At 46.9% G+C, this 71,710-nt stretch overlaps 1 long non-coding RNA gene, 11 other non-coding genes and 2 pseudogenes across 13 annotated transcripts; all 14 read right to left on the reverse strand.

Annotated features, from left to right (window-relative positions):
• Nucleotides 1-2,479: 2,479 nt before the first annotated feature.
• Nucleotides 2,480-2,549, reverse strand: LOC118759849 (small nucleolar RNA SNORD113/SNORD114 family; annotated as a pseudogene).
• A 12,805-nt stretch (nt 2,550-15,354) lies between these two features.
• Nucleotides 15,355-15,429, reverse strand: LOC118759843 (small nucleolar RNA SNORD113/SNORD114 family). Its single transcript, XR_004996423.1, has one exon. It is a non-coding gene; the product is annotated as a small nucleolar RNA SNORD113/SNORD114 family (small nucleolar RNA).
• Nucleotides 15,430-19,185: 3,756 nt separating this feature from the next.
• On the reverse strand, nt 19,186-19,260 carry LOC118759842 (small nucleolar RNA SNORD113/SNORD114 family). The gene has a single exon (XR_004996422.1). It is a non-coding gene; the product is annotated as a small nucleolar RNA SNORD113/SNORD114 family (small nucleolar RNA).
• Nucleotides 19,261-20,019: 759 nt separating this feature from the next.
• On the reverse strand, nt 20,020-20,093 carry LOC118759850 (small nucleolar RNA SNORD113/SNORD114 family). Its single transcript, XR_004996428.1, has one exon. It is a non-coding gene; the product is annotated as a small nucleolar RNA SNORD113/SNORD114 family (small nucleolar RNA).
• Nucleotides 20,094-20,900: 807 nt separating this feature from the next.
• On the reverse strand, nt 20,901-20,974 carry LOC118759854 (small nucleolar RNA SNORD113/SNORD114 family). Its single transcript, XR_004996431.1, has one exon. It is a non-coding gene; the product is annotated as a small nucleolar RNA SNORD113/SNORD114 family (small nucleolar RNA).
• An 804-nt stretch (nt 20,975-21,778) lies between these two features.
• LOC118759844 (small nucleolar RNA SNORD113/SNORD114 family) lies at nt 21,779-21,850 on the reverse strand. Its single transcript, XR_004996424.2, has one exon. It is a non-coding gene; the product is annotated as a small nucleolar RNA SNORD113/SNORD114 family (small nucleolar RNA).
• Nucleotides 21,851-22,451: 601 nt separating this feature from the next.
• On the reverse strand, nt 22,452-22,525 carry LOC118759848 (small nucleolar RNA SNORD113/SNORD114 family). The gene has a single exon (XR_004996427.2). It is a non-coding gene; the product is annotated as a small nucleolar RNA SNORD113/SNORD114 family (small nucleolar RNA).
• A 741-nt stretch (nt 22,526-23,266) lies between these two features.
• LOC118759841 (small nucleolar RNA SNORD113/SNORD114 family) lies at nt 23,267-23,341 on the reverse strand. The gene has a single exon (XR_004996421.1). It is a non-coding gene; the product is annotated as a small nucleolar RNA SNORD113/SNORD114 family (small nucleolar RNA).
• A 3,985-nt stretch (nt 23,342-27,326) lies between these two features.
• On the reverse strand, nt 27,327-27,397 carry LOC118759851 (small nucleolar RNA SNORD113/SNORD114 family; annotated as a pseudogene).
• Nucleotides 27,398-29,338: 1,941 nt separating this feature from the next.
• On the reverse strand, nt 29,339-29,412 carry LOC118759847 (small nucleolar RNA SNORD113/SNORD114 family). Its single transcript, XR_004996426.2, has one exon. It is a non-coding gene; the product is annotated as a small nucleolar RNA SNORD113/SNORD114 family (small nucleolar RNA).
• Nucleotides 29,413-32,368: 2,956 nt separating this feature from the next.
• Nucleotides 32,369-32,445, reverse strand: LOC118759845 (small nucleolar RNA SNORD113/SNORD114 family). The gene has a single exon (XR_004996425.1). It is a non-coding gene; the product is annotated as a small nucleolar RNA SNORD113/SNORD114 family (small nucleolar RNA).
• Nucleotides 32,446-37,350: 4,905 nt separating this feature from the next.
• LOC118759852 (small nucleolar RNA SNORD113/SNORD114 family) lies at nt 37,351-37,427 on the reverse strand. The gene has a single exon (XR_004996429.1). It is a non-coding gene; the product is annotated as a small nucleolar RNA SNORD113/SNORD114 family (small nucleolar RNA).
• Nucleotides 37,428-40,587: 3,160 nt separating this feature from the next.
• LOC131478041 (uncharacterized) lies at nt 40,588-52,094 on the reverse strand. 2 transcript variants are annotated; one of them, XR_009244275.1, is made up of 5 exons: nt 51,991-52,094; nt 46,941-47,029; nt 44,072-44,147; nt 41,642-41,793; nt 40,588-40,675 (listed from the first exon to the last, which is right to left on the reverse strand). It is a non-coding gene; the product is annotated as an uncharacterized LOC131478041 (long non-coding RNA). The 2 variants fall into 2 exon arrangements; XR_009244274.1 differs by lacking the exons at nt 40,588-40,675; nt 41,642-41,793 and adding an exon at nt 41,915-42,690.
• On the reverse strand, nt 42,239-42,310 carry LOC118759853 (small nucleolar RNA SNORD113/SNORD114 family). Its single transcript, XR_004996430.1, has one exon. It is a non-coding gene; the product is annotated as a small nucleolar RNA SNORD113/SNORD114 family (small nucleolar RNA).
• Nucleotides 52,095-71,710: the final 19,616 nt, after the last annotated feature.

Consider the following 71,710-nt stretch of genomic DNA (forward strand, 5'->3'; position numbering starts at 1 on the left):
CATACATCACCTAAATCACAAGTTCAAGCGTACTGCAGGGACCCAGCTGGCTACCAATGAGTGTATTATATGCTTCTCAGTGGCTCATTAAACGCTCTTAAACAGACTGCCCACACAGCACAAAGATTCGATGGTAATACACATTGTCTCCTTGTGCCCAGTGCCCAAGACAGCCGGGAGGAATGCTCAACCCAACGCCAGCACATCTGTGCTGCAGACTTGGTTCAGAGGACAGCTACGTGGGAGACGGCCAGCTGATCCTTGCTTTCTAGCAGGACCTCGGAGTATGTTTCTTTCACTCCATTAGGAAAATGTGCCATTTCAAAGGTGTCCCTACACCAGAACGTGAACACAGCCTAAAATTACACGGACTATAACTAGGCCAAGGGGTCACAGTATGTAATGTTTCCCTCATGGATTTCACAGTTAATATTGGGATTTTTGTCCTTATCACTGATTGTTGTAATTGGATAAACTCTCCTAGCTAGACCATACTTCACAGTGTGACATTCTGAATGGGTCTAGTATACATTCTCTAATAATCAGAAACCTAAATCATGAATCCAAATAAAACATGGTCATTGGGCATTTAAGTTCTGTGCTGTTATATGAGAGCTCAAAGTCCTATACATATATGAGGGTATTTTCAAAAGTTTGTGAAAGTTGCAACTGATACAGAAACCTATCTTGGTGAAAAACAATTTTAAATCCATGCATGAAAGACTTCAAAACAATAATAGAAAATATATGTCATTATGAAACTGAATCAAATTCAGAATTTTGCAACAAAATAGATTTATCACCAAATTCCATGTTTTTATAAAAAGTCTTCCTGTTGTGCAACAACACATGTCGCCCCTGGCCCGTGAGGGCCCATTGGCTCACCTCTGTGTTGCTCACTGTTACACTGGCTATTAAGCCACTAATTCCTCAAAAATAGTAAAACAGACACGAGTCGTAAACGCAACTCTCAGTAGAATCACTTCTCACATTAATTAATCTTCTATTGATATTGAGTTGGGCTTCACTTGTTAGTCACTGTGACATTGCACGTATTTATTACCAGGCCATAGAGACTGTTTCAAACTTCTTGACAATGTCATGAATACACTTCACACCCACATGAACTGATCCCTGCCATAACATGTTGATGGTGCTATGCTTTTCTGAATAAATCATACTGAATTAACTGAAAATGGAAAACTATTACCAGTTTGTCATCAGCTTTGGCTGACAACAGAATAGTTTACGTTTACATTATCTCCCTCTACTGTGTATTTTGATAAACATTTCTGTTGTAACCTTTTGTGTGTATTTGACTCGCTGTAACATTAAGAATGTATAAACACAAGGGCCAAAGGCAATTCAAGCAGAGGAAACGGAGTGTGTACTCACGCCGCTTTCATCCCGCAGTGCCGGGAACATGGCACAACCCGGAAACCAGACGGTCCATCTAGGACAGACAGAGAGCCTCTAAGCATTCTGACGCACCTCCAAGGACCCCGCTTCCCACCTGCCGTTCCGTTAGCCATGTAAGGCCATCGTTGGCTGGAGTAAGTTCCTTTCATTGCTTGGCAAACCACTCTGAATCCATCACTGACACACAAGAGAATCTTGAATCTCTTGTGTGCATCAGACCCCAAGGCCCAATTCTCACAGACACCTGCTGCCCTCTAGGGTGTCCCCCAAAGGGTAGGCACACTGGCCTATGTCGCGACTTCACCGCTCACCATGCACAGCCCAGACGCTAGCGTCCTCCTCACTGGTCCAGGACTGACCACGAGAAATCATGGAAAACAAGAGCCCTGACAGCCCTGGCAGAGTCACTCTCAAACCCGTGCACTGCTATCACTGAACATGCTGACCTCTCGCGAACGAACTGGAGAGCAGAATCCCTCATCCCTGTTTCCTATTCGGTCCCTGGGCCCCAGCTAGCCTGCTTCCACTACACTGTTCCATTTCTCCAACTGCACAATGAGAACAGCGATGGTTACTCACACTGGCCCCCACCCTAGGCTTCCAAGGCACAGGAGCAGGCACGCAGCCGGCGATTGTGGGGGACTCCCGAGTTCATCCAGAAGCACAGGATGGGGGGCTTCAGTCAAGACTTCAGACTTTACGTCCCTTCATTTCTGCAGGACATCTGTCATTCCAACAGTCAGTCACCAGGTTATTCTTAAGAAACTGAAGGAGTTCAAATTCACTGTTGACACCAGCATAAAGGCCATCTATGGTTTGTGCAGTTGGGATCATCATTTGCCTGAGAACTAACTGTCATAAACCATGACTGTCGCTGGGTTTAGTGTTTGTATCAACAGTATTTAACATGGGTTACGAGTATAAATGGTACAATTCCATTTCTAGCTTCTTAGGCAATGTTTTATCCATTTTATCTCAATTTACTTAAACATTTGCTCACTGATCCAATTACAATAAAAGGGTGAAAGTGCATGGAAAAACTTACGGGCCTTCCCCTGTGCTGGACCTCAGAGTTCATGTAGCAGTCATCATCCGCGATGCTCATGCCGGCAGGTGTCATCATTGGTCCAAGAAAGGCCCATTTCTCCTTCAACCCCTCTATATTATTGATTGGCTAACTAATTAATTTGAAAATTATAATTTTACAACTCTACAATTGATTCACAAAAACTCAGGAGGCCTGCCATGCTTATTACACTTCTAGAGCCAACCTCACTGCAACAGCTATCTGTCACTAACTCTCCCTAATATTTTACATATGCATTAGTTCGCATAGGCTTCTCACAAAACCCCTGCTGTGTGTGAGTCCTCCTCCACCTTGGACTAACCGAGAGGGCATGCTTTCCCATAGAAAGCACACCCAAGCAAGCAGTGGATTGTTTCTCACTGTTGCTCTTCAGGCTCCTGACAGCTGCAGCCAGAGGGCTTGTGACCAAGGAGGAATGCTGAAATGGGTCCAAGCGGGTCCACTGTGCAAATTACAAACCACACTGAATGAGGAAGCAGCCACAGTGGATACAGCGGTCCGTGCTCGCTACTGTGCACGGAGATGAGCAGCAATGCCACAAACACAGTATACTTTCCTCTTACAAAGATGACCGCCTTTCAGATCACTTCATGCACAAGCTGCCCACATCACCCACTGTCAAAAAGGCAACATTTATTTAAAAGACACTTGGGGTTTTCATAACAAAGGAACAATTGTTGTTTTTTTCCCTCATCATTCCATTTAGTAATGAAAAACGCTTTATCGTATTCCTTTGCATATTTTCAATGTGTTTATTGGATCTTGACCTAATTATAACAATAAAATAAAAACATCTAAGCCCAGGGAGCAGAACCGAGAATCCTGCATATGCCTGAGTGCATCTCCCGGGCCACACCAGCCGGGGGAGATGGAAGACGCGCCCTTGGCAGGACCTCAGGCCCGATCAACACCCCACCGGTGGTCAGCACTGATCCAGAACCAGCCCGAGTTCCGGTATCGTCTACATGCATTATTGATTATTTCTTTGAGTCATAAAATATTTTCAGAATGCTAACATGCACGAAAACTCAAGCAGAGCCCTCATATTCCTCATCTGTCCAGCGAATCACTCTCATATCAGTATCACTTTCGTTAATTATCTTCAGTTTTCCATCTATGTATTAATAGATGTGCTGTTGTGTGTCGTGCATTAGTCACAGGGCTGGAATTGTAGACTTTAATCATATTTCACACTCTACAGAGTGAGTCATAGTGTGAGTAATCCTAAGAAGAGTGAGTAATTGTAAAGACTTTTTTTTTAAAAAAATCACTCAAACTTTGGAAAAGAACTTTAATCACCACTCCTGCTCATCTTGGCCCTTAATAAAATGTACCGGCAGCTACCCTGCAGGTGAGCCTGCAGCGGACACGGCAGGACAGCGCAGGACAAGGGAGTCTAGGCTCTTCTGGGAGGGCGGAATGGAGCAGAGTGAAATGTACAGGCAGCTACCCTGCAGGTGAGCATGCAGCGGACAGGGCAGGACAGGGGTGTCCAGGCCCTTCTGGGAGGGAGGAATGCAGAGGACAGGGCAGGACAGGGGTGTCCAGGCCCTTCTGGGAAGGCAGAATAGAGACAAGAGTGAAAACCTCAGATTTCTCCTCCATGGGGCCTGGGTTTTCTCTTGTGCATTTCACTTGCTCCACTGAAATGATGTAGGATGCTTTCATTGTGTATTATGTATATGTGATTTTGCTATTAAAAAATTGACTTTAAGACTAACCCAGAATAGTAACACCAACACTTCCACAATGGACCTATGATTCTTATACCAAGTAATAGAGTACTATTTACCCATTTATTTATAAGCAGCCATCTGTGCTTTCAATTTTTATTCATAACATTTTTTTAACCTCAACACACATGCTTATACTTGGGCAATGGTTCATTGCCATTTTCTATATGCATTTATTCACATCAGGTTAACGAATCTGGCATCAATCCATTGATCAAAATTCTACAAGTGCTAGATCAGCGTCAGGACACTCCCTTGGACCATCCCTCGCATTTCTCAATGGAATCAATACTGACAGAGGAGACGGAGCGCTCGGCTCCATGTGCTTCATCGCCCAGGGCTCAAGCACTGGTGGGCACCACTGGCCCCCACTGGCTTGCATTTTCTACTTACGTTTTTACATCCTTCTGGATTAAATAAGTATGCCATTAACAATAAGGAAAATAAATCCATGGTTAGAAACAGCCAAGAAACTCTACCTACACAATTTATGTCTACACGGGCTACAGCTTTCATTAAATGATACCATTGTTGCACACACACATTTAACAGCATCACGGCAAGTGTCTTAATGCTGAGTTACACTTAATGTGCTATTAACTGACAGGTAAAATTGTATGTCCATATCATGTATAGCACAACGTTTGAGAGTCTACACATACATATTCATACTCAGTGTGGAATGATTAAATATGGCTATTTTAGAAGTGATCGTTTTCCCCTTAAGAGAAGCCAGTGGCTACTCTCCTCCCATTTTATAAGAATATGACACATGTATTGTCATTAGTCGTGGATGCCAGGCTGTACCGTGGAGCTCTGGAATTGATTCCTCCAATATAACAGAATACCTGAACACTTTTTATTAATACCACATATTCCTTTGAACCATGACCCAAGCCCTGACTCTACTTGGTCCCATGTGATCAGACAAGAACTCAGGGTCAGCTCAGCCCCAGTTCTGAAGGATACAAGGCCACAGACAATGAACAAGCGTGAGCAGTCTCTTCCGGGGCCCCTGACTACCACCATTATAAATATGGTCTTTGAGTCTTTCATTAGTTTAAGGTAAAATGTCTTTTTCTTGAAATAAAACAGACTTCAGAAGTAACTCTGTCTGTGCCATCTTCACTTCAAGACGTGGAACATGTGAGCAGTTCAGTGTCTATCCCAACTGATGTCAACACCGACTTTCCTTGCTACAGGTTTTAGCAATAAACAATGGTTCACACTCTTCAACTCAATTCTTTTGCACACTTGTTCATGTTTCTTGTCCAAGATTCTGCTGTAACAGTATTTTTAAAGTTTAGAGCTCTGGGCTTCCCGACTGTGCTCAGGCTTGCTGCAGCAAGAAGGACTGGGCAGCGTCCCACGCAAGCTGGTGGTCAGCATCCCATACACTCAGTGTCCATCATGGGTGACTCACATGCCACAAACTGAGCCCAGATTTACGATGATTGCAGCTGCTCTTCTGGGATGACATTTTGCACTTGGTGAAACACTCCACTCACACCAAGAACTTTGTTACCCACCTTCATCTCCGAGCTCCAGGTAGAGATGGGACCACAGGGCTCAGTAGGGTGGACAAGCTCTACAGTCAGCTCACACAGGACCCTGTGAAAACCACACAATAATGACACCACAGAGCCTCAACACTCATCCAGTCATTTTGCAATAACTGATTTAGAATATATACACGTTTCCCCTAATTCTGGACATGAATATCATCTATAAGTGGCACCGCCTGCGTCAGCCAAGCCAAAGGACAGGCACCAGTCATGTGACATTTCATGCTGGCGTCGGTATGTTCCTAATAAGTTAACAAAACTTCTTGACTCATGGCGCTGTTAAGTTGAATGTTTCTGGATAGTTCATTGGTCTAACTGGAACAGTGGGAAGAATCACAGCACAGAGATCAAACCAAGAGGCTTTTGGAGCCTGACATGAGTGCATAGGATTACCTCTGGCCTCGCACACCTTAGTCTGCAAATCAAAGTGCAAACATGTGTTATTCACTGTGTGTGGGTCACAGATAACACCAGCCTTCAACTTTTCTCCACGTTACCCTCTCAATTTTCTTCGTTTCTAAGAATAAAACTAAAACATGATCGACAGCATCTAAGAGCAGCGGCTTGGCGTTCCCTGTCAGCACACAACACATTCTGGAATCAGCCTCTCGTGGTGCATGATCAGACAAGCAAAACGTCAGCCCTACAAGCCATACCCCTCCAGCACACCCGTGCTTGAACGTGCCAGACCAAGAAAACGATAATAAGCATGGAGATGTTTGTTCCCTGACCCTGCATTTTATTCACTCTGGTTTATGCTAATATCTATTTCCCTAACATATATTTTAGTAATAAATAATGCCTGATCGTTTTTATCTCAATTTTTATATGCTTTTTTTAAATTCCTATCCTTGGTTCTGTTTCAATAATTTTAAAATTTTTCAAAATGTTTACTTAGGTTCATCTACACAAAAGCTAGAACAACAGAGACAAAGACACACACACACACACACACACACAGGCCCTTCCACCTATTGGTTCACACTGTAAATGCCGACAGTAGTCAAGGCTGGATCAGGTGGAGGGCATGAGCCCAGAATTCCACCCAAGTCTACCATGTTGGCAGCAGGAGACCAAACACTTGAACAACAAGCTACTGTTTCCCAAGAGACACCAGCAATAACTCTGCTGGAGCTGGAGGAAGTGGTACTTGAACCAGCACACCAATACATGATGTAGGCACAGCCACATGTCAAATCCCTGTGTTACCATGTCTGCCACTTCAAAACTAAAAAGATCAAAAACAAGATCCTTGTATATGCCGACACCTATCTGCAGGATCTCTTTCCACAGGAAGAATGGACTAGATTCTATCTGTGTTGGGGCTCAAAATTTTAGAGACATGATGTTCATATGTGACTGGCAAGCCACCAGGCTCACTGCTGGCCCAGGATCAACTGTATTCCACTCCTGCTCAATTCAGATGTGCTATTGATTCCTTCTTAGTAAAGGAATACACAGAGATGTAAACACAAGAACAGGATTCTTGAACATCCACAGAGACCAAAGCTGGCTCATTTACGAAGCGTGGCGTTTCATATGGGGATGACTCAGTATAACGCTCCATACGTCAATCTGATGTTTAATATTGGCGGGTTAGTCCATCCTTGATTCTGTTAACACTGTTTACCGAGACAGCATGTACCTTTGGAAATCCGTCTAGACACTGACAGCAGCAATTACTCACACTGCTCTTAATTCTCTCCTAACACAGGAGCACTGGCCATGAAAGAAGGCACCAACCGACTTGCACGCATCCACTTCAAGAACTGTGAAGCCGAGTCGGTTGTTAAGAGTGAGATGTTCCTCCCCGATCTTAGCCTGTCTCCTGGTCCTCGGTTACACTCATTTGGGAACCCATTATTTGGTGATTTTCTATTGCAGTTCATCTTAAGAAAACAACTTGCAACTTTCCCTGACCCAGATGCTGAATACCGTTTGTTAGTTACATGCAGGCTACCTCATTAGCCAAGCAGGTTACAGAGTTGTAACTTTCACTTCCTGGAACATCAATGTATCCCATAATTAATAACAGTGCATCATAATTCATCATTTATTTTACAATTGGACAAAGCTTCATCCCCTTTGCACACAAGAATGTGTGTACACACATGTGTGTGGAAAGCGCCAATATACTGATTATTTAATCATCTGATTATAATAGCAGAATGAAGATGAATGAACACTAAGCACATACTATGTGCCTGGCATCAGTCCACTGGACCACGAGAAGCAAGCGGGGGATAGAGTTCCTGACGGTCAGACTTCAGAGGCCCGGATAGCTTCATCTTGTATGACCCACCTGTAACTGCGGTCATCTTCTATCAAAGACTGACCAAGGCTGTCTCCAACTTGTAACTTCTTCTATGGATTAATTTAGAGGCTTATTAACACATCAATTCACAGGCCAACAAACCACCAAGCACCGGAAACAGCACTCGCCTCAATATGTATGGAGAATCATGTAACACTGATGTATTTGATGAAGTAGCCTCAGTTTTTCACATATGAATCATCAACAGAATACCATCCCTGCTGCATTCAGCACTGGGCTGTAGCTGGCCTCTTAGATTGTGTCTCACATTTTTACTTTATCAAAGTTTTTAATAATACGTTGAATACTCTTATGCAGGCACAAGAAAACTAACCGTGGCTCCTGCGCTATTGCTGCTACTGCTGCTTGATTTCAAAGTTCAAACCTAGCTGGGGTAGACTCCCAAAATCAGCACAAAAGTTATTTTGAGAAGGAGATGGACTCTCTGCTGATCTTTGCATTTCACTTTTCGTTTAGTTATGATTTGGAGGGTGTATGCTTCATTGTTTCTAAAAGCAGGAACAATTTAGAAGCTGCCATGGACCAGGAAGTTGGGCACTGTCTATCATCAGCCAACGAGCTCATGGGACAGCACTGCTTTCTGCAGGAACTGGTAGTGCTCCAGCCACTCATGGTGTCAGTGCTTTTATGAATTCTCAACTTTTATTGATCCTCACATTGATGTAATTATAGAGAAAATGCAAAGATCAAATACGCATTGTAATGCATATTCCTGGCCCCGTCTCAGTGTCCTCCCAACACGGGCGGGGCTGGATTGCTGCTGTGACTAATTTCAGGGTTGTAGACATGTGTGCCTCCTGTGCAACTTACATGCCCCCAGGGCCATCACCAACACAGGTGAGGTGTTCCTCACCTCCCACCATGTCTACACCGCCTACTCATTACTTCATTATGTCAGGGATCATGACCTTAAGGCTTCTGAATCTCAAAAACCAGGGAATAGCCTTGATACTTCTAACCTTGTAAAGACTAATTGCAACAATAACACACCACGTCATTCATTAACTTTGCTTTTCACATAAGCATTATAATACAACCCTTCATATTAACCTGATGTCTGTCTTAGCAGTGCAACTGCCTTTACTATGTATGAGTCTAAGAATCTGTTCAATGCTCTTAAACAGCACCCTCGAAGGAGCGAAGAATTTTGACCACTGGTCTGCAAGCTGCTTCCCAGGCAGAATGCAAACACAGCGTCTGACAATGAAGGACCTTCCAATCAGCACGGGGACGCCCACTCCGAGGGCTGGAGCGCGGGCAAGGTGGTCAGAAACGGGGAAGGAGCCACTGCTGAGCATCATCAGCCAGCCATTGAGGCAATCATTATTTGGCGTATTTTATTTCATTTTCAATTTGAGCAATCCAACCCAACAATTGACCCAGTGCATACCTACTGACTATAATTAGACCAACTGCATCGTTAGTCAGGGGTGATTATGCCAATAGGTAGTATGTCTTGCCTTACCACAAATTCTTATAATTGGATAATGATGTCCCTTTTAATCTCTAACTACATGCTGATTGATTCTTGCACTGATCCAATTATGGAAATAGGAAACAACAGACAAGCAAACACGTTCTTGTGTTTCTGGGATCTGTCTAGCAGAGGGAAAGGGCCGGGCAGTCGGTCTCGTGTATGCATCAGACGCCATGCACCACCAGTGGTCGCCGCTGACCCGAGTGGAACCCTGTGCTGCTATCACTGTTACCCTGAGTACTGAGTAATTGTGTGAAACCTTATGACTCTCAGAAACTTGAGAAAACCTTGATGCTCCTACTCTCTGCTGCAGCAGCAGCTGACAGCTCTGTACTATGCTAATTAGTTACCCTCGGCTTTGTCTCATAGGATACTCTGTATTAATGCGGTATTTGTCAGTGGGCTACAGATCATCTTGAATACTATGGCCTACTTCTCAATAACATAGTGAATGCCCTCATACAACCCTCCCAACCCAAGGAAGGAACCATGGCCATGTTCACACTCACCTCCAAGCTGCTCGCACCGGGGCCCTCTAGGGCCTGTGACAGCACAAGAGTGGATGAACGCCGGCCACACGTCCCTTCTGGAAGGAAGAAGCAGAGCAAGACCAAACAGTGAGAGTTGACCACTTTCAACATGTATCTAGCAACTATTAAACTTTCATAATACATACATTCTTCCTGTACCGAAAGGACCGACGTCTGACTGACCCAGGTGACGGTGAATGAGGGTCCTGGCTCCTGGAGAAAGTACCTGGCACTGCCCACAATGGTAACAATGACCACTACTGATCGCTGTGCACGGGGTCCTCGGCCTCAGGGCAATGCATTTCCCAGTCTACTGCTGGCACTTCTGGCCTCGCCTCATACTTTCAGAATTAGACAATGCTTTACCCTCTTTAATTTCACCTACATTATCACATCAATTTGGCAATTGATCTTTTATCATAATGCAGACAAAGTGCAAGGGCCGCAGGTGGAGCCCATGACTTTGGTGTACACCAGGTCTCTCCAAGAGGTACCCTGTCTGCACCTGCACCAGCTCACCAAGCTACAGACCCGGCATCCAAGATGACTTCCAGGGCACCGGCAGGGAGCCCTTGGCACGATTTCCTTCCTTGTCTGCCTTCATTTACACATCCGCTGATTTATTAATGCTTCAACTGACTAATCATCATGAAATAAATTGCTGTGGATCACTAAAACCACAGAGCATCACCCTTAAGTACCCATAATGACTGTCTATAGAGTAATGTCCCTCACGACTAGATCTTTCATTAGTCAGTCCCAATGTGATGTAACCTATTTCTTTTCTCTCATATAAAGGAGCCACTTGAGCTCAGGACTGGCACAGAGATAGAACCCCAATCATTAAAATCACGACCTTGCCCCTGGGGACTATTTAAGATTTAGTTAATGAGTATATCAGCTCAATGTACATTAATAGGCATCCCCATCACACATTTTCACAGAACATGCCATATGTATTTCTCCAAAATATAGATGTATTTATTTTTTAAATTGCTGAGAGTAAGAAAATTGAAATCCACAAAGCAACCAAGACAGGCCACAACCCTTAGCAGCTTCACCAATTTATGTGTGGGCACAATCTCACAGCTCGCGACACTGCAAGTCTCGCAGGCAGTGGGATTTCCATCTCAGAGCACAGTGTACTGCCCCCCACCCCGAGCTCCCCGGGATGGTGCGTGTCCTCTCAGGACCAGTCCTGCATCCACTGACAAACACGTGCACCGCCTCCGTGTGGCTTCTTACTGATCAAACTAACTCAGTTTACCCACTAGGAAGTGCATGTGTGCACCCAACTTAGAATTTTAAAGAACAGTCAGAATTCGTGTCTTGGTGTCACATGAAGTATGCACAGCAAACCTGGAAAATCTACGCCGAGGGTAAGCCCCTGGCTGTCCTCCCAAGCTCCTGAGCGCAGAGGCAGGCCAGAGAGCTGCATCTTTTTAGAGAGCTAAGTCACGACCTCCACGTTTGCTCTGTTCTGGAAGACGAGGTCAAAAGACCAGAGCAAATTTTCTCCATTGAGCCAAACCTTTTCCTTTCCACCCATTTACTTTGGAATGTTCGTAACTACTGGACATGTCACCTTTTTTGGAAGCAAACGAGCCACCCAGAATGAGCCCTGACCCACAGACCTATCCACATGTGTCTGTCTCACTGCCGCAGTGTGTGGCGTGCAAAGCCTTGTTTCCTAGCAGCCGGCATCAGCGTGCCATGGGGCCTTCCTAGACGTGAGGATTCTCTGGCCCCCTCCCAGTCTCCTGAACCAGAAACCCTGGGAGAGGGGCAAGCAATCAGGACTTGACCAACGCTCACCAGCCCTGCTCCATGATACGCACATATCATGGATCCATGCTTGGTCTTCTCTGATTTTATTTGTGTGCATGGCTGTTTGCTCATCCTTACAGCCCAGTAAACATCCAGAAAAACTCCTCGCTCCAAGAAAAAAATCCTGGAGTGCCGAGTTACATCAGCTTGCCTGTAAGTGACCCAGAGAGCTAAGAGCCAAGGCCTGCATCATTATCACGAAACACGCCATCAGCTGTCCGTGTAGCGTGGTCCCGTTCTGGGGCCTCAGAGCCGAGCAGAGAAGCAGCGACAGCCAGGACTGATAGCACTGTGGTCACGCAGACCACGCTGGCTCCGAGAGCTGCCTCCTGCTGGAGAGGGGTGGAAACACCAGCCCTCGCCCGCCTGGGTCCCTGCGATGGAGCACAGTGAGCTGCCACGTGTCTTTTGCTGGGGAGGTCTTTATCCTGCTGCAGGAAATGGTGTTTAAGGGTCCAACCTGTGGCCAGCCGGCCCTCTTTCAGTAAACCTGTGTCAGGAGACCCAGGCCCAAGTCTAATTTAATGCAACCCACGAAGGCACCTGAATTCAGAGGTCAGACAGATGAGACCCCCACAAGCCCTTCAGGCAGTAATGTACTACCTGTGGCCCCCTGAGAGACAGGATCTGCGGGGGGCAGATGTGACATGCCAAATGTCCTCTGTAAATGGATCACAACTCACCAAACAGGGTCAGAATGACTACATTCATTCACCTGCTTTGTCCTGGCTCACCTAACTGGTACATGCTCTTATGACGTCACAATGAAAAACTATACGTTCAGGGTCTCTGACAGATAATGACTAACCCCAACAAAATACCTTGAAGCTCTCAGCTTTAAACCTAACCCAAAGATCATTACCAAACAATGAATGCTGTACACATAGGGGTTTAAAAAAACCTAAAGTGGACTAACACTCTCCTGTGAACACAACCCAAAAGCTCTTATTTCTTTTTAAATTGAGCTTCATTGTGCTAAAACAGACCCATAACATTGACTCCAAAACAGATCCTCCTAACTGATCCATGCTTGGCTTCCTTCAATTTTCTTATCAATTCTTGATACAATTCTATATACATTTTTCCAATTAACTAAGAGAACAAACTGGCATGAATGCCCGAGTCCCTGCCGTAAAGACATTGTCATTCTGTATCTGCACTTCTGCTTAGTTACCTGGGCGTGGGCTGGAGCTATTGTTCATTGTCTCTGAACCCCGGAGTGATTATACGCCTAAGTACGCTCTGACGCAGCTGCGAAATTCACAGAGCTGTCCACACTCAATTGCAGGGCATTTTCATGTACCGGCTCACTTATAACAAAGCCAATGCAGACAACAACCCACCAAAGCCTAAAAAGGAGTTTTCTTTTTAATATTCCTAATATTGGTTGGCAGGCTCATTTCCGAGAGAGATCTTGAATGAACTACAACAATAGTGTGAAAATGTAATTTCACACCCTCGGTGCAGAACTGCTTGCATTTATAGCACAGGTTTGTGTATTCTTCTTTTTAAAATTATACCTTCCATTACAACGCAACAGTCAACAAGGCACCACTTGCCCTTGCTCGGGGCTGCTCATCACTCCGTCCCCGTGGGCTCCTACGCAGCGTAGCGAACAAGGCAGCACTGTGTCCAGCAGTACAAAGAGATCACGAAAAAGCCAAAATGGCACCTTGGACAGCTGGCGCAGAAATAAAGTGCCATCGACTTTTATCTTTCAAAACTGTCCACAGTTGTGCCAAATACCGGCTCCAATCCATGCTTCCTAACAGTCGCTCTCTCTCTTTCACCTTCTTTGATTTTATTTGACATGGAGCCATTTATTCACTTTCTTCTGAACACCAAGGAGTGAACCATGAAACAAAACTAGGACCACAGACCCTGACTTCCGGAAGGCCGGAGCTGCTCAGCCCAGGCCATAGGGCAGCCCACCTCCACAGCGCCCAGGCCGCAGGGCAGCCCACCTCCACAGCCAGGCTGCTTGCACCCTTCAGTCCTACTGTTCCGCCCGGTGGCTGCGCTCATCACACTGCGTAGGAATCCACTTCCCTCCCCACCCACAACCACACTGCTCCCTTTTTTCTTTCGGATGACAGCCACTCCCACGAGGGTGACCAGGAATCTCACTGCGGCTTTGACTTCCATTTCCATGACGGCTTGGGAATACCAGGCATCTTCTTCACATCAATTGGCCATTTCTACTTCTGCTTTCGGGAGCTCTGGATTTTTCTCTTTCCCTATTTCTCACCTGGATTGGCTACTTTTGTTGTTGGGTTTTTGGAGTTCCTGATATATTCTGATTGTTCATCCTCTGACATGTAATTTGCTTGCAAACATCTGTGCCCATTCTGTCGCTGCTCTGTTGTGTAGTAGTCTCTGAACTTGACCCTCCCTCAGTATCTAGTTTTGCGCCCATTCCCTGTCCTTTGGCATCTCACAGGGTTCACTGCACCACTGTCTTCAGGGCGGGCCCTCTGCTTTCTGCTGCCTTGCTTGTGGACAAGGTTTAATCTATTGCTTATCTCACAGTCCCAGCTGCCAGTCTCCACCCATGACTCACACCACCAATCACCATCACTGGGTGTGTTTTCTTCCTACTAAATGTACTTTTTGATTTATGAGCTATCAGTAAAAACAAAATTAAGAATCAAAATTTGGCCCAGTGTGATAGCCTAGCAGCTAAAATCCTCACCTTACACACGCTAGGATCCCATGTGGGCACTGGTTCTAATCCTGGCAGCCCCGCTTCCCATCCAGCTCCCAGCTGTGGCCTGGGAAAGCAGTCGAGGACGGCCCAAAGCCTTGGGACCCTGCACCCATGTGAGAGATCTGGGAGAAGCTCCTGGCTCCTGGTTTCGGATCGGCTCAGCTCTGGCCGTTGCAGCTGCTTGGGGAGTGAATCAATGAATGGAAGATCTTCGTCTCTGTCTCTCCTCCTCTCTGTATATCTGACTTTGCAGTAAAAATAAATACATTTCAAAAAAGAATCAAAATTTGCAGTAAAAAATGAAGCTTAAATATCCTTAACATATCTTTAGAATCATTTGTGTCTTGCATATCTTTCATTAATCATTCTCATTAACATAATCAACAAAATTTTTCATGTCCATTCCATATTTGTCACTGGGGCATGTCTTTAATTACATTTGCTGTATTTGGAGGCAACATATACTAACTATCCTAAAGAAACCACTAAAACACGAGAACATGGGCATAACTCACACGGGTGTTCTGTTCCCACGTGCAGGTGTGACCACACAGCAACAAGTTCCAGCACTTCAGGCATATCTGGACTGGGAAATGCAAAGCAGATCAGAAGAAAACAAGATTCAGACATTCTGTTTGTGTACAACGCACCCAATGATCTAAATCCCACCCTTATTGGACCTCAGAGTTCTTGCAAGCCTGTATTCATCGTACACGACTCGTACGCCGCCAGCAGTCATCATTGATCCAGACACGATTCACGTCCGCATCATTTTCCCCAATATTACACCGATTCATTGTTAATAATCAGCACCCAGTGCTCGAAAAACGAGACAAGAGCCTTGAATTTTTCTAACGTTTGCATTTTGGATAACCACCCATATCAACATTTCTCTTTCATTAACAGCTCTCAGGATTTTTATGTAGGAATCAACCAACATAATGCTTCCTATTAATTACCCTTGTACAATGAGACTACGGTTGGTACTCACTGATTGCAGCAGATACATTTTAATAATACAGTGAACGCTACTAAATAAAATACCGAAGCCAGAAGAACTTGGAGCACACCCACATTGTTCTCCAAGCTCCCAAAAATGAGAGAGCCCACACCTCGTGCCCGAGCAGCCAGGCGGTGCAGGGCCGTGGCGCGGGGGCCGGGAGCAAGTGCTCTGCAACATGCAGCTCTTCTCTCCACCTAGTTTGCTTTCCTGTGTGTTTATTTCCGTGAATCATTTATCCAATGATTTTAGTGCTTTTTCCTCTTAACAGATTGACCCAATCACCCAGTATGCAATCTTCAGCCAGGAATGTAACACCCTCACCCATCCTTGCCAGTGTCACCACAAATACAGTGCATTTACATCACACGTCCGTCTTTGTTTTTCACCTTGCATATGTATTCTTACACAGATGCCTTTATATTGAGGACAGAAATTCATTAAAACAATCCAAGAAAAGGGTAGATTTATATTCCCAGGACTCTCTCTAGGATGACTCCTGAGAGAAACGCAGCAGTGCCTTTTCCGCTGCGCGGCATCTCGGGGATCCAGGGGGTGTTCTTCATCGCCCATCATCAGCACAACTGGTCCAGACACAGACTGCTTTCTCATCTACATTTGAATATTCATAACTTCACTAACATCCAGTTTATAGCCCCTATAAATCACAATAGCCAAATGATAAGGGAATTGAATCTGTATATCTGCCTATAGAATCCTGTTGTTTATTTCGTAATTATCCATAAAGGAGTGCTGATAACAACAACATTTTCTATCCCACTTTGGTCAGGTCACCTCTGGGATCGTATTTCACTCTCTGATGATAGACACTCTAAGAGCACCCTCCCCCGCGATGACCTGAGCATTAACCCTTACGGGCATTGTTCTTTCTTCTACTCATGACCTTGAGTGCCAGAGTACACCCATTCTGCAGAACGCTGTGCTTAGCAGATGACTTGAAAACACCAAGACTCATTCACAGGTCCTTCCAGACTCCCTTTACCCCGCCACTGAGGCATCACTAGCATCGCAGGGAGGCGGGGCACACTCTCTCAAACAGCAGACTGACCCAGGAAATAAACTGGAATCTAACTTTTAGAGCCTATTATGATTGTTAGACATAGTAAATCCCATGCTCCATGTGCAAATGCCGTGAGCGGTCCACCCGCCACAGGCGGCAGCAGGATCCAGGCCTGGGCTGTGTGTCCTCACCCTCACCGTGTGTGATCACCGACCACTTTCCTAAGTCATTAATACTGATGAGGCAGACTATCAGGAATCTGGAAGACAATGACATGGCCTCCAAGCATGTATGTAGATTCTTCTGCCCTGCTAAAAATACCTCTGCTTGCAAGTATCAAATAATCAATATAACAGTTCATGTCAGGTCCACATTTATCATTAGACAATGATGAACCTCTTTCAAATATGTCTAATACTATCAAAACATTCTCATAGTCAGCAGCGTGCAGAAGGCACCACAACTCCAAGCAGGAAGATGGGCAGCTACTCACCATGAACTTCAGGCCCCTGGGGTCCTGAGCACAGCAAGATGGCCCGGATCTGCCAAGAACCAAGCTGGGGAGATGCAGCAAGATTGAGACAGGCACAGACACACACTCCACCTTCGTGTACCCTGTCATGGGGCAGGCAGTAAATGCGACCAAGTTTATGACATTTCATTCAGCAGAATCAATACTATTTAACCTTATTATTTCCCACTTGGCTCACTCAGGGCCAGGAGCGAGGACACTCGCTCAGCCGCGTCTGATTCCTCCTCACCCTTATTGTGTGCTAGGAGCTTTCACTGCATCAGCTCATACATTCCTAAAGGACCCTTCATTTTAGTATTTCCGCGATTCTGACACGGATGCAGTTATTATAATCCAATCTCATTAAAAACTATTGAAGCAAGTGACCCTTAATTCCAGAATCTCTAGAGACAATTTCAAACAGAAGCACCCAAGGCGGTTTCATGCTGTGCTGGACCTCATAGTTCTGGGAGGCACTGTTTGCCATGAATGAGTCGAATAATAACTAGTCAATAGCAGCTTATGATAATAAAATTAAAATCAACGAGCACAAAGCCAAGGCCGTACTGTTTAAATTCCTAGCATCCTCCCCCAGGCCCCGTCTTCTCCACAGCAATGGACGACATGCGTGACGGCTTGGGCCTCGGATGTCCATCACGCGCACTCACACCACCAGTCATCATTCTTGGTCCAGACACCACTCCTGCCTCTCTCTGTTAATGAATTAACTCACTAGCCCAGAAAATTAAGTAACTGTGGATCACAAAAAAAGTAAAAGGAAAAGACCTTGATCATCCCATATCCTTGTGTCTAATTTTAATTTCATTAACCACTTCAGAGTTTCATACATGGATTATGCTGTGTATGCATTATGCCACTGATGAGAATATTTCATATTTCCTAAATGTAGGGTGAATGCCCTTCTTAAAAACAGTTCTACAAACAAGGAGGCTCTTACATTGTTTTCGGTACACCAGAACACATGCAGGCCTCTATAATCACCCCAAGTACAAGCGCCCTGCGACAAAGCAAACGGGGAGTTTCAAACGGAGATCTTGTCTGCATGCGCAGAGGCCGGCATTTCCCCTGCTCCCCGGGATCTGGGCTATTACTTCTCACAGTTGGAACGCACTTCACTTAGACCTGCCTATATCTGTTTATTGATTTTCACTGATCTAAACTAGTGAAAAGGACTCTGATGTCTGTTACCGTTGCTTACCCAAAAAGCAACAACCTTTGTTTCAGTGTTTTTAATATATATTAACAGATTTACTTGCTATGTGGCATATTTTCATAACTGTTTGATGGTTCACTTACTCATGTTTATTTATTTGCATCTGTTGGCTGGTTAATTTTGTACTGGCAATATATGAAAACATACTGGTAGAAGCAAAACCCGTGAACACAAAGGAAGAACAATACCTTACTTCCTTCATCTGTCCTAGGGTCATTTCCAAGAGAGGCAGTAGAATAGATTTTCATTTTTACGGAACCTCTGATTTTCAGACACGTATTATTCATCATCTGTGAATCATCAAAGATGATGAGCACCCATTATTCCTGATGTAGGTTATTTCATGTAACTGCATATTTATCATTAGGTCACAATTGGCTTTGATCACACTAACTACGTGGAACAGCCTCTTAAAAAGATTCACGCTTGCAGAACGGTAACTATTACCCACAGTTACTGCCGTGTCCTTACATCCGGGGCCACCTCCCCCAGAGTGTGACCACTGGGGGATCCATTAGCCAGCCGCAGGGTGTGTGTTTCTGACAAGTGAAAAACAGCAGATCCCAGGTCAGGATATCCTCCTCCTGCTGATGCTGTGTTCCTCCTTACGATCCCTTATCTGAGTGCTACTGCTTCGGGATACCCTAGATTTCTTAAGGAAAACAGAGAAGTCCTTGTGCATTCTTTGGTCTCTACATCCATCAGCTCCTATGGAAGCAGTAGTAAAACACTGCATTGCTCGGACCTCAGACTTCCAGAGCAGTAGTCACCATCGGCCGTGACTCATACGCCACCAGTCATCATCATTGATCCAAGATGGCCCTCCTCTTTGCTGTTTCTGAATTTGTTTGTTTACTAATCACTCAAATGCTAATAATCAAATAGTCATGAACATCCCAAACTTCATAATAAAATCCTAACATACCTTTTACAGCTATCAATGGGATTATTATAACACTTTGATTATTGATTCCTAACTAATATTACTTAATACACACAATCTCTCAGAACAATGCCACACTTATAATTGGCCATGTTATCCTCCATAATTTAGACACAACACTCTTAACAATACAGAGAATATGGTTTAAAGCCACCAAACCCGAGGCAAGAATCCTGACCACACTCACATAGGACTCTCCACTCCGACACGGAACAGCACCCGTAGAGCTGCGACCATGGAAGGAGACGTGTTGGCTGGGAGCACTCACTGGGAACACAAGCCAGAACAGATGACAGAAATAACGGAAGTCTGTCCGTTCCACCTCTCCGTTCATTTTATTAGTCAGGTAAGAGAAAACAAACAGTGCCGAATTTGGCCCTACCTAAGCAAGGACTTAGTCATTATTTTATTATAAATGCCATCTGCTAAAGAAGTAATGTCTTTGAGCCTTTACTTCTTAATAGACTGGAACATTTTAATAAACGTTAATATCACATCTTCCATTGAAGTGTTTAAATTTTCACTGGTCCAATCATAAGAACAGAACGAAATGTATGAACACAACCACCAGGGCCACCCCTGACCACTCCCAGCAGAAGGACGAAAGGGCAGACGCGTCATCTCAACATGTTGGACCTCAGACTTCCAGACCAGCGGTCATCACACATCCACGACTCATGACTCAAGTCATCATCATTGATCCAACATCGGCCTGCCGCCCTCGTCCAACTGGTTCCAACTCACCCATTGCTTCCCTAACACTGATCACACAGGTGTGCACCATGAAGCACTAGGAGCAAGACCCGCACATGCACTTTGATGGCTGCCCAAAGGCTCCTCTCCAGCATCAGTCCTCTCTCCTGCTGTATTCAACCTCAGTGTTGCAGTATTGATTAGTCAGCATAGTTTCACGGCAGGGCCATATTTATCATTGTACCAATGCTGGCCGTCGTGGCTTACACACACTGCTCCTAACAGTACAGACAAGAACTGTGTACTCACGTGGGACTTGACACGCAGTGGCACTCAGAGCTGTGATCATGAAAGGGAGGTAAGGCCGCTAGGGGAGCCCCCACTCTGAGAGGACAGAGCAGAACATGCAACAGGAATATTAAGCTTTGTCCATCTACCTGGCACTGCTCCTTTTGTCTTATTACACATTATAGATGAGAAATTCCATAAGCACAGATGCGATACCATCCGTTCTTGGGCAAACAGACAGTATTGAGCATGGCCTTCCCAAGCAAGGACTTCCTCATTACTTTATTTGCAGGCGCTATCCTAAAAGTCACACCTTGGAACCTTTACCACTTAATAGACTCTGGTGTTGTAAATACATATTAATGGCATTTTGTCCATACATTTCCATAGTTAGTGCCTCACTTTCTCACTTGTTTAATACTTCTTTTATTATGTTTAATGAGTCTTTATCCAGTTACAAAAACAGAATGAACACATGAACACAAACACGAGGAGGACCCTCAGAAGGCACAGATGACTTGCGCATCATGTTGGGCCTCAGATTTCCAGGCCAGCAGACATCACTGTCCACAGATCAGGCCTAACGGTCATCATCATCGACCCAGCATCAGCTCACCTCCTCTCACTCAACTGGTTTCTAGCTAATGTATTGTTTCATTAACACTAATTACTTAAGCACAAATCAAGACAAAATAAAAACAAGGTCCTTGGGTGTACTTCAATTGGGTCTTTTCCAACATTTGTCAAATCTCTTGCCATGCTCAATCTTAATCAGGTGATACTAATTAAACATATTGCTAACGATGCCATATTTATCACTGAGCCTTCGTTAGCGATCAGAATTTACACAGGATGCTCTTAATAATACAGGAAAGATGCCTAGCAAAACCAAAAACCAAGGCAAGAACTAGACTGTACTCACACGGGACTCAGCCTGGACCACACAGCAGCACCTGCAGATCTGCAGCCTTCACAGCATCCAGGTCAGCTTCAGCTGGGGAGTGCCCTTTCTGGGAGCAGGGAGTAGAACACACAACAGAAACATGGACTCTGTGTCCAGGTACAGACACATCTCCTGTCACCTCACCAGCAACTTCGGGATGTGCTTAATCCTGAAAATATTTTCTATTTGAGAAAATGAGCAGCAGCAAACATGAATCTACCCAAACAAGCGTTTGGACAGGAGTCCACTGTGTAGGCTTGAGCTGGTACGCTTAGTGGATTTTGGTGATTGTAACATACACTCATAGTTTTTAACTTCACCACAGAACTGATGCTGCACCTTTCTTACCCCCATTTATGATTATTTCATTGACCAAATTCTAGGACTATGCTGAAAAGGCATGAATACAAACATGAAGAATGACATCCGTACATCTAAGCACGGGATCAGAAGGCAGAGATTCTGCTGGACCTCAGACTTGCAGACCATCAATCAGCATCCGTGCCTCATACCCCACCAGCTGTCATCATCGATCCAACAACATGAGCCTTCTTTATCTCTTCTAATGTTTCTAATTCACCAATTCACTAGCTTATATATGAATCATGAAAACAGAAGAACAAATTCTTGGGTGAGTTTAATTACTAGCTATAGAATCTTATCCAACATGGGTAATATGTCTTGCTATACCCAATTTTAACTTTGTAATATTGGCTAATCAACATAGTATTTCATAACAACCCCAAATTTATCATTGGGCCATGGTTAGTCATCACAGTTTATGCATATATAATGTTTGCAACCAGACACAATCTTTCGAAAGCCATCAAAACCAAGGAAAGGATTTCAAGCATACTCACGCTGACCTTGGTGCTGCTGACCCATGGGACGCCTGCAGGGCTGTGACAGAGAGCCAATGTCACCAGCTTTGGGGGAACCTGCCGTGGGAGAATGAAGCCAGGCACATGACAAGCATCTCAATGTTCTGGTCGTTTCACTTTTAAAATCTGCTCTGATTAGTCGTTTAATGAGGGTTCAACTTTGACAGCAGTTTTTTTTACTTGAAGGAAGGAACACCAGGACCACCCCGACCACTCCCAGCAGAAGGACGAAAGGGCAGACGCGTCATCTCAACGTGTTGGACCTCAGACTTCCAGACCAGCGGTCATCACACATCCACGACTCATGACTCAAGTCATCATCATTGATCCAACATCGGCCTGCCGCCCTCGTCCAACTGGTTCCAACTCACCCATTGCTTCACTAACACTGATCACACAGGTGTGCACCATGAAGAATTAAGAATAAAATCCTATTGTGTACTTTAATGGCTGCCTACACAATCTTCTTCAACATTTGTGACATCCACTGCTGCATTCAATTTTAATTGTGCAGTACTGTTTCATCAACATAGCATTCAATGGCAATGGGCCCTGGCTAGCCTTCACAGTTTTATACATAATATGCTTAACAATACAGACAATATGGTTTAATAATCACCCAAATCAAGGAAAGGACTTGGATGCACTCGCGTCTGACACCATGCCCCTAACGCACAGCAGCGCCAGTGCAGGAGGACGCACATCGCCGTGGGAGCACCCACTGAGAGCGCAAAGCAGAATAGATGGCAGAAAACATCATCTTTTGTCCCCTTACCCTTGAACTCCTCCTTGGATGCATATCCAGTAGAGGACATGTTAAAGTCATGATGACATGGTTTGCTTGAGGAAACAGAACATGGCTGCTTGAACAAGGTGTCTGGTTGTTACTGTTACAGTTAAGTCTGAGCCTTGTTTCTTGAAGGTGAGGGTAACACACAGTGATAGCATTTCTCTCCTTGCCATAGTAATTTCGTAATTGGACAATGAGCACTTCACTGATCCAATACAAAAACACAATGAACCTGCATGAACACAAACACCAAAAACAACCTTCTGGAATGTTCTTAACATGTTGGACCTCAGACTTCCAGAGCAGTAGTCACCATCGGCCGTGACTCATACGCCACCAGTCCTCATCATTGGTCCAAGATGGCCCTCCTTCACTAACTGACCAATTCAGTAACAGTCTCAAACAATAATAGCAGTAAAATGAGAATTGTTCCACAAGCTGAAGAATGACTTTATACATAAGAGATGATGGGCAGCAAAAGCCTTCTTTCAGTATATTCCACAGTCACTGATAAAGCAGAGGACACACTTCGTACTCACCGGAGGTGGCATGCTTAGACACAACCGTGGCCATTGACTTCATGGTCGTGGCTCAGTGAAAACACACAGAGCAAGTTCATTCTGAAGAAGACAGAGGAAGCTGATAAGTAATCAATCTTTCCTTCAAAAGGCTTCATGTTACCCTTTCATATTGGCTATTTATTAATTTGTAGTGATATTAATGAATTTTCTTCCTAATAAAATTAAAAACACAAACTCGATCTGACATGGAGCAATACTGACCTTGACTTACAGTCATTGTCCTTAGGTCCTTAGACGGAGATCAGATCATTGACCCACATGTTTTTAAGATGTTAGTGTTTTTATTAATACTGTTTGTTGCCTCACCACATTTGGAAATGCTCCATTTATTTATATTTTTTTGTTCATTCATTTTTTGTTCTGCGATTGATCCGTCTATAATAAGAAAGTCAAAATTCAGTAACTCAGCTCTAATAACAAGATCACTACCGTGAGACTTCAGAATCACAATTACAAACTCTGCTCAGCCGAGGCAGAGGTTTCCAAGCAGGAAAGCCCGCGGAAGGTGACCCAGGGAGCACTGTGCCCAGACACCGTGCGACCCATCTGCGGAGCGTGCAAGAGACGCGGCAAAGGACAACTCCACTGTGCTGGATGACAGATGTTGCTGCATTAATTAAAATCCTTGACTTGTGAGCGTTTTTTTTGAGCAGCACCAAGTTAACCTTTAATGAATGCCAACCTCCAAGGCAAGAAAAGGAGCTCTGTGTACTGTGAGAACTTCTGATTGTTCAGCATTTAAGCAAAATCAATGTAAATGACATTTCCTAACAAGGTCACATCGATGGTCCATGACCTTCCTGGTTAATGTTTGTGTAACTTTCTACACATCTGAATCTATACCAACTTGTGTGTGTATTTTCTCATGGATTCATTTAGTCATCAATTCACTTATCTAAGAAAAAATCAACAAAGCAAACAAAGCACCAACTTAGAACTAACCCGAGTGCATCTGTCACCTCCGGAGCACCCAGGTGGACAGATTTGGTTGTTTGTTCTGCATCAAGGCAGCACATAGATCAAACAGGACAAATCACTTCTCTGCTTCTACACCCACACCTCCATGGCTCCATATGTGACCTGTTTGTTTAGGTACAGGGTTAATCTTTGACTACTTACTTGACTAACAGCCTCTTCCTATCCCTTTTTGTTAATTAAAAAAAAGTTGCCAATTCACACTATAACTGGAAAAAAACACATGGACTGTTACAAAAATCTCTCTGTATCCAAAGAGGCGACATGCTAATGAGCATCAATGAGTCAGAAACATTTTAATGAAATCGGTTATTTCATTACATACTTCCACAAAAGATGCAAGCGATCTTTCATTGCTACATTGGTTCATGCACCAATACAGTTGCAATGCTATCAATATCCACCACAATGCTAAAATGCTGTGAATACTACAATATTTGTCTACAGGCTCATTTCTCACATGGCAATGGGATGTAATGGATGTAGATTTAGAATCATCATAACCCTGGGTTTATATCAAACGCAAACCCAGCACTGTGCCTTGTGAGCAGACATCTCCCATTTCGTTAATCCAACAAGAACTCCAACAGAACGCATAACATCCCCACATGCGTCCACATTTCACAGAGGAAGGAGACGGTCCCCTTTGTGCAACAGGCTTTTTTGTGGGTCAGTAAATGAACCACACTACCTGCCCATCCACTTAACAGGTCAAGGCTTGCCTCTCTTTATGTGACTTTATCCCTTCCTTCATCTTCCAGGCTTAACAGGGTCTACAGTTCCAACGCTCCTCTCACAGAAGCCAACTCCCAGAAGATCATGATGGGGTTTGATTGCCATGCACATGTTTCTTTCCCAGGCACAAAAGGAGTCCTGTGTTTTTAGCCTCAGAATCGGACCTGTGTGAGCATCACTGACAGTAACCCTTCAGGACAATCACTCCAGTTCACAAATGACCAGACCCTGAAGCCAGCTGAAATAATCTTGGAATTAAACTCTCCTGGGGCCAAGGCATTAGTCTGGACCTGGGACCTCGGGCTCTAGTGACACAGCTGCACGAGCCAGGGGAGATTCACAGAAGGGCAACATTAAATACATTCCAAGAGCTGATCTGACATCAGCTATGATGAGATCGGAGCCAAGGACAAATGGCCTGTGTTTTAAAGATATGACAGTAAACTCTAGGAATCAACCACTGTACAATACAATTTCTTGCATCTTGGAAGGTGATTGAACTATGTCTCTATGAAACAGGAAGATTTAAATCAGGTGACCACAAAATAAAAATGGTTAATTTCTATATTAATCAACAGGGTAATTAACTGTGGAAATTAAAAAGATGGTCTTGCTTTTATCATCTTAATTGACCACAGACATATCAAACTACTCTGAAATGGCTTTGATTCATTTTACTTTTGTGTCTGGCTATTTATTTATTTTCAATAACAGAGTTAACACCCGAGACAAACCACCTAACAAGAAGCAATTACTTTGTTACTTACATGGGTTTCTACACTTATTACTCAAAAGAACAATAATGAAGACCTTCATTTGTATCGGCATTCTGTGGAGCATGGAGCAAGGCGGAAAACAGGGAGCTTAGCTGGACCAAGGGTTATATAGCCTAGAGTTGGGTTTTTTAATTGGGACCAAATTAACAAAAATTTATTAGGAATAAGCCTTGATGGTTGCCGATAAGGAAACTACAAATGACATTATCTATTGATTCACTCACATTTGACATTTAATGACCATGATGAACATCAAACACTGAGAATGCTACCACTACGGATTTCTGTCTGCTTAAATACTCCCTCCCATGCAAGGTCAAGGCAAACTCCTGCTTCCCAAAGAAGCTTGATGACAGGAATCGGATTCATCACAGCCTAAGGGTAGGCAGGCTCTTGGCAACCATCCACGCTCACAGGTATTCGGGGAAGGGATGTCACTGCCAATGGGCCCATGTCCTAAGGAAATCACAGACACAATGAAGAGCCGATGCAAATCTATACCCGTATTTGCCATTGCAAAGATGTAAAGGGGTCGGGCTCCCTTCTTCATCTGAGAACAGTTCCGCAGGGCTCCAGCAGTCACTCTCCCATCTCAGGAACTGTGCTTTGCTTTCTATTCAACTCATTGAAACAATAACAGATCCTGCTGTTCACAGGTATAATTACACCGTTATACCTGTGAACTCCGGAGAGACGGGGCAATATGAATGCTTGTCTGTCTCCTTATTTTACGTGGAAAAGCTACCAAAATATTTTAATTATTACTAAACTGAGTAGTTGAGTTTAAATATAGTAAGGAATATGAGATAACTCCAAACTACACACCTGAAATATCTCCACAGAGATTCCACAAGTGAGCACTCTGTGGATTAGATAGTTTAATCAATGATTAATTTAAATGAATATTTCACCACTTTCTTAATTAAAACAAAACAAAAACCTAGCAACATAACCCAGAAAAATAATGTGGTCCTTAACATTCATTTATCTAAAGGCGTCTTATCCAAGAGGGTCAGCTTTGATCTATTTTACTGGAACTGGGGGCTCCAGAAATACATCAGTAATGGTTTTTATTGCATCACAGACTCTTACATTTGGACCATGGATAGCACATTTTGTCTTTACTCATTTATATGTTCCTTGATTTATTTGCGCACTGTTTTACTGAAAAATAACATAATCTATACTCAGAAGCTGAAAAACAAAACCCTGGTTACTTTAGCTCCGGGTATAAGCTCATTTCCCACAGAGATGATAAATAGGAATCTTTTGTTAGTGGACCTCAGAGTTAGAGGGTTTAATCAAAATCCTTGATCAAACACCCCAGGGTACTCATCATCGATCCAAGATAAGCAATCTTTTTCATCTTTCGTACCTTTGTTTATTGATCCGTTCATTGCATCATCGGCAATAATAAGATCAATAACTATAACTTTTTTTAAAAAGGCAAGGACGATCTCTTTGAATATAAGTAGTACCTGTCTCTAAGTTGTTTTTTTCTTCTTTTATTTCTTCAATAGGCTACATCTTTTCCCAAGGGGAAGATCCCCTCTGGACTGCGCCTCAGTGAGGCCAGCAGGGTCAGTTCCCACTCCTCCGAGGCTTCCTAGCTGTGCCACAGCAAGCCTTTCTGGCCACTGCCCGCCCTCCAGGAGGCGCTGTCTGCCAGGACCTGATGTGTTGGTGCAGACACAGCCAGAACACCTCATCTATACACCTGCAGAATCCCAGCTGCCCACAGCCACAGAGCACTCGAAATGTGAATACTGTAGCCGAGAAACTGAATACAAACTGAACTCAAACTGCATTGGCATTTTGCGATTTTAAGCATAAGTAGCCACGTGTGCCTAGGGACAAAGAATTGGATGGTCCAAGGATAGATTTCATTACTGAATAAACAGTAAGTTAAATGAAGTAGAAAAACAGTATGAATTATTAATACACTCATAAAATCAATATAATATCTTCTGTCTTATTTTTAACCACAACTGTACTTAATTGAATTAACCAAAATCTGTTCCAAAGCACACTGACATCATTATTCTATTTATGGCTTAATTTAAATAATTCAATGAAAACTAGCAACAAATTCTTGCCCAAGTGATGTTTTCACTATAATTTCTGTTAGCCTTACCCACAAAGGCAACAGTAAGAGACCAATTCAGACAGTCTTCATTCTGTGGAATCAAATACCAATTTTGAAAAGAAAGGAAAGTGTAGATTTGGATTGATTTTAAGAAGAACTTTGGTTGTGTGGCACCAGAGCAATCATCAAGTGACTCAAGTCTCGTTTTTTGACCTCGGGACAGAAGTCCTTGTAATTTATTGATCAGACTGTTATTTTTCAATACAATGATGAAGACTGGTAAACTCTCCACTCACACACGGGAACTCTAATTACTGCACACACCTATCTACAGTATGTCCTGTGCAGGGAGAGAGAAAGTCATCTTTTGTTGAACAGAAACGAACAAATTGAAATTCACTATTAATGGCATTTTCTCATCAAATATTGATTCAACTCACTGTTGGTCTGTTTATTCCTATGTGAAATGATTCCAGCAACATTTCAGCAGCCATCACTTCACACAGACACACACACAGACACGCACACACACAACCCAGAACAGAACGGAAACAATTTCCATATTGCAGGCTCCACATCCCCAAGCTAGGAAGATAGCATTAACAGCATGCACAGAAATGAACCCTCCTGCTGAAAGCTTGGCTGCATTTAGCCCACTTGAAAACATTTAGTGAGGTGTTGGTATGCTTCATTCACACAGAACAGCTCATGACTAACCAGGGCAGAGGTGAAGGTCAAGGAAGCTGCGGAAGAGGCTTGCCGCGTCTTCACGTGGCCTTGCTGCCACTCACAGACCTCAGACCACAAGTTCTTCCCTATTTCTAGCACAACTCAGCAAACACAGCTGGAATGGCAGTGATTTTTTTTTGTAATCAGATCTTTAAATTGAGCTATTCTCATTCTTTTACTATTATTTTCTCTTTTCTGGTGGAATACTCATGCAACCATGCACACGGAACAATTATTTTCTATTATTTCGGGAAAGCACTAACAGAACTCCCAACATCCATTCCTGAAGAGTGGTACCATGGACACCAACATAATAACCCACGTCTCACTCCCTACTGCCCCACTAGGCCACTCAGTTCTTAGGGTACATCTGAACGAGTTACTTCAAAAATTCATGTTCAAGATTCAAGAATACTCTGGTTTTCTACCATACACCCAATTAATACAGAGAAAAGCAAGGCCACTTTCTAAAATGGACCTCAGAGTTCCAGAAGGCTTTAATCAAAAGTTTTGATTCAGACACCCTCCAATCTCAGCATCGGTCCAGGGCTGGCATACAGATCCTTCGCGTCTCTGATGCCTTTCTTCCCCCTGGGAATCACAAATTCCCAGGAAGGACGTCCTACTCTGTCCCCACATTGCTCAGGTAGGATCCGCAGCTGACAACCAGGCTGTGTTGATTGTGCTGATCGGACTCTACAGATAGTATAATCAGCGATCAAAATTCACACAGACATCCCACAGCTAGAACACCAGCATGTCTAAGAACTTCCCCTTAGCAGGCAACACCCTGGAACTCAACCCAAATGGAAATGCAAAATTCCACTTTGGCATAGAAATAATATGGAAGAGCTAATAGTTGCGCAAATTCACAGAATACCTCCCGTCTTTTTAAAAAATGGACCTTGGAGGAGCTGGAAGGAGCTATCCCAATTTCTCGATCCATGACACGTTACCAGTCTGGGTACACGCATGGTGTTCCTGTTAACATGTGCCTGCAGAACCATCACTTCTGTATTCCAGTGACCAGACATGAACAGAGCAGGCGACCCAAGAGCAGGTCTCATGGTGACCAACATGGCTCCTTACCCACACAAACAGAAGCTGAGATCTTCCCTGAGCGTGAGCGACAGATACCAATGTAGTATGTGCACTGGCGGGGAACAGGAAGACTTTCAAAAGAATAAAAAGGGAAACATTTTAATGGATTTCAAAGAGCAGTTAGCCCTACATCACCAGCACCATCATAGGCGTTGCTTTTTATCACATTATCATCAATTGGAGGGCAATATCCTTTTCATCTATTATTCAGCTTTTAGTATGATGTAAAATAGTGAAGAGCTTTGAATCAACTCCTCAAAGAAAGACCATGATTAATATCTTTCTAGACACCCCCACCAAATTGCATAAAACCAGATGGTTTTTTAATGGGGAAAACTTTTACAAATGAGATGCATTTAAATTTTTCTTTTATGACACAATCTGGCCAATGGAGTCACACTGCATTTTAACTCACATACTTACTGATTCATTTCCTTAATCATTCTCAGAATAATTTCATTATCTCCTATATTTTCTAAAGAAAACCAAATTGTAGAGCCACCTGTTACCTGATGCCTGCCAATATCTGTATTGGGCCTATGTTCATGAGCAGAACTTTCTGTGTGAACGGCCATTGTCTGCATGGTCCAACATGGTAACCACTGGCCACACGCACTACAGAAGTGGCCAGTTTGCCTAAGAAATTGAATTTGATTTTTAATCAATTTCTTTTTATACTTGTGTATGAATGTGTTTATTTATTTGAACAACAGAGTATGGGAGAGAAAAGGACAGAGAGAATGAGAAAAAACTTTCATCCACTGGTTCACTCCTCAAATGGCTGCAACAACCAGAACTGGGCTGGGCTGAGGTCAGGGCTCCTGAAACCACCCAGGACTCCCATGTGAGTGCACGGGTACATAGACCATTCTCAGCTGCCTTTCCTGGTGCTTTACAGAGAGACAAAACTGAGATGGAGTGGGGCCTGGTGTGGTAACTTAGTAGCTAAAGTACTCACCTTGCATGTGCCAGGAACCCATATGAGCGCCGGCTCATGTCCCAGCTGCTCTACTTCCCTTCCAGCTCTATGGGAAAGCAGTAGAGGACAGCCCAGACCCTTGGGACCCTGCACCCGCGTCGGAGACCTGGAAAAAGCTTCTTGCTCCCAAATCAGCTCAACTCCACCCTCTACAGCCACTTGGGGAGTGAACTAGCAGATGGAAGATCTTTGTAGCTCTCCTCTCTGTAAATCTCACTTTCCAAAAAAAATCAATAAATCTTTCCAAAAAATTGATATGGAGTAGCCATGACTCAAACCAACACTCTGACAATAGGAATGCCGACAGCACAGTACTGGCTTAACATACTATGTCACAATGCTGGCCCCTATTTTAATAAATTTGACTATAAATTTTAAATGTCTAGGAGCCAGGGTCTCCATGATCCTCCCATAAAGCAGGAAGGGTCCTGAACTGCCGTGTTGAAGTTCAAGAACGTAGACAGGACTAACCATGATTCTTTACATTCTACACGTTTCCCACCGATTCCTACTTGAATTTATCATAAATAATGCATTTAGGCAAGGGAAAGCCTTTTAAATGCTTGTAATTTTAAAATACTAATAAATATCCACTCAGCTTTTCACTCAGAAAAATCACCCAAATACACATTCACACTTTTCTTTTTGAATAAAACGTCATCAAATCTGTGAGGATTTATAGCTGCTATGTTCACATTTTCAATGTTACCTGTAGGATGATGTTTATATTATTGAATATCCTAGGAGTCACTGCTTACTATACTAAGTGCATCATCTCATGATAGTTGTGGAGGTCTTTCTGAAGACAAAACGTGCTGGGCAGGTGTTTGGAGCAACAAGAAAGCCACTACTTGAGACACCCACATCTGAAATCACAGTGCCTGAGATGAAGGCCTGCTTCTATTCCAGCTTCCTGCTAATACTCCTGGCAGACAGCCGCTGATTCCCTGCCGCCTGCGTGGGACACCAACTGCCCAGCTCCTGACTCCGTGTGACCCAGGCCTGGCTGTGCTGAGCACCTGCTGAGTCACTAGATGGGAAACCTGTATCTGCCTGGTCTGTGTGTTTCTGTGTCTGTGTGTTTGTCTCTGATCCTCCTGTTTTCAGAGTAAATAAATAAACAAATAAACAATGAACTTTTTAGGCAAGATATGCCATGAGCAGCTTGTCACAAAGAGACAACAGTTACTGCGTCTCTGTCCATGGGCTCTCAAAGGGCTGGCTGCCTCAATCTGCTTTATTTGAACTCAAAAAGTTCACAAATGTGTTAGTCATCACCCTGGATTCATTAGCTCCTTTCATATTTGTCATTACTTACATTTTCTTTCTTCCTGCATGACATTACTCTACACCCAGCATCAACAAAAGATCCCAAGCATGTTGCGGAACAACTCCACTGCGGGCACATTTCCCACACGTGCGCTGGACCTCAGAGTCACAGACGGGGTTTAATCAGAATGTTTGATTCAGATGCCCCACGCACACTCATCATAGATCCAGACTTGCTATTCTGGGCTTCACTTCTCGACTCACTCACTGCGTAAGACTTAGAGCAGTGAAAAATGAAAATGTCAAAAGGTGTGTGAGAGGTCACAGCCCCGACAGCAGAGGCCCAGATGGCCACCACGCACCTCGCCAGTACTAATCGTGAATTAATCCATTTCTTTGCACAGCACTGCCGCCTGTTAGACACTGCACCACGCTTGGTCCTCATTTATTTAACATTTACATTTCATAGACGGTGCAATGGACCACCATCTTGACCGCCGTGGAGGAAAAGGCAGAGGGGGCTCTGTTTCTTTTTTCTCCCCTGACAGGCCCACAGTCTATAACACTACCAACAAAACAGTGTTTCCATCCACTGGAGTACAAAAACGAACTGGCTCACCCAAAAGCTCTGCAACTAACAGGAATGAATCTCATCTGTTTGTCTTAATGAATCCAGTTGTGCTGAATTAGAGTCATCACAAACCCTAACTCATACCATATTGTCAACATTGGTCAATGCAAGACCACTTGGGTACTGTTTATAAACAGAGTTACACATCCCTTTGCAGTAACTCACTACATACACTTGACCAAAGCCCTAGGCAAGCACATGAGCTCTGAGTAGAGCTTAGGTGGATACACCGTCTCCTTATCTAGAGGGAAAGAGGTCAGAGCCTCCCAGGAGGGGAGCCATCAAATCAGATGAAATGGGTTCATTCTGGGGAGTAAAGAGCAAAACTTTTACAAAAATTGAACAGTTTCCACTGAATTGCTCTAAATGAACCCTGGCTGCATGGTAATCAATTAATCCTAAGCCTTAGTTCATGGCCTCACAGGTACACTTAGGAACAGAAAGCACTTGATATTTATAAAGTTACGTAATTCGGAAGCAAGAACAACACTTTATATTTATTAACTGACGTATTTTTTATTTAAATAACATAAAAAGTCAAGCAGTAAAAACAAGAAGAGATGATTAAAATTATTAGGAAAATCTGTCTCTACTTGCCACCCACATAAGTGAGAGCAAGAGCATCATTTGGTTACATTTGGGACCAAATCAGATGCACAAGAAATTCGATTTGTGGTCCAACCCCAGCAGTGGTCCAGGAATAAGCTTACTTAAGGTATTCAGTACTCGACTCAATAACTGATTTTTTAAATCACTCACGGAATAGACTCTTGCAAAGTTTCAAAACCCACCAAAACAGAACAGAAACACTAATATGATAACCACCTGTAGGCACAAGTTGGAAGGCCTACAAAGCTTGGTGTTCCTATGGAAATTTGTTGCATACAACATGAGCAATAATTCGGTTTATTATACCAAACGTAGGATTTCCACTGCTTCATTGTTTGCTGAAATTTTAAAAGATGGATTGAAAACAGTTTATGAATTTTTTCATTTGTAATTGTACTTTGGTACAATAGCCTAGTAGCTAAAATTCTCACCTTGCATGCTCCAGGATCCGGGAGCCTGTTTGTATCCTGGTTACTCCACTTCCCTTCCGGCTGCCTGCTTGCATTCCGGGAGGGCAGTGGAGGATGACCAGAAGCCTTGGTACTCCCGCACAGCAGACCCCGAGGAGGCTCCTGGCTTCAGATTGGCTCAGCTCGGGCAGTTGCAGCCAGTTGGGGAATGAACCAGTGGATGGAGGATCTTTCTCTCTGTCTCTCCTTCTCTCAATGAATCTAACTTTCCAGTAAAAATAAATAAATCTTTGAAGGAAAAATTAATAATCATTGTACTTCAGGATATTTGAGAGTGAGTTATACCATCTGCAAGGGGAATTACCGGAATAATCTTTACACCTGTTCTTACTAAATGAGCAAACCCTCGTTTGGTATTCGCTTGTTAAACAAAAATAGCAAACACAATATGCATTAGTAATAGGTGTGCTTGCAGGAATGTTCCAACATTGCTCATGCTTCCTCAATTATTTCATCAACTATCTATTTATGCAAATGCATTTCTATTTCCTCAATGAAATGGTCAATTGGTACATGGGCTCAGCCTGGAACAGAAGCAGGTGGTCACATGCTCCTTACCAAGACGGCAGAGCCTGAACCACCGATTTAGTCAAAGCAAGAAACCCCAAATATTTGCATAAAGATTCAAACGTTGTTAAAAAGCCAGCACACGCTCTCATCGATTAATGTGACTGCTAGTGGTCTGATACGATCATGGCATGTGATTCCTCTCGCCCCACAAAGACAGTAACAAGCAGCCCTTCTGAAATGCACCTCAGCATTGCAGATGGCTGGCAACAAAATTCTCGTGTTACGAACCCTAGCACACTTTCCATTGATCCATACTGGGATTGTTTTACTCATTTACTGACTAATTTACAGATGCTCAAATAAATCACAGAATCCCACCAAGAACATCACAAGAGCTAGGGATCTTGACCGAACCAAGCTACACTGACGGCAGTCACAGGAGCCCAGTGGGGAGCTCAGTGCCTTCCATGGTGCCCACCCTCTGCACTGCTCCCCCATGGGTCCCTTTACTCGATCTGTCAGCAGGTCAAAGGCAGCTAAGTGAACAATAACGACATTGCCACCTTCTGCCACCTCTGCAGAACTCACTGACTCTTCCTCACTCCTATCAGCTTCCCCACAAGAGTTCCCAGTCAAGGCCTCTGCCCATATGGGAATGCTGCAATCAGCGAGAAACAGTAAACTATTCTGACAATGAATCAAATAGCTTCCATCTCTCTTTAAAATCAGCCCAGTTGTATTAATTTACAGTCAACATTTTGCAGTTCATCACACATTTCCATGACTGGCCTACACTTACATTTTATTTAGTTTATGCATGGAGAATTTGCTCCTTTGAAACCCTTCAGCTAACACCCATGAACAAACAAACCAAGGGAGAACGTGAGCTAAAGGCCTTACTTCTGTCAGTTTCTGTGCTCATTAATCAAGATAACAACTGGCTGTGGAACAATTGGATCATCTGTCCTGTGGATGTGCTGGCGAGAGAAAAGCAGAGGGAGGACAGATTGAACTCTGCTGATGGGGGCCAGTCGAGCAGAACCGGGCCCCGGTACAGTAAGTGTTGGCTCACAGACGCAGACTTTCATGAGTTCTGCATTAACTTTCAGTCTTAAATAATATCTTCAGCACTCTATGGTGCACTATCTAGCCCAAGAAAGACATCTGTAGCAATAACAAATATCTGTACACATAAACACCGATGAAATGATTGATTAAATAACGAAGTATTGGCTGATGCAACCACTTTCCCTTTTCTTAATAAAAAAAAGAACAGTGAACTACAAAGCAAAGAGTTATCTCTTAACAGATACCAACAGGTCCCCTGTGCCTCCTCATTTTACTTTAGATTCATAACTAAAGTTGTTATACTGCAAGAATTAGTAAGAATAACATCTGGTTTATTGCATTCTGCTCACTGTTCCACTGGTAGGATTGCTCATCCTATTCTAGGGGAGGAGCTTCCACTTCAACATTGGGCAATCATTCATTCCCTGTGTCTGAACACCACAAGGCCAGGATTAAGTTTACTGAAGTTCCTTAACATAGCAAATGCAAGTTCACTTCTACAGAGGGTTCCACCTGGCTCGCTCGGCATGGATCTCAAAGTTAGAGAAGGCGGAACCAACGAGCAGACCGCTCTACCCACACACACCACCGACCCAGGCACAGCCTTCTAGACCTGCTCTCTGGGTACCTTGTGAAGAGATGGACTCACAGTCAGTAACACCAGCACCCTTCAACGACACAAAACCTACAACAGAACGCCTCAGTGGAACCTGCAGTTGTTCACACAAGGAACCTCTGGTGTATGCCTAAAGGAGCAGCCAGGTACAGCCAGGAGCAGCCCCGTTCCAGTCTGTCCCTTTGCTAGGGTAAGGCCCACTTGCTCCTCTTTCTGTCATGTGTCTATTTGTTAAATCTGGATTCATCCACAGCCATGGGCCTAGCAAAGTAGCAACTGATGGAAAAAGCAGACACCTGCTGTCTTCCAAGCTACTCTCGCTTCAGAGAGCTAACCACCCACTGGCGAGCAGCGAGGCAACGGGAGGCTGAATGGCTTCAAAAACACCACGGCCACAATTTACACTTCTTCACTCGGTGTCTTACTTCACCCTGTGTGTGGCTGAATAACTGCAGGAAGGAAGCTGAGCCCAGAAGCGCCACCATGACACAGACACACTACACTCACAGTGTCCCCGAGTCCAGAGACAGCAGCCAGACCAGCTGTGTCACTGACATTCTAGGGAGAAGACTGGGGAAACAAGGAAGAAGAAAAAGTCTCTCTTTTTCTAAAGAAACAAATGATTGCAACTTGGAAAGGTTTTCATAGCTCTGCCCAAAACATTCAAGAAACCTAGAGTTTTTCTTAGAATATCTGTCTCAGGGGAAAAAAGAAAAACAAAACAAAACCAACAAAACATGCAACGATAGTCTAATGTCATAACATTTGTTCCTAATCAGTCCACGGCTTGCTGACTGTTTAGAACCCAGTGGAAACCTGCAATCCTGCAGGGCCACAGGAGGGTCTGTGATCTCGGCACCCCACGCAGGACACTGGCCACACAGGGCACTGGCCACGCCCCCCCTCGGAGCCACAGGCTGCCTTCCCGATCTCACTGCAGGAGGGCGAGGCAACACGCCTGCTTCTCAGCACAGCCTCTGCTCGGCTTGCAGTGAGGTGTGGTCTGACCTCTGCAAGGTGAAGGGTACGGGAAGGGAACAAGTCACTGACCATTCCCACAGACTTGAATACAAATCCACTTTTCATTCCAATCCTAAATAATTATACCATTTCCTTTTCCCCCATAAATCTATGGGTTTATTTTATAGCGAAAGCACACGTCCTCACAGGCCAAGGGCGAGGTAATCTGAACTTGGTCTCCAACACAGGAAGAATTTGGGGTCTCCTGGTAATGGACCTCAGAGTTGTCTATGGGTTTAATCAAAATATCCTGATTTCAGATACCCCATGGTACTCATCATTGGTCCAAGCACTTTCCTCATCCTTTATGTTCATGAATGACAACACAATCACAAAATTCTGAGAACATTCCATCATCCCTGGCTCTCCCCTCCAGATGCGACAGCTGCCGCTGGGGCCGTTCATCAGCATCGGGGCTTCCCACCAAGGCCACAGTCACCATGCTGCTTTCCCGTATTCGATCTGCCTGGATTTTAAAGATGCCACGAGAAGTGATGAGACCATCACCTTCAAATACTCACAGCACCTTGCATGGTGTTCTCTTGTGTTGCTACACAAGGCATCAGCAGCAACGAACACACCTGCCAAACTGTGGATCTAAAGCTAAGTGACTAAAAAAACAAAAAACACGGAGGGCTTATTATCAGTCACCCCAGTTGTGTCAAATTAAGCGAAACCTATTTTTTCATTCATAATACATTCCGATCACTGGTCCATTCTTGGTGGTTTGTCTTTCTTTTGTAGATGTGAAATCCTTTGAAATATCACTAAACACACAGGAACGAAGCATCCAGTGGTGGACGCAGATGTGAGGGGGCCACTCCACTGCTCCTGTGTAAGAACTGTGGAGCTAACTGCCTAGAGTTGCTTTCTTAGGAAATAAGTAACAAAGAGACCGCCTGTGTCCACTCTTGGGGAAGAGAGGCAAACAGTTATGGGGATCAACAGAAATACGTTTCTCCACCATCTAACCAGCACACTAGCTTATTTCTAAACAATGTAATAGCCACTATTAAGCCTAGCAGCTAATCACAAGATGTGTAACTAGTTGGGAAGACCTGCAGTGCAAGCGCCCCTCATTCAGGTGGCAGATGGTCTTTAGATCGACCCAAGTCAGGCAGAAGCGGTAAACATACATCGTGTCCCACAGCACCTAGCCGCCGCAGCACACCACGAACCCAGCCTTGTACAGCCTTCGAGGCTTGCTTTTACAAGGACACTTCAATAACCACGTAGGACACGGAAATAAAAGGGTGCTTATGCAGGGTGCAGACAGGCTCAGAATCCAAACTGAGCTCTGGCATGACATACATTCCCCACAAACTTCCTGAAGATTCCTCTGTCCTAACTGTTTCTTAGTAACCAAGGACTCACCCAAGAGCTTGATGGAAACAGACACTCAATGTACTGAGAGGACAAAGGTCGGTGCTGATCAGGTTCTCCTCACCAGGCAGCTTTGAGGAGGACAGTGTCTATAGCATCCTCATCCCTGTCGCTGTCAGTACTACATTTATTTTAAAGTACGGCAATGGTTACCACTGAGCTCACCAACAAGAAAATAAGAATGATGTCTGTCAAAAACATCTTGGGATTTTTAATACTTAACAAAATGAAAATCACATAAATGAATATAGCTTTTGCAGAGTTTGAGTATATATCCATCTTTAGTTTCCATTTTTAGTAGTGACCCATGCTGGTTTCTATTTTAATAATTTATTCTCTCATTTATTTAATTACCCGTGGAAGGGCTGATAATATCCTCATTATCTAAAGAAAAGTCAAAATGGTAAGATAATCAGGACTCCAGAACTGAAATGCAAATAGGAGAGTGATCTGTGCATACCACAGAAGGAAACTAGAGCAGACTCGGGGCTCCAACACAGAAAGCAGCAGTGAACATCTGAATCAGGAACAATTACCGTCTCGCAGCCAAGAATGTCATTACTATCTGCCCTTTGTCTTATGTCAAACCATTAAGGTAGGATTTGGTCAACCCAGTCAATTATAAGAAATCATCATTATCTGTAAATGCAAAGATCCGGAAGGACCCTAACAGCCCTGGGACTGGCTGACTGAGCCACCTGGGTCTTGCTCAGGAAGCTTCATAGACACTATGTCCCCAGTCCTAACTCCTTTCAGCTGACACATTGCCAACATGTATCCATGATGACTGTTACAAGTATCCACACATTATCTTCCCTATTCCAAAACAAAGGAAACTGAAGTGACAGAGAGGAAGTGACAGTCTTGACTGCACACCTGAGCAGAGCACACAAGCCACAAACCTCAGGGTGGGGACAGAGCTACTGTCCACTTCCTGCTGATATTATCAGCAGATGGAAGATCCGTCTTTCCTTCTCTCTGGAAATCTGCCTGGCCAATACACATACATGAATCTTAAGAAAACAGTCCTTGGGCCCGGCGGCGTGGCCTAGCGGCTAAAAGTCCTCGCCTTGAAAGCCCCGGGATCCAATATGGCCGCCGGTTCTAATCCCAGCAGCTCCACTTCCCATCCAGCTCCCTGCTTGTGGCCTGGGAAAGCAGTCAAGGACGGCCCAAAGCTTTGGGACCCTGCACCCGCGTGGGAGACCTGGAAGAGGTTCCTGGTCCCGGCATCGGATTGGCGCGTACCGGCCCGTTGCAGCTCACTTGGGGAGTGAAACATCGGATGGAAGATCTTCCTCTCTGTCTCTCTTCCTCTCTGTATACCTGGCTTTCCAATAATAATAAAAAATCTAAAAAAAAAAAAAAAAAAGAAAGAAAGAAAAGAAAGCAGTCCTAGACAACATAACAAGACTTAAGAAAACACAAAAAACAAGAGACAAAAAATGTGATGATGGGAAATGATCATGTTATAAAGAACTCATAACATTTACTAACTAGTCTTACAATTCAACATGAAGAAAACAAGAGGCGCAGAAGTGACCATGACACATGCGCAGGTCTCCAAGTAACACCGCATCAGGGAAATGCAAGTTTTAAAACTAGGATACCACCACACACCTGCTAAAATGATCAAAATTCACTACACTGCCAGCCCCAAATTCTGGGGAGGTCATGGAGCACTGGGACCATCATTGCCTGCTGCCAAGTGTAAAGACACAAGAGGACACTCTGGCCACTTCTTCCTAACACACAACACAGCAGCCCCTTGGGTCAAGACAAGATCCCACACACAGCATTTAAAGTACCGAGGTGTCATTCCAGTGATAAAACAATACACTAAGGTCCGTCCGGTCAATGGAATATTACTCAGCACAAGAAGAAAGAGTTCTCAATTCAGGGAGTGACATGCAAGAAACTTAAATGCATATTTCTTGTAAAAGAAGCCAGTTCAATTCCCAGCTGTGCCAATTCCACTCTGCTATGTCTCCACACCCAGGACACTTGATTTCTCATGTAAACAGAGTGCAATATGTGATCATGAACAACAAGAACAAAACCTTACCCCGTAAACGAAACCTCAAAAGCACCAGCATCTTCTTGTGAGCTGCCTGTAAGATGCAACAGACAAGGTCACCGGAAATCTAAATTAGCTGTGGTGCCGAAACAAAAGGAAATGACTTTGACTCTGAAATTCCTTGCACTTTTGCTCCCTTCCACCGTTTCACACATGTTGAATTTGAATCATATGGTTTTGTTTTCATTCACAAAGCATTCCTACCCTGGATACTATCTAGGACTTTTTCGATTTAATTTGAATGCGTACCCTGATATAAAACCTCTGATATAAAACCTCCACGAACAAAATCCCCAAGTCAAGAACAATAATGTTGTCGAATACTTTAGGTCCATTCCTGTTTCTACCCTGCAGAATTAGCAGCTCTAATTTTCAGCATGGAGAATAATTAAATTTGCTATGATACACACAGGGGTGGGATAAATGCAGATTTTGAAAGAACAGCCAACATTTACATCTTTCAAGGGACATTTGCAAGGTTGTGCTAAATTATTCAAAAATCCTGATTTGTGCTATATTTTAATCAGTGGCTGAAGACTGACCTGGCATATCACTTACTGATTAATATAGCAGCCAACACGACAATAAGAGATGAGTGTTACAAAAATCACAAATGTTGCAACAGTGCAGCACGTTTTGCCTCCTCTTGCTGAGGGCTCTGCAGAGAACTCACGGAAAATGAATACTATGAGAAGCTGCACAGAGTTCATATTTACGCAACACAGATTGCGTTTCCCATGATATATACTCACTGTTCATTTACTCATGTCTTTAGGAATGTAAACTATATTTAGCAGCTTGGCCAAAGTGGGAAGAGCCTAGACTTGTTTGATCCCTGTTGCATCTCCCGCTCTTCCTCTGCATATCAGTAAGGTACAGTTGGGAGAACCGCACATACTGCACTTAACACATACTTCATCGGTCTGTGCTCACCCCATGTTCTCAACTGGCAGAAAAACTGCCCCCCTACACACACTTCCCAATGTCAAGGTGACTGACCGCCACAGTGTGGCCTCTAATAAGTTGAGGCCAGTGAACTTACTAAACATCCCACAATGTGCAGGACAGTTCCACGCAACAAAGAGCTAGCCAGCCCAAAACGTCAGCGGCGCCTGGGCTGAGAAGCTGTCTGCCCTCTTGAAGACAACTCAAGTGTCGACATAGCTTTAGATTCACTGATAAGATCAGCAATATCTGTGAACATAAAAAGTGCATTAGAAATCAGAATGTCATCCAAAAGAAACGTGCCCGTATGCTCATCACAGTCAAACACAGTCAGGTAGATGAAAGCTTTATTGTCAATAAATAAGCAACCGGCGCCACTTACACAGTACAGAGCAAAAACACAGATTTCTAAATACTTGTTCTCAGTGTGCTCCCTATTCAAACGGGCATCACAATTAATCAGCTTGTGTTGGAACAGACTGTTTCAGAACTGCACTAACAATATGAATATATTACACACTCTTCACAATTAGGTCACATATGGTTCAACTTGTCTTCACTCATTTATATGTTGATTTAATTACTCATCTATTAATTTATACATAATAGTGAAGCTTACTTACTAGCCTATGAACAAAATCCTGAATATTCCTAACTTCTGCTTTTACTATTAAGCATTCACTTGGCCTGTTCTTGGAACCTCAGAGTTACGGGGTTTAATCAAAATCATTGATTCAGACACCCCAGAACACTCATCATTGGTCAAGGCATGGCACTCTTCTGCATTCAGTCAGAATTTTGTCTTTCATTCCATTTATTGAGTTGCTCACAATATGAAAAGTCAAAACCCTGGCAACAATATCCTCCAATACTGCTAAGATCTACCTACAGGCTTCTGTTCCATACACTCAAGACAGCATGTCCCTGCAGCCGGCCTGAGTGGCCCACAGATCAATGTCCGCATTGCCTTTCTCTGGCAGGATTCATCCACAGAGCCAAGACGTTTCCCTTGCGGCATTGCCTCCCCGGCGACCCTCGGGATGCACCATGGCCTTGTCCCACCAAGCGCTGGAGCTGCAGTACCCTTGCGCCGGGCTCCGCCTCCTTTGCCCTTGAGGAATCCTGTGCAGGAAGCAGGCTGCCGTGCTGGGAGGAAGGAAAGCTCCATGGAGGAGAGGACTGAGGCCCCTCAACAGCACCAAGGCCCCAGTCCTGTAGGAGCTGCAGTGGCAGGGCCCCCGGGGCAGCGGAGCTCCCAATGACCGCACCCCTACCTTACACCTTGCCTGCAACTTCACTGGAGACCTTAAGCCCAAGCGGCCCACTTGGCCTCTGGTTGCTGCCACACAGGACTAGATGACGCTTGACATCTGCTTATTGTTTTCAGCACCATGTCACTGGGTACCGCATTATGCAGCAACAGGAGACCTATACAACACAGGGGTGAAATCATCCCCAATGCTAGGACGCTTGGCACAGATGCCAAGACTGCCTGGGGGTGGGACCCAAGTCTAAACACCAGATTCATTTACATTTGAAGCATGCTATACACCAATAGCCTAGGACAATTTTGTGATATTTTTAGTGCACCTCAATTCTGACTCTGATCGGAGCTTTGAGAATGCCCTTAGTACTAGAGGTACACGGCCTGTTCAGTGAACAACCAGGAGCCCTGAGTGCTAGGGGTGTACAGCCTGGGCATGAGCAACCAGGAGCCACTTGGCATGCTCATCCTCCTTCTTTGTCTTCTTCCCACTTGGAAAGTTACCGGCGCAGTCTTGTCATCAAGCACGGGACAAAGTAAAATGCAACACTAAAAGTTTGAAAAAATGAAAAAAATCCTCCATCATGTTTAACTAATTGGTGCTAAATTGGATTTGTCATAAATAATGGTTTAGCTCCAAGATGTGTCCCTGTGTGACTTTGTTGATATATCTGGCCATTTATTCCTTGGACATAGCTGAGTGATAAACACACCATATAAGACAAGGACACACATACTGCTGCCTACGGACTCTAACCACCTTGGTCACAAAGGTTTAAAAAGAAAAAAAAAACTGTTACTATTGAATAATTAAATCAGCTGTGGCACTTCCATGCTGTGAAATAAAATGTACATTTTATTAAAACTAGAACACAAGGCCTTAACTTTTGTAATGGACTTGAGTCATAAGGGATTAGATTAATCATAACCCTTGGTTCCTATCACACTCTTGTTATTGGCTCAAAAATAACTCTACTTTTTATGCATTGATTTATTTACTGTTTGTTCATATAATGAACACTTAAATCCACTCCACACCAGAGTCATAAATGTGGCTGTTACAGCTATCTAAATACTCCCTCACCACCCAGACACCCCGGGCCCCTTCACCCTGTTGGTGTCTGCACTGCAAGGAGTGTGCCAGGAAGCGTCGAGCCAAGATTTGCCCTAATTGGCACATTCACTGGCTCACTTGTGGGATTTCCATTTAATTACTTTTAAAGATCTGCATATTCATTTTTTATAAAGAAGAATAAAACTTACCAGGGGGCTAGAACTCAAATGCATTTCATGGCACACATTTTCACTGAGAGATGATTCTAGACTTCTTTCACTTCACCTGGAGAAACAGAAAAAACGTTAGGCTTGCCTTGTGACCCCTGCTCCTTCCTGACCCAGGTTCTGCCTTTCTCCAAATAACTGGCTGGAGGAAGAACTTAGCCACTCACTCACTCACTCACTCACTCTGATACTGCAACAAGTGAGAATAAATGAGAGTGGGACCGACCCTGCTGGACATGACCAACAACAGAGCCCAGTGAGAACCAATGCACACACTCATGACCAGACATCTCCAACATGTTTCAAATGAACTACTTGGTGAACACGTCTGGATTAATGATGACTCCAGCAGGTTCACAACAGTACTAGTCCATGCCAGGCCTTCTTTTCATAAAGCAATCATTGCAACTATCACATTGAATGCAAATGATTTCTTTGTATTCTATATAAAACCAACAACCAAGCGCCCACACCAACCCAGAACAGTGACGTGGACTCGCACAGAGGACATGGGTGTCATGAACAGCAACAGGGTAAGTTACAAGACTCCAGACTTGAGAAAACAATACATAAAAAGTTTTTACTACATTGGAGACCTGCCTCATTTGCACATATGTATTTATTCTTGCATTGGTTCATCTGAAACACAATTTACAGCCACGAAGCACTGAGAAGCACATCTTGGGCTATTATTTTGTGCTAAGCTCCTCTCTCACAGGGGAGCTACCCGGGGGCATTTTGCCGGATAAATCTGTAAGCAATAGAGCATAGTCAAAACCCTTGGTTCACAGGTCTCAGGGTGCTTGTTACTACACTATACTCGACACATTATTCTTCCTTTATTTACATTTCCATATTACTTGCTCATTTATTTATTGGCTAATATGATAAATTCTCATTTAGTTAAAAGCTCCACAACACTCTTTAATGGCAGTAACAACAGTCATAACCTTTTCTGACATGGCATTCTGCAACATATACATACAAGTCTGAGTTTGGCCACATAGGACAATCAGCATCTTTCATGACAATTCAAAGCCCGCTGAGATCTATGTTGGCCCTTCAGGCAACAGACAACCAAGAACCCCAACTCTCACTCCTCCCTCAAGAAATAAACGGGCTCATCTGAACATAAAGCCTGAAAACAAATGAACCCTCCGGCAGCGTCTTCCTTGTACTTTGGTAGGGCACATGAAAATTAACCACGATCCAGTTCTGCGCCATTCTAGTCATGGCACCACGCTGGTATTTGGCTTTAGTTATGAATGTAACAGTTTATTACTGTTTATTACTGTGGAAAAATTCCGACAGCACCCATAAACTATCCTCCCAACCCAAGAACATTAAACTCCAACTATTACTTACATAAATCTTTTCTCTCCTTGCCCACAGAGGTAAAAGGCAAGACCTTTAGCATGAGGTGGTGATTGAATCAGCTGGGGTAAAATCACTGGGTGAAGCCAAATACACTTTCAAAAGGAAGAAAGTAGCCTGCAGTTAGACACTTCTTAATGCGCGGTTGCTTTCCGGTGTTAATCGTAAACTTGGATTATCTCACAAATTCACGTTCACCCGAATTATAACTGCTCACTCAATGACTTATTTTTAAATACTAGTAGTGAAATGAGAGTAAGAATATAACTCCTGTCTACATTCTCCCTACCAAAAAAATCAAACAGCTAGCAGAACTGCTCCTAGTAGAGCTCACCTCCACAGAACGGGATGAAGGGCGATGTCTGAGAAGTGTCTGTGACTCTGAGGTGCGTGCGCCTTACGCACGACCATGCCAGGTTGAGGGGTGGAGGGCACAGACTTGACCTTTGTATTTCATAGTAGCTCATCACTACACAAAACATAACAGCAGTAACAACGCCTGATCCATGGCACACCCTGAGAAGCAATCCACCTGTGACACTATTGATCATCGTTTGGGCACCTCTCTATTCGTGCATTCATTGATCCACCTACACCAACACAATCACTACGTGGAGACCACTGACATCCTGTAACGACATCCTAACAAACCTGAATCAACAATGAACTACACTCACTTCCAGGGAAAAACTAGGTCTCTGACAGACAGCAGAGTTTAAGCTTAATCAAAATGATTGATTCATACACCCAGGACTGCTTGTCACTGACCCAAGATAACCGTTTATGTACTATTGACTGTTTCCTTCCTGCTTTTACCAATTAAAAAAGACCACAAACAAATAAATCACAAAAACCCAAAAAAAGCTCTCAGACTCTCACAGGCAGCTGTGTCTAGGCTGACTTGCCACAGAGCTGCTAGCTGGCCTCAGCACCACACATACACATCAGTCACTGACCTTGCCTCCTGCTGTTCCCGCACAGCAGCACCTGCTGTCCTGGCCCGCAGCTGGAATGCGGACAACCCTGCATCCTCAGAGATGCTTCTCCTCAAGAATTGGAAAACCTTGACTCATGTCGGTAAAAATGCTTTCGTAAATCCATTGCAAAAATATAATGGGCTGCTAAGCAAAACGGGAAATGAAAGTAACACCCCTGACTTTGTTTAGAATGGGCTCCAGTTAGACCAAGATGCATTCATCTTAATCCACGGTTCATTAAACATCGGCAATATTGGCCCATGCACACAATCCTCAGATTGATTAAGCATCCACGTACTGTGGAATGGTTAAATCTAGTTAATGGAGCTATCCGTTACCTCGATGAGTCATTTTTGTCATGAAAACAATTACCATCCAGTCTACTAGCATTGTTTGGTCTTATTTATGTTTGTAATAACCATTAATTCCTGTGAAATAAATCAAAGAGAATGAAAACGAATAAGCCGCCCCAAATGCAGAACACAGGCGCTGTTACTTACCCAAGTCATTCGGCTCCGTAGCCACAGAATTCACACCCACAGCCATTACCACAAGACAATGTATCGGTCACATTTCACATACTCAGTCTCTGCAGTGGAAAACAGACTTTTAAGCTCAGGGAAAAAGCGAGAAATTGGAGTTCTAACAGACTTAACCCAGCTGCAGTGGAGACGGCAAGCACATGACTAGCCTCTCACTAAGTTTATTAACTTCATTAATGATAGCATATACAATGAGAAAAATGAAGATTCCACACTCTAAAATCAGACTTAGAACTACACCCACTCCATCTGCTTTCTATCTAGACATTAACCTCCCACGTAGCGAAGGATTTGGAATCACTTCCTGCACCCAAGCTGAGCAGGTGAACATCTTCTGTTCTTGATAATGGCCACTGGATGAATTTGCTCATATGTTCATTTACTCTCTGAATAACTTGTTCATATTTCCATCTTCCCATGGCAAATGCAAAATGGTCTAACGCACTGTGACAGATAACTATCTCCATGTTCTCTATGAAAATGGACAGAACGTAGTTCCCGTCCAATGATGTGGAAATGAGGACAACAGAGCACTTACTAATCAACTTTTTAGATGTGACCAATCATCGGGCTGGCACAGTGTCTCAACATGCTATTCCAACATCCCATATGGGCACTGCTTCATATCCCGGCTCTCCCATTTCCCATGTAACTCCCTGCCTATGGCTGGGAAAGCAGTAGAGGATGGCCCAAGTCCTGGGGATCCTGCACCCATGTGGGAGACCAAGAAGAAGCCAACTAGGGAATGAACCAGCAGATGCAAGATCTTTTTCTCTGTTTCTCCGACTCTGTGTAAATCTGTCTTTCCATTAAAAATAAATAAATCTCGAAAACATGGAGAGTCACTAGCGTCACTGGGTCTCTTCGCTTCCTTTACAACACCGCCACCAGTACTCGTGAACGTGCATACTCTGCAAAAGAGCTCTCAGGAACACTAACATCTGCCGTGGACTCAACACTCACAGGAAAACCGGCTGTTTTTTCCTAATGAAACTCACTGAGTAGAACTCATCAAATCATAACACGTTCTTAGCGCTTGCCTGTGCTCAATCTTCTTTCAGTTAGGTGGTTCTGTAATCCATTTATTGCTTCCCGTTTCACCTCTCAATAAAATGACCAGCACCAATGCTGCAAGAGGAGCAACATCTGCCTGTATTCGTCGGGGTGCTTCTGAGCCATGGCCACAGCCTGGCCCTGTCTGCCCGCGGGGTCAGCCATTCAGGGACAGGTTAGGAGGTCGTGTCCATCTGACAACACACTCTCACAACCTCTCCCAGGTGCTAGTCCTGTTTCTTTGCTGATTGCTGCCTCTAGGCCTGCAGAGGACAGGATGCAGCACCTGTCCCACTGAAGCTGGAGCAAGGGACCCAGGTGTTCCTAGAGGATCCTTGGAGTTATAGACCCCAGCACACTTGCTCTTGATTTAAGCTTAGGGCTGTTTTCCTTTATTTATGTATATATTTGTGTATTGATCTGCTAGCTGATTCACTAGCAATTACTTAATCAATGTGCAAGAATTGAAACAAAGCAAGAATTAAGTTCTACAAGTCAGGACTAACTTCTTTGATTAAGCTGGTTTCTACCGGAATGGACAGGTTAAGTCCAAGGGGGGGCGGCCATTGTGCCTGCACTCCACGCTCCTTACGTCCTGTCTTGGCCCCTATTCTTAAGTCTTTCTTTGATTTGTTCAAAATTATAAATGTTAACTAAAGGACATCCAGGAACCTCTCATTTCACTTTACTTTTTTTCCCTAGATTTCCTTGGTTTTTGTTTATTTTTTCTTCTCCCAATAAGCTAGAAAACCAAGTCTTCATTGAGGACGAAACACAAAAAGTAGTGAAGAAAAAAAATCAATTGAAAATGAATGAGGCACCCTTTCTTTTTAAAATTTGCCTGTACATGTATGTGAATTAATAATGTAGAGACTGACTCACTTGGAAAATAGCAATCAATTACCACTAGCCATTAAAACCTAAAACCAAGACTCCACACTCTCATGGACCTCTGACAATTAGCTCCTGGCCCACACTGGGCAACTTCCACAGTGGATCCCAGTGGATCCCAGTGGATCCAGTGGAATCCACACCGGTCAGTCAGCACCTTTGCTCCAGGCTGCAGCCCCTCCCACTGAATGCCTTAATTGGGTATTCACTCATTTAATGATAAAAGACTGGGAGCATGCCACTAACCCAACACAACAGCAGTGACTCTGACACTCACTTGCTCATTGGCTCCTAACCTGAAGAAATGAATGTGCTTATACTGTACGATTGTGGTGGCCCACTATAACATGTGAGATAATGCTTGGTTCAAGCTGGTATTGTGAGTGGTTCCTTTAGCACACTATCTCACTTTCTTATTCACTTATTGACATGTTCCTGACTCATTTGTTGCTTGGATAGTTGATGTTACAATCAACACTGCCGACTGAGCAAAGCATGAACAACCTATGACTGACTGTCTCGGAGGACTACAACAGTGCAGCAGAAAAAAATAGAACACAATATCCACACACCTTTACTTCTGAGTAGCTACATTTTTTTCAAAACAAAAAGAAACAGGCAACCTTGGCTCTAAGTGTTTATTATCTAAAATCCTAACACTACAGTCTTTGAGCAATAAATTTAAATATACAAAATTTAAACATCTGTTTTAATAAGGTTTTGTCAACATCTTGCATTTATTTCAAAGTGAGTTTTCTAAGTTTAGTGTTCTGCGTGCACATCCTCCCTCAACTGGACAAGTCATACACCAGGTGCCCGTGAGCATCCTGGCCAGTGAGCACTGTGCCACAGAAGCAATGCACAGGCTCTGCTCTATAATGAGCTATCGATACTCTCGATATCCAGAAACCCACACTTGTCATCCACCCATCTTTAGCTGTCTTTCTCCTAAGACATCTATATATCAGAGATGACACAATGAGCTATTACGAACCCATCACTTCACTCTCCGGTAGAAGAGGGGTAGCAATTTCCAGTCTTCCTGAGTCACCTTGCCAGTGAGTAACAGCACAGATTGTTATCAGTGGAGACTGCTGCATTCAACAATCGCATAAAATTAATGTGGAATGTTAAAATGTCAGTAACACCACGAAAATGGCCTAATTGTACATTGTTAATTAAATTGTGCTGAATTCTAAAACTTCTGGTCCTTGGTTCATGTCACATTCTCACTCATGGCTTATGCACTTCCTGTGATATTTTGGATATATTAAGGTAAGAGTTCAGTTTGCTGCAAAACAGTTGAAATTCACGCATATGTATAGGGGAAGGATCTTCAAACAGTTCATGGGAAATGAATACTGTGAAAAAACGGCATGGATTTCAGAAAACTTTTTGCTGTAAAATAAACCTGTCTTTAATTTCATGCAGCCACAGTTTTACAACCCCCCCATCAGGCTGTTGGTATCTTTTAGACAATAGCCAACATCCACAACCAAAACATCAAATAATGAACAAGAACTTCACCCCGTAGGTCCTCATCAACTGTATTGTCTTTATCCACCTGTCTGAAAACAGGTATGGGAAGGATGAAGATACCTGACTTAAACATCTAAATGGACATCAATGACAAAGTTACTGGGTTGCCATAATCCTTCCCAAGCCCCACCTCCTCACTGGCCCATGGTTGATCTTCCACCTCAGTGTTGACCCACAGTAGGCAAACCATGTCAACTGACTTCATCAGGTAACAGCTGTCGTCAACACCACTGACGAGGCCTCCTGGAACAAGCAGCAAGCAGCCGCCACTGCACACGTCCACTGCACACGTCCACTGCACACGTCACTGCACACGTCACTGCACACGTCCACACACCACAGAGACACTCGCGCTGCTCATCATTTTCTAGTGGTAAATACCCAATAATGCAATACCACAAAAACCACTCTCTGACAAATCAAATAAGATGTTAAAAGTAACTTGGGATCTCATCGCATAAACACACTGCAAACATAAACATTAGAGAAATGTTCACAGACTTGGCAGTACACAGAACCAATGATGAAGTCTGTCATTTCATGAGTCAAAAGCCTGTGGCCAATGCAACTGTTCTAAAGGACCAGATGCACTATGAAGCTGTGTCACGGTATATTACATGATTACTTCATAATTACCTCTCTTTAATTAATGGACTTATTTATTCATATTTAATTTACCCAAAAGCCCTGTGAACCAACCACCAACACAACACACTAATACAGCAGCCACTCATGAACTTGTAACAGCTTAAGCATAAATTAATAAAAATGAAGCCAAGCAAATACGCAGCATTTCATGTACAGGCGCCAGCGGCCACATGTGGACACAGCTCATCCTGTATTGCAGGGGGTTCCACTGGACAGGGCTGGGCATGGCCCTGACCCGCAGGTAGGAGCCCAGAGCTCAGGATCCCTGATTCATGAAATGTTTGTCAGGGTTTCTTCTGACTCTAATTTAATGTTTCTAAAGAATTTTAAATGCATAACCATAAATCTAACCTCTTATTCCACAAGTAGAACACTAACATTCTCTTTCATCTTCCTTTGTGCTTCTTGCCCGAAGAATAAACAGCCTAGATCTTTATTTATGAGTAGATGTTGAAATAAAGTGTGTACATGTACACAATAAAATGTAAAACAGCTGTAAAATGGATGAGGCAGGCCAGATTATTTTTTATATGGTCAGGGAGACAAAATTAGATTAACTACAAGCCTTTTATCCTCGGACTACTCTCATCACCAGTACATGCTTCGTCTTTTATTTATTTTGTACCTTTATGCAATTACTTACTTATTTTTAGGACTCAAATCAACATCCAACACAGCACCATGCCAGGATAAGAACACAGACTACCTCCTCACACATTTCTGACATGGATCTTGGATGTATAAAATAGGGAAGAACAGTAAATTTCGGCATAAATGGCATTCCATTTTCCTCTGACTTTGGCTTGAGGTCTCTCTTAAAGAGAGCAGCTACAGATCTGAGCTTTACCTGACACTTCCCTGACACTGCATGTCTTACCTGGGACCAGCAGTCCCGCTCCTTGGCAGGTGCCCAGGGTGCACTTGTCTGATCAAGTTCAGCTGATTCCAGCCAGGACAGCCTCTATCTAGGAAATTGCTGGCCAGAAAACAAGTCAGACAGTGTGTCACAGAACAGGCAACACAAAGGAGGCAGTTGCCAGCAAGCACACAGGGCCTGGGAAGAAGCAGGATGGAAAGAGCCTTTCCTGGGTTCCTGAGACACAGCCCAAACAGGCTTATTCCATGGAGTTTAACCAGTGGGTGTCGAGCAGGCCAGGACAGCCACCCAGCCCATGTGCAGTGGAAGGCCATGAGGCATGTCAGCTGGGCTGCATCTCACTGAGCTATAGAGGAAGTCGCCAGGACACTCTACACAGCATGGGCTGCAAGCATGCAGACAATGCGGAAAACTAAGACCTGGCCCAACAGGCACTGAGTCTACTGTTAGTGTGAGGAAAGTGAATCATGGCAAGGTGCTGCAGCATTGAGGATTCTCAATCCACTATGAGGAGGAGGATCATCTCTCTCTAATTTGCTCATTCATTCATTCATGAAAACACTTGAATAAAAAAGAAAGCTGGGGACAGATAAATATCAACCAGTCCCACTGGGTCTGCCACCTGTCTCAACTCTACCTCCAATCCAATTTCCCTTGGGCACCCCAAGGTGCCACCCATGGGGAAGACAGAGGTTGGCGCTGGCTCTGGCCTTGGCTGCTGGGGGCATTGGAGAGCAAAGGAACGGATGAAAGGCATTTCCTCTCTCTCTCTCAGTTTGCTTTTCAAAGAAAGTGTTTTTCAAATCGAAAGTTTAACCAGCCTACACAAAATTGTACCTCACAATTTAAAATTCAAAATAAAAATATATTTTAAAAAGTTTAAGAATATCAACTATTACTTACGTTTTCATCACATATATGTTCTCTGCCTGTGTAAAACTCCAACTCCTAAGAAATTATTCAGGTAGGTGAACTGTGGTGTGTGCATCCTCTGCAACAGAAAATAACCATCAGATAACACTGGATCCTCAGTAATCACCCACAACTGTGTGTAAATCAGTTTATGAGATGTTACCCTCAGTGAGCTATACTTAGCCCCTTAGCGATCCTTTTTTAACAAGTCAAGCAAGAAGACTCGGGAATCCTATGCCACATCTGACAGTCCCAGCAGCTGGTGTGCCCTTGTGAAGCTTTCCAGGGAGGGAGCAGCATCCCACTCTGCTCACAACCCTAGTGCATAAACGAGCTGTCGATGTTATGAAAACAAACGAACAGCACCCGCCCGCTCACACCTGCTCACTCTCCATGCACTGTCGGCATCAGTGGATGCCTGGTCCTGTTCCATCTCACATAGGCATGCTTACCCTTATTTTTATAAATCCATAGCCACACATGAACCCATCAACCACAACAAAAACAAGAACAAAATGAGATACAACACATGATATTTGTGGAGACCTACACAGAAAGAGCCTTCAAGAATTTCATGGGCCTGGTGGCATGGCCTAGCGGCTAAAGTCCTCGCCTTGAAAGCCCCGGGATCCTATATGGGCGCCGGTTCTGATCCCGGCAGCTCCACTTCCCATCCAGCTCCCTGCTTGTGGCCTGGGAAGGCAGGAGAGGACGGCCCAATGCATTGGGACCCTGCACCCGCGTGGGAGGCCCGGAAGAGGTTCCAGGCTCCCGGCATTGGATTGGCACACATCGGCCCGTTGCGGCTCACTTGGGGAGTGAAACACCGGACGGAAGATCTTCCTCTCTGTCTCTCCTCCTCTGTGTATATCTGGCTGTAATAAAATGAATAAATCTTAAAAAAAAAACCAATTTCATGGAAAATGCATATAATAGGGCAAAAATCTGCGTCAAGATAGACTCATGCAGTAACTGCTTCTCCACAAATCAAGTGAAGCACATCTTTGTGTATGCAGACAATATTTGTGAAATATCTAGTTGTTTGCTTCTTTGTTCATTTTTCACACCGAACAGCCTAGCAATAGTACTATTTGTTTTTTTATGTGGCGACAGGCTCAGTGGGACTGATTGATGCTACTGTCATGGCTGATCTGTGCTTGGCCATTGATTTTCTTTGTATCTGTTCATGTGTAGTTACACAAGGAACACCCATGCACCAGCCGCCCAGCCTCCAACCAACACTGACTCTTACCACCACAGGTGGGTCTGAGGCTTGCTACCATGGGTCACAAAAGCAAAGTCTCCATCCTTGTGTCTGCTCTGCACTCTCCATTCTGCAAACACAAGGCAGATGCTAAAAAGCCTGACAAAACCCGAGTCTCATCAAACCACCAGGAGCTGAGCAAAACAAGTCCCATCCTAACCTCTGGCTTCAAACTCGGCGTCACCATTGGCCCAGCCACCAACAGTCACCGACTTACTTTCAATTCTATCACCATGAGCTGCAGTTGTTCACCACCCTAACTTTAAACAAAGCCAACGACCATCACAAGCACCTCTCCCGATGGAGGAACTGCCCTCCATGGAGGAGTAGGAATCCTCTCTTGTTCTGGGGACAAGTCTCACTGTGACTCCCTCCCCTTACTTTTCAAAGGCCATGAACAGAGACGAAGCCAGCAGTAATCCAGAACAGAAATGCTGATTAGCGCCTTACCCAGAGTGGCTTAGCACAGCATGCAACTGTCCCCACGAGAATGAACACTAAGCCTCAGTCCACTAGGCCCTCTCCCACGTGGTCACTCACTTACTCATCAAGCACACTCAACTGCACAGCCAGATGCCCAAAACAACACCTGTGTGTATGCTGAAAAGGTATTATCCAAGGGTCAGGGGTTCTGGACCTCTGCAGGAAGTCACAGCCAGGAAGCCAGCAGCATGAGGAAGGGCATGGGGTAGAGCACAGACAAGACACAAACCCAGCCTCCCACAACCTGAGTGTGTGCTGGAAGCTGTGTGCTCAGGGCCACGAGGCTGCAAAGCCCACGGCACAGCAGGAAAGCCAACAGCCCTCTCTGTGCCCATTTCTCTGCACTCACAATACCTGCCCCAGCAGGGTCAGGTATTAGTTCTGTGCTCCGAGAATCCTAGGCGACACCCATGCACCGCACTGGCACCCTACCCAGGTTGTAGCACCCGAGCTGTGGTGCTAGAGAGCAGGTTCCACGCCAGCAGGCACTCATGAGCTGTGCAACTGCAGAGAAGTGACCCAGCTTTTCTGTCTTGAGCCGCATCTTACGCAATTTGTAGTGAGGATGACAGGAACTATTGGCCGGCCCTCAAGAGCAATCATGTGTGCCCTGCTGCCTGGCTCCCCGCTCGCCTCCCACTTGCCACCTTGTAAGCCATGCAGCCAGTCAGAGGAGACAAAGGTATGTTGACGCTCAGGTAGAAGCAAGGGTTGTGGAAAGGATGGATCTTGGGCAAGAAACTGCTGGGAATCTGTTCTTTTATGGGGTGGGTTGGGGAGAACATGGCATCAAAGCTTAAACATGTGCCCTGGAAAATAAAAATCCAACTAAGGGGTTTGCTTTGGAACATGAAATTCCTTTTCATAAAATAAGACTGTGCCATGAGATGCTGGATGCTCCAAATGTTCTGCCAAGAACAAAGAGCCTCCATGCCAATCCTGACAAGCAGGGCACGGCTGGCTTCCTTCTTCCTACACTGGTCCCGGGCAGCTACCAAAAACTACCAGAAACATAGGCCTTGCATTGACTCGGGCACGGGAAAATCATCCTGGGTGTAGCTACATGTCCAACGCTAATGTTATGTGTAATGTCATGACAATGTATACTTGAGCGGCAACAGGCCAGGCTCCTCCTCAGGCCTGCCTTTCCTTGAGGTAAGCTCTTCCTCTCTCAGGCCTCTACTGGCCACACTCCTAGTGGCCTTCCCGCCCTGCAGGTGAACCCACTACACAGAAGGGATTACAAGCTGGGACATCCTGACCCCAGGACATGGCATTCACAACCTGCTTCTGCACCTTTCACCTCTGAGCCTCAAAGTATGAACCGGACCGAGACCCATGACAAGCTGGTGCTGACAAGTGCACCCTTGATGCCAAGTGACACACTGACACGGCGGCAGACACAGACCCTCCCAAAGGCCTTTCTTTTTGTCTCCTTCCCTCCTGGCCCCCCTCTACACCAAAAAAATAAAGTGTAGAGGATGAGGCAGTGAACAAAGTGCATGGAATCCCCTGCAAGTGAATGCTGATGTGAGTGCACACAGGAAGAGACAACACAAATGTGGGGTCGGAAATGGAAAAGAGTGGGGAACAGCAGCAGGAAGTGGCCCGGAGTAGAAAGTGGTGATGCGTGACAAAAACATCATGAGTCCTGGACACTGAGTCCCAAGCAGTTAAAAGACATACTGGTGGTCGGTCAGCCAGCCAGGAAAGTCAGAGACTCAGGAGTATTCCAACGGGGCCCTTCCCTCTCTCTCTGTAACCAGAGCTCATAGCACCTGGTCAGAACTTTGTGCTTCTGTCTCAAGGAGTCCCATTCAAACAAACCCAAGACCCGAAATGACCTCTCTATGGGGACCATCACAAACAAACATAATTTCACTTGTAATGAAATGTTTACTGCATGCTGGCCATGTAGAAAGCATGCGCTCAAACCCTTCAAGTGGCTGAGTCATGAAATCTCCAGGTATCCATTAGATACAGCTCCAGGGCAACTTCCTATTACAACTGGGGAAACTGAGGCACAGGGAGTGAAGACCACATCCAAACAAGCAGTAAACAGCAGGGTTGGGAAGGACTCTTCAGTTTCCCTGATGGGTGCACCCAAAAACAGGCTCTCAAAACCCAACTGCAAAATAGAAGCCCACCTGAGGGGCTAAATATTCACTGACCCTTTGGCCCTCTGTCTGATCCCCTCTCTCCTTGCTTTGTGCTGCTTACAGGTGCTGGAGTCACTTTCACATGTGCTTCCATTGGCACATGGAAGAAATGTGAGATACTGGATATCTGATGAACTATACCTCCTGGATGCCAATGACAGGTGTGGCCCTTATTTAAGTGATAATTACAAGTAAGACATGCTAAGGAAGCCATTCCTTGAGAAATGCAGCTAAATTTGATTGGGTAAGACATTCGGGGAACCAGGAGGGTGAGCCTGACGTCAGTAAGCTCCTATTTTTCAAGCAGGGTCGTGAGGAAAAGGAAATGGTCCTGGGTATAAACTTCAAAGGCAAGAAAGCTGGGGTTCAAATTGTGGCTCTGCATTTGCTTCCTGCATGAGGCTTGGGCGGGCACCCAGTACTCCTAACCTTAACTGTCCGACTATTCATCAAGGATGACAACTGCTATAGGGGAGGGTGGAGGGTTCTGACCTGGAGGAAAGAGAAGCAGGCCAACTGACAGCAAAGTTCCAAGTGTGTGCTAGGGGCCTCAGGGACTCACCTCATAGGACAGTTGGTGTGTGAGCACCACTCACAGAGCCAGCACCAGCCACCACCACCTAGAACCCCAAGTTGACATCCCACCTGTTATTTGCAAGAGCCCTGTGAGCCCATTGGTATACTCAGAGTCAGAACAGAAGGCAGGAGCCACACCAGCCAGCAAGCTCTATCGACTAGAGATCTCTCTTGACACATCAAGCAAGATACACTCACCCACCATCTGCACATCCACTAACCTCCCCCATGCCACTCCTTCTACTGATGCCCGCTGCAGTCCTCCATCCACCTATGAAACAGCCAGCATTCCATGTCTCTGTTTTCAGAATAAGCAAAACAATCTCCTGTTCCTGGGCCAGTCTTGGACTTGTCCCCTCCATCTGTACCATGTGGGGAGGTGAGAGTCGGCTGGCAGAGGAGGGTACTGAGGGTTTAAGGGGCATGAGAACTTGTCAGTTCCTGGCCTCTGTACATGCTCACCAGGTGTCTACTCCCTCTGCAGGCTGGGAGGAAACCTCTGCCTTCTGCCATGTTCCGGGGGAGGGGGGGTGTTCCCGGTGGCACCCTGAGCAGGGCTGGAGTCAGGTAGCTCAAGACAGGGGGCACCACAGAGCACAGGTTGGCATGCTGTGGATATCCTTTTGTTTGAGGTCCAAGCCGCTGCTATTGGGCAGGAAGGTCCACAGGGTGCCCAACACATGCACTGCTTTCACCCTTGTGCCAGGTTGTGGGAGATCTGGACAGCAAGCCACCCCTGTTTCCTGGATGGTTGCTAGCTGGGTTTGGCCATGCCACCGTCCCTGCAGCCCCACTCCCTCTCAGAGCTACTACTATGGCTGTGTCGGGTACACACTAGATGCAGGACTGGGGACTCAGCAACATGACCTGCCTGACATGCTCTCAGTGACCCTAGGAGACACTCAGAATTTGCCTTATTTTCAGAGAAAAACAAAGCAAGAAAGAAGGCAAAACTACCCAAGGTCTGCATTTCTCGCTAGTATCCGGGCAGACATCCAAGCCCTGCACCCACAGCTTCCCTCCCCTCCTAGAACCCCCACGCCTCCTGAAGAAAAGGGATCTGGACGTTGATTCAAATGCATCACCAATAAAATAAATTTATGAGTCAATCAGGAATATTAGAATGCTGGCTAGATGCTGGATGGCATTAAGAAAATGCTGTTAGTCTTTTAATTTTGATAATGGTGCTGTGGTTACATTTGTAAGGGAACTATAAAGCTGATGGAGATGTCAGGGGAGTGGTGCGACAGTGGCAGCAGGCCTGGAACCATCCTAAAGGCAGAGGCGGGCTAGGAATGACCAGAGTTGCCAAGGGGCACCTGCAGGTCTGAGCCCACCATGCGAGTTGGGATGTGATGGTGACTTTAAATGATATGACTCATGTGGCGACTGAAAAAGTACATACATTCTCTGTTCTTTTGGGCTGTTTGAAAAGCCCTGCAATGAATGAACAGGGAAACATAAAGTGAAAGAGATGAGGGGGTAGGAAAGGAGAGGCGGGGGTGCAAGGGCGACCCAATCTGGTGCCTCCCAGTCCCCATGGCACCCAGGTTCTGGGCTGTCTCTAAGAGGGTCAGGCAGCAAGACAAGTCCTCGTGGGATCTCCGCTGGTGTTTAGTCCCTGAATCCCCGCACCGTCCCCCCACCCGCCCTCCCCGTCACCTTAGACCCACTTCCAGACTTAGGGAAAGATCCTGGGGTGGCCAGATCAGCCAAGCTGGGGAGCAACCAACAGTCTGCTTCTCCCCACCGCCCCCCCGCCCCGCGCCATGCCTCCAAAGGACAAGAGTTAGTGCTTTTGCTCCAAAACTGTGTGCCAAGCCGCCAGCCCTCCACGCCTAAGCCCCCTGACCCCGCGGCCCGCCGCCCCCACTCTTCCTGCCGCTGCGGCCCGGGCGCCCCTCTGCCTTCTCCCAGCGGCTTCCCGGGCGCACAGCCACCGCGCCGCCCGCCGCCAGCGCTCGCTGCTCGGCTCCGCAGAGCCTCCGCCGGACAGCTCGGCCACTCGCGACCCTCTCTCTGCAGCCCTCTCTCTGCACCTCCCTGCAGCCGGCAGGGGCGAGGGGCGCAGCCCACAGCCCCTCCGGCCACCCCGCGCCCGTCCGAGCGCCGCCGCGGCCGCCACCGAAGCAAAAGCGCTCAGGCTCTTTCGACTGGCTCCCCCTCCTCAAAACTGTGGCCCAGGCAGCCCCCTTGTGGCACTTGGGGGCGCCACAGACTCTTGGCTGGTGTCTGAAGAATTCAGACTGGCTGATTCCTCCGCACCGTGAGTTGGCACAAATCTTAAGTGGCCCAACTCCTGCCCGATGCAGGGGCCAGCTGGGCAGCCTGTGAGGAGGGGGCGTCTCTCCCCTCGCCAGACAGCCCGACCTCGGCTCACGCGCGCTCCCCACCCCCAGCCCCGGGAAGGCAGCAGCAGGGGGAAGGGGAGCAGACAGGTGTTTGGCTGCTGTGGCAGGGGCAGGGGGGAGGTCGCGGGGATCGGGGGGGGGGGGGGGTTTATCCTGGGATGAAAGCTAGCTTTCATTTCAGCCCCGCAGACGGGAAACTGAGGTGCAAGGAGGCTGGGGTGCCCCGTGTGTGAGCCAGTAGGGGCTGGGGGGGGGTCCTCTCCGGGTCGAGATAGCTGGGGCTTGGGAGGGAGTCTTTTTCAGAGGCGTGATCGGGGCGGGGGGGGGGGCAGCTGTGCTGGAGACATAGCTGCTCCCCACAGCCAAGAGTGAAGCCCCGGGGGCCTCAGGAGCTGACCCTCCCTGCCAGCCAGTCCTGCGGGCGCCCTGGAGGGCTCCTTTGCTCCTCTAACTCACTGTCCATCCAAACAAGCCCCAGCCCTCCCCCCGCCCCGCATCTCCCTCTGCTATCCGCGTGCAGCCAGGCACAGCCCTCCCCACAGCAGGCTAATAATGCCATTTTCATAAGCCTCTGCCCATAGGTGCTACCACCTAATTTTGAATCTGCCCTTCAAACGGATTGGGCCACAGCGAGCTGGGATCTCCAACACCGCTGGGAGGTGCTTGCAGCTAATCAATCCTTGCCTGCCCACCCACACCCCCCAGTGCTTGCACAGCCTCGCTGAGCCACTTCAGCAGCAGGGTGTGCTGGCGAGCCTCACAGAGACTGGGGTTCCGTCCCGATCCAATCTTGCACAGGCGCGTGGACGGTGAGGATGGTTCTTGGCTTTCGGGGCCTCAGTCTCTGCATCCATCAAATGGGGCTCATGATCCTGGCATTTGGGGTTCCTGCCAGCAGAGTCCAGGCAGACAGCCCAGCTCTGGGCTTGGCTCCTGGAGACTGCTCTGTGCATCTCAGCTGTTGTATCCCCACTGGATCACCTTGGTTTACACTGACTCACTCCCTGTCTTCTCTGTTTCCCCACCAGACTGACTGAGCCTCGAGCACAGGAAGCCAGCCGGCATCGCCTCATCCCCAGCCTCACATTCAGGACTGGGCCCGGGGAAGGTAGGTGCCTTGGGGACTGAACTTGTGGAGGGCAGGCTGTGTCCCCCAGCCTAAGGGAAGCCCGACCCTGCTGGCTCTCGGGCACCAGCCCTCCAACCCCAGCTCTGCTGCCCCTCATGCTTTGCCTGGCTCCCTCGTGCTGTGATCTGTCATGTAGACGCTGTGACTATTAGGGGCAGATGTGGACTGCGAGGGTCGTTTCTGCCACCTACCGCATCTACTGTGAGTTCCGCAGGCCAGGGGCTGCCTGCGGCTGACTTGATTTGTGCGGGAAAGCCAGTAGAGGCTTCTGTTTGTATTCCGCTCAGGATCTCCCCAGGCGGGGCTGTGCTGTGCTTAACACTTGTTACATGCATCCTCCCTCTCCACCCCCCGCCCCCGCACCCTGGGTCCCGGGGCAACCTGGCAAGCATGCAGGAGGTGCCAGCTGTGTGCTAGCCTACTCTGCCCTCCCCAAGTCCTCACTTGAAGCCTTTGCGGGGAGACTGTCATCTCCATGCCACAGGGGAAAGCCAAGACTTGGAGAAGCAAAGGGAGCTGCTGGGTCTGACGGCGAGTGCAAGTCCAGCTACTCAGGCCTGGCTCGGGAGCCCCCAGCCCTACTTAGCCCCAGCAGCTGCTGCTGCTGAGCAGGGCCAGCCCACCCATGGCTCCTGCGGAAAGGCCAGGGGCGTTTGCATAGAGCCTGTTCTCGCTGGGAACTGATGAGGGGGCATAAAGAACCCAGGGACAGACAGAACAGCCCCCAAGGAGAGCACTGCACCCAGCCCTGGGCTCTTGGCAGAACAGCAGGCGCACAGGGGCACAGGGAGGCAGCAGCACAGGTGTAGAGGGTGTCCCCAACTTGCTCCTGTGGTTGATGGAGGCTGTGGGCAGAGTGAGCTTACATGCTGCAAAGATCCGAGGGCAGAGGGGTCGAGGGGGCCGGCACGGTGTTGTAACCCAGCTCCCTGCCTGGGCAAACAACCCACACACCTAATCCTTTGACAAGTGCCCACAATGCCAGGTCCTGGCTGCAAAGGAGCAGGCTATGGTCTTGGCAAGAATGCCTGGCCTTTGCCACCTAATTGCCCAGGAGTAAAATGGCAGAGGCACCGAGTGGGTTGGTGGGCAATGAGAAGAGCACAGGAAGTGCTCGGGACCAGGGCTGGGGGTTGTCAACTCCCTCTCAATGGCCAGGCCACTGGAGGTGACCAAGTGCCCACCCCACCTCACTGGCCCAGGAAGGCCGGCTAGTGTTCCCCCTGGGACAATGGGCTGGCAAAATGGGTGGAGGGAGCAGAGGGAATAGAACTGGCAAGTTGAGGCACTGGCCAGCAAGGGGAAAAGCAGGTTCCCTCCTCGGAACTGGGCTCCAGCCACGGGCCTGGACTTGGATGCTGTCAGAGACATTAACTGAACTCCCGCACACGTGCACACGCACACATGTACACACGCACCCTGCCAGCAGGATGTAGGAACCTGTGTGCCGATAAAAGCAGCAGCCTGCCCTGCTGCTGACCACTGCCGCTCCTGGTGGCTGGGAAGGCACCGTGGGGACCCTGGGGCAGACAATCCCCTGTTCTCTAAAGGAGTTTTCCCATTGTGGCTCACGGTACAGGCACCTGCACGCTGTGTGTGCGCCTGTGCTTTGCAGGCTGGCTATGGGGGAGCATACAGGAGCACCACTCCACGGGAAACAAAGATATTGGGGAGGGCAGTGCCACAGGGGAGGGCACATGCTGTTGCAGCTACCTCACTCCTGCTCCTGACAGCCCAATCTGTGAGCCTGAGGGGCAGCTCGGCTGCCCCAGCCCGCCGAGGGGGGGCAGCATCACGTCATGGGTGAGCTTGCTGGTGGGTCTGCCATGGTGGGGGCGCCCGCAGACGGCCCTGCAAGGCCCCCTCTCAGGGCGAGCGGCTGCCTTGGGCTGCACTGTTGTTTTCTATTGTGACTGCTTTAATCTAGTGAAGGGCGGATTGGAAACAGTCAACGTGGACGTGGCTATGGACAGGTTGAGTGATGTGTGCCAGTCCCTACAGGGAGTGCAGGAGGACGGCCCCACGTGTGCGGTTCTCCCAGTGATTGCTGGGTGTGGGGACGCTGGGGCTGCAGAGAGGCCCCTGAAGAATTTGGTGCAGATGTGAAAAGTCATCTCCCCAAGAAGCCTGCGTCGTGGTGGGCCATGATGGGGGGCTGCCCTCCACCCCACTAGTCATTCGGGCCTGGCTCCCTCTCTCATGCAGAGCCCGAGTGCCCTCCCCCTAAGCCCTAGGCTCCTGCTCCAGAGTAAACACACAGGAACTGGACAGGAAGCAGTGTGCGCACAGTGCCCGAGAGGGTGCCCTGCTGCGTGCAAGACGGCGTGCAGGGCCGGCTGCACCCGACACACAAAAACCTCATTGAGATCAGCCCCAGCCCGGGGAGAATTTTCTGTGAAATTGAGGCGAACTTGGGTTTAGCCAGAAGTTTTTCCAGGAATTATTAACCTCTGGAGACTAACTGCTGTCCTTCCGCACTTCCCTGCCAAAGTCTATAAAATATGAGCCTGAAAAAGCTGGTCAGGGCAGTCTGATTTATATATACATACACACACACATGCGTATATATATTTATGTAAAAATAAAACAAACTTGCACCAAGTTTTTCAGGAGAAGCCACTGAAAGCCAGCCGCAGCAGCCCCGGTCCCTGAGTGTTTGAGAATGCAGGGGCTTCCCTGGGGGGTGTCTGCTGGGCGAGGGGAGGCGCGGGGGGGGGGGGGGCGGCTGCTGCTCCCTGTCCGCTCCGCTTGGTCATGTGCAGCCCTCTGCTCTCGGGCAGCCGGGCAGCCACCACCGCCCAGGGCGGGGGCTTGAGCGCTTTGCTGCGGGGCGAGAGGCAAGCAGCCTGTCTGCTAGATGCTGTGCTCTGACTACTGTGTTAGATTTATTTGTGTGATTTGCTCATGGAGATCTCAATAGCCCTGTGTGAGAGAGATTATGATTCCGTGTTTTTTTTTTAAATATCAGGAAACCAAGGCACAGAAAGACTCGGGGACTTGGCCAAGGACCCTCAGCTCTGTGCTCTGTAGCCGCTTTGTGTGCAGGAGGGCAGGCTCCAGGAAACACGTCCTTTCTTCCCCAGTTAAATGCTCAGGAGACTGTGGCCTCACACATGCACAAGCGAGCTGGCTGGCCATCGTAGTCCCTTGTCCTCTCAAACCTGTGTTCTTTCCCAAAGGCCAGAGGAGTGCCACACAGCACTGACCTATGTCCAGCCGACCCTCCTCCTATCCCGTTCACCTCTGGCAGGGAGCCAGTCCAGAGAGACGCTCCCCACCCTCAGGCTGAAGTCATGCTCACGACCCCTCAGTGGAAGCCAGCCCCATTCCCAGACCTGCCAAGCCCGATGCACATGCAGCTGCCCAAGGAAGTAGAGAAGTCTGGGCAGCAGAGGGTGCCAGGCCAGGCACCCCAGGCCTGTTTGTAGTTCCCCGGCAAAGCTGCACTCACCTGACAGCACAGGGCAGGCGACGGGGCGCTCGGACAGGCATCTGTCCGTGCAGCAAGGGCACGCAGAGGCCGTCTGCAGCAAGGGAGTGCAAGCAGGCATGCAGCCGGGGTTTCTGGAAGCAGAGGACATAGGAGCTCAATGTTTGGACAGTTGCATTAGTCCTCCCAAACAGTGCTCTGGGTGCAGGCGAGGGCTGCACCCCGAGGTGGCGCCGGTGCTGGGTGCCTAGCTAACATACTCTCCCCAAGGCCCTGACAAGCTGGCCAGAAAGGTAGGACATGGCAGCAGGGTGGACCTTGAAGGGCTTCCATGCCAGGTTACAGCTTGTTTGTTGTTTGACGGTTTTGCTTTTAACCGTGTCGCAGAAGCTCCAGGAAATCAGATAGGGGGTTTAAAACAAGACAGTACACAGGTTGGAACGCCACTGAAAGGCAGTGGGGCCGCACTGCCGACACACAGCTCAGGGAGCAGCAAATTGGGGACCCGCAAAGGTGGCTGCCTCAGGTGTCGGTGGGCAGAAAAGGCCATCCAGCCCCAGCTGTGGACAGACCCCCAGCAGGGAGCCACACAGGCTTTTGCATTCACTTTGGTAAAAGTATGAAATGAACACCCTGATGCCACACTGATCACAAGCAGCGGTGTGTCCCAGCTGTCCGCAGCCTCAGCCCCCAAGGCACATGCAGCTGGGGCCTCTGAGAGAGCGGGGTGCCATCCACAATGCGGCAGGCTGACCCCAGACTAGTAAACAGCTCTTGAAAAAACTCCAACAGCCCATTGTCCTGCTGGACCCCAGGATTTGGGTGGCCCTGGATTCATCTCTGTCCTTTGCTCACAGACATGTCCTCATCATTGGTCCAGCCACGTCCTCTTTTATTTTGCTAATTTAAGCATTCATAGACTCATTTGTGAGAATGCTACAGACACTCTGGAGCCCACTCCCCAAACCCAGGTTCGGCAATTACTCACACCTGCCTCCACGATCCTGCTGCCCCAAGCACGGTGGGCTGCGGGCTCTGAGAGCAGCAAGCTGGCTACATGGATAAACTGGTGAGAGCAGATTACAGGAACCCAAGGTGCTGCTACAGGGGATGACTTTGATTTTTCCCCATGCAGATTCTCGAAGGAAGAAAAACAAGGTGCTGAGAACTGCAAAGAGAGACACACACGATAATAGGGTTTATGTAAAAGACAGAGTAATACGTTGCGGAGTACATCCACATACATATGCAAACACAGACACCTGAGAATCAGCGTGGTTAATGTGGGGCTGGGAGGGGGTTGGGCTCAGGGCGGTGGCTTTATCTGCACACGGCACTTTTACAAAGGAATGCATTAATTACCTATACAACTCCCGCATGATGCGGCGATGGGGCTTCTGAAGGGGGATTCAGATGTGTTTGTTTGTAGAGATAGTTTTCGTTCTGTTTTTAGAAATACAAAAAAAGCATTTGGGTTTCAAATTGGGAACCAGCAGAAAAACACTAAAGCAAAGCCCTCAGGCATGAGGGACTGTTTTCCTGTAGATTTTTCTTTTTCGATTCTGTATTATCTCATGCTGAGCCCCAGCCTGTCAGAGACACCCGGCGGGAGTCGGCAGTGGACTTGGAGGGTGCATTTTTCTCTTTGGTGCTGTAGAGGTCTGGGAACCTGTTGTCCTGGCCCATGTTCTGAGGGATTAGCTGGCTGGAATGCACACTCCAGGGGAATATGACACGGGAGAGGTCCTGCTGCAGACATGGGTCTCTAACCTGGCAGCTTGCTGGCAGAACGCCGGCCACTGTGTGGCCATGGGTGACTGGCTTACCATGTAGGACACACAATTGCCACATTTCCTCTTGCAGTCTAACCCATAGCACCCCTGGGCTGGGGGCTGCCCAGCAGCCCACCACAATGTCTCCATGCCCACAGCTGGCTAATTGGCTAATTGTTTAACTGTCTTTCATTGAGGAAACACAGACAGGGCCCTCCCTCGGAGTACTTCTCTCCCTTCTGCCCAGCAGAGACCTATTTTTGACAGGACTGTGGGTGAAAGGTGTTGAATAGGAGGCTTGTTGGACCAGCCTTTGGGCCACTGCATCCAGCACTGGACTTCCTTGGGCACACACCTCATGCGTGGGCTTTGGCCCTTCTACATACCTGGAGGTCATTGTCACAGGTTTGCAAATACAAAACATCTGTAGCACAAATTAAAAAATGAAACGCAATACCCACATGAGAAGGCACCACTCCAGCCTGGGGGCGAACACAGAGGCTGTGCCCGGGGCTGCACCACTCCAGCCTGGGGGCGGACACAGAGGCTGTGCCCGCGGCTGCACCACTCCAGCCTGGGGGCGGACACAGAGGCTGTGCCCGCGGCTGCACCACTCCAGCCTGGGGGCGGACACAGAGGCTGTGCCCGCGGCTGCACCACTCCAGCCTGGGGGCGGACACAGAGGCTGTGCCCGCGGCTGCACCACTCCAGCCTGGGGGCGGACACAGAGGCTGTGCCCGCGGCTGCACCACTCCAGCCTGGGGGCGGACACAGAGGCTGTGCCCGCGGCTGCACCACTCCAGCCTGGGGGCAGACACAGCACCTGGGGAAACACCCTGGGATTCACAACAATACCAACAGGCTTCCAGTGGGGAAGGTGACACTTGAGCATGCTGAACGCTGTGTGCCAGACACTAAGAAGCGACTGACTCCATCCAACACAAGAGCATCACCCACCAGTCCAAGGTCTTCTCCAAAGACACCGACCCTGAGGAGAGCCCTGTGGACACTCACCATGAATGTCCCAGAGGGCATCATTACAGCGTGGTGAGCTTCCAATCAATCCTGTAATTATGTTACTATGCGAAGGTTGTAGAACTACCACCCTCCCCCAATGTGCGTGCACACACACACACCCCTCACAAGCATTGCTGCATGCCAGGGAAAGGCAAACATACCCTGAGTGAGCTTGGGATGCCAGTCTTCCCCAAGGTGACTGTGCCAGAGGAGAGGTCGGACCACACCTTGGCCCCAGGAACCCACTGGCTCACTGCCCATTGGGCAGTGAGCCTTGGCTGCATAGAGAAGGGCGTCTGTTAGTTCCATCCCAAGAAATCTACAAATCACAAGTTATCAAAATTTAGACATTAGTGGTAAAAAAGAAAAGACATTTTTCAGACCTTTTCCTGCGTCCCTGTGCTCCGTTCCCAGGAGGAGGTGGCCGTCTTCCCTGTAGCGCACCTGTGTGGGAGAAACAGGAACACAATGCCAGCGGCGACAGGCCACACTGCAGCCCTGCTGCGTGTACCGTGTTGTTGGGGCCCCCCTGGGGCAGGACAGAACCCTCAGGATTCCTTGGGCAAGGGGTCCACTGACTGCCCACAGAGGTGGCAGAGCTGTGAGTTCAGCGCTGTGCTGTCAGGGGGTCTCCCAGAGCCCAGGCTCCCCAGACTCACATCTACCCTATGTACATTTGCTGGAAAAAACAAAATGGGGGTCCACAAGCCAGGGGCTTGCCAGGAGCTCAGGACCTGGAGAAATACTGAAGACATGTGGTCAGTTTAATCCTCAAGCAAAAGCAGAGGGCCCAGCTAATTCCAAAAGTAAAGCTGTATCTGAAGATGGGTGGAGAGTATTGCTACGCCCCGATTCCTCTTCAGGAAAAGGGGCTGCTGCCAGGATCATGAGAGAGGAAACCCCACAGGTGTTGCCCAGCACCTGGCACATAGTAGGGAGTGCCCAAGGGCAGCAGTGGGAGAAGATCCCCAAGCGAACCAAGCTGGGTTACAAGGCCACGGCTGTGCTTGTGGCCATGGGATGGGTGCAAACGCTAAAAAGCCACTGAGACATCAACCTGCCCAATCGATTTTCACAGCCGAGCAACGTTCCAGTCCACAGACCAGGAGGTGATTTCACTTGGACACTTACAGCCAAGGTAAGACTTAGGGAAGGGTATCAGAGGGTATGACGGGGTGCCAGGGAGAGGGCTGAGCCAGTGCTTGTGTGGGGAGGAGCTTGTGAGATAGCATGATGACACAGTGAGGGCACTGGAGGGCCCTGGTAAGGCAGTGCAGATCCCAGGCCAGTTGTTCTGTTCCTCTGTTGAACAAAATAAGCCAAAGAGGGCCAAGAGGCGGGGCATGCGCCTTTTGGAGAGATAGAGGCAGCCACTGAGAGCCCCCACTCCTGTGATCTGGCAGCCCATCAGGCCACGAGACCAAAAGCATCAACACCATGGAATGAAGAGGGCCTCACGGTCCCTCCTGGTCCCCAAAGGGCCTCTGCTCACCCCACCGTCTACCAGGGGAAGGGGAAAGCCAGCAGTGAGGGAAGTAGGGGCAATACTGAGCCTACATTTGAGTGCAACCCGGAGAAGTGGGGCCGTCCTAGCCGGTGAGGGGCAGGTGGCGAGTGTAGCCTGCAGGCAGGTGTGTATCCTCACCCCACAGGGCCGCAGGCTGTCCCCAGGGATCAGGGCTCCTCACAGGCCACCCCTGCTCTCGACTCCAGCTGATGGAGAGCAAGGCCCCAATCCTTCCCAAGGCTAAAGGGAAATTAAAGATGACATAATGTGTGCAATGCTATCCACGGCTTGGCAGTGAAAATTAGAGTGGGTGTTGCGAAATCATTAACTGGAGGAGCCGTAATATCATGAAGGGGCTAGGTCACGGTCTGCAGCTTCTGCAGCTCCCAGGGCACTCCCCAGCAAGGAGGGGCCCCAAACATGGCTGAGCCCTGCTTTTTCCTGGTGGGGACCCCGATTTCAACGAAATCTCTGTGGACACAATATGAGGGAAGCAACCAGAAACTGGGAAGGGATGGGGGCCGCCGAGTTCAAACCCCCGCCGCCCAGAGCTGTGCCTCGGAAACCTGGAGCTACAGGAGAAAAGTGAACAAACTAGGCCCAAGCCCTCCCTACACACATGGGGAAACTGAGGACCAGCCCAGGAAGGTCAGGCACAAAGTCAGGGCCCGGGCAGGCCTAGCAGCTGGCGCAGTCCCTGTCCGCTTGCCTTGAAAGGCAAGTTTAGCCTCACAGGCAGCTGATTGGCTCTGCCGATCTGGGCAAGCCAAGAAGGACATGCTGGCATGTGCCCCCTCTCACAGCCCCTCCCGCAAGCGCCTCACTCCCCCTCCCAGGTTATTCTGGGCAGAATGATCCAGCTGCCCCTTGGAGCTGCCAGTTAAGATTGGGGGGGCAGGGGGCAGGGCCACAGGCACACTGTCCCTCAACTCAGCAGTGCAGGGAGAAGGGTCGGGGTCCCTCCCCCAGAAGCAGCCTTGCTGCCCGTGCCGAACTTGGCCACCCTCTCCCTCCACAGCCCCTTGAGGATGCCCAAGGCTCACTGTAGTCCCATGGGCAAGTGGTGTGCTTGGTCACAGGTCAGGGGATGAGTGGTCAGGAACCCCACTCCAACCCGAGCTCCTCTTTGGTTCTCAGAGAACCTGCCTTGGCGTCCCCAGCCTGCCTTCTGTACCCCCTCAAGCAGAAGCTGGAATGACTAGCAGGACCAACCCCACCACTTGTCCCCGCCAGGGCAGTAGGAATCCCCAAGCCGTGGTATTGACACTGGCTGAACAAGAGAGGGGAACAATCAGGCAGCCCACCTGCCTCCATGCACATGGACTGCCCCAATACCTAAAGCAGGCCAGCACAGCCAAAGGAGATAAGGGCTGCTGCTTGCAGCCCTCACAACCCAGGGACCACCTGCAAGAAAGGCAAGATGGACAGGTGGTCTGCACCTGACACCATGTGGCAGCAGAGGGCAAGGGCTCCAGATGTCTGAGTTTTCAGGACAGGAGATAGAGTGTTCCCTTCATCCACATACCCCACCCCCTTGCTGGCTGCACCTTCCTCCTCTGCCCCTGGGCCTCCCGCCTTCTCCAATGTCCTCACCTCTCCCCTAATTCCTCCATTCCCACCCCCTGCTCAACCCTATTCCTAAATATCTTCTCATCTCCTCTTCCAGGCTCTATTTTTAAAATCAGATTTCCTTTATTGTACAGAGCTGACAGAGAGCGGTATTCACTGAGGGTTCCCCCCAACAGCCTATCCCTCATGCCCCCCCCGCCACCAACCCAACCCTTCATAGATGCACATTGGCAGCCATGGGCCACTTGCTCACAGGCAAGCAAGGAGCTCACGGGGTTGAGGCTCTGGGCACTGCCAATGGCACACTGAGAAGAGGGGCCCAAAGACCTCAGACGCAACGCCAGCCCCCAACCAGGTTCGACATCCTAACTCGTTTCTGTGGGGGTGTGGCTGGGTGGGGTTGGCAGGTGTGATTTGCAAAGGAGTGGATAATTCTTAGAGATGCCTTGATGCTTGAGAAAGGCATGCATGCAGATACACGCAGGGCCACATGTGTCCACATGGGGCTGCAGTGGCTGGGCTGGTGAAGGGCAGCAGTCAGACAGGAAGTGCATGGTAGCAGAACAGGTTCAAACTACTGAAATATGTAAGTCCACCCAGGGGAGCAGGCTATGGAACCAACAAATGTTTGGGGCAGGGGAAGGGGCCTAGCCCCTCGCTCACCTCCAGCAGGCGCGTGACTCAAGCCAGGCTCCTCGCCTCCACAAGGTGATGACCCACGGGCAGGGACGCCTCTGCCCTACATCCAAGTCCTAGTCCAGTGCCTAGCCCGAGAAAAGTCAGACAAAGCGTAATGTGAACGACCAAGGTGCAGGCAGGAGGAAACCCAGAAACACTGACATCTCCAAGAGGCATCACATGGCAGGGATTTTTCGAGAAACTGAATGTGGTAGCAACGAATGAGCACGGGAAAGGGAGCTGCAAAGGGTAGAAAGCTACAAGTGTGGGTTTCGTCTGAAGGAAGTGGAGGGTCGCGTCCTGCGGGACAGCACAGCTATCTGCAGCTTTTTCCATGAGAAACACTTGGTCGGGTTTTTCACTTGGGGCTGGGGCGTTTGGATCTGATGCTGTGGATACAACCCGGGGGAGGTTTACAGCTGAGCAGGGCGTGATTGATGTGGTGTCACGGTACGTGGCCAAGACTTGAGTTAGGGATAACGACAAGGCATTCCAAGGCTTCCCGCAGGAGTTCTGCTGGGCTCAATCTGGGTTTTAGAGGCAGAAATCCGGACTTCAGAGGTGACAGGATAAATGCACAGTGTGCTAAGGAGTTGGGATTTTTGCCAAAAGGTTTTGAGAACTGGGATGGTGAGTTTGTTGTGGGAGTTGATAAATGCACAGACAGAAACAATTGATGCAGTCAACGGGGGCGGCTAGCGGCTTGGGATTTTATGTTACAAGCAACAAGGAAGCTTTGGGAAATTGCAAATAGCAAAGTACAAGCCACAGATGTGGGGATCACGGTCAGATGCCTGACTCTCCCTGTCCAGGGAGTGCGGAAATCTGACGTGCAGACTGCACCAAGGAGGCTTGATGAATGCCGGTGACGAG

The sequence above is a fragment of the Ochotona princeps genome, chromosome 26 (assembly GCF_030435755.1).
Source record: "Ochotona princeps isolate mOchPri1 chromosome 26, mOchPri1.hap1, whole genome shotgun sequence".
Taxonomy (NCBI): domain Eukaryota; kingdom Metazoa; phylum Chordata; class Mammalia; order Lagomorpha; family Ochotonidae; genus Ochotona; species Ochotona princeps.